The sequence below is a fragment of the Lepisosteus platostomus genome, chromosome 6 (assembly GCF_059453375.1).
Source record: "Lepisosteus platostomus isolate fLepPlt1 chromosome 6, fLepPlt1.hap1, whole genome shotgun sequence".
Taxonomy (NCBI): domain Eukaryota; kingdom Metazoa; phylum Chordata; class Actinopteri; order Semionotiformes; family Lepisosteidae; genus Lepisosteus; species Lepisosteus platostomus.
The window spans coordinates 38,070,347-38,142,435 of record NC_142616.1 but is presented as its reverse complement, the minus strand read 5'-3'; positions in this window follow the sequence as shown (position 1 = coordinate 38,142,435).

The window sequence follows — 72,089 nt, the reverse complement described above, 5'->3', positions numbered from 1 at the left end:
ACGGTGCAGGGGCCGACCTAATGCGGCAAGGGCGCCCGCCGGAGCCCCCGTTGCGTTACATTGGTGTCAGAAGCGGGGTGGGATAGCCCTTCGCCGGGGACGGCGATTTAAGCGGGGGAGAGTGTAACGCTTACGGCCGACAGGGCGCTGTGTAAGAGCCGGCGTACCAGAGCGGGTGACGTCACCGCCCTTCCCTGTGATAGCAGGACCACAGCTACTGGGCTGTAGAGAGATCTCTCTTTGGCTCACGGGGCTAGGTCGCTGCAGAGAGACGCGGAAGTCCCGGGTTCGAGCCCCGGACGGTGCAGGGGCTGACCTAATGCGGCAAGGGCGCCCGCCTGAGCCCCCGTTGCGTTACAGTATTAATAAATGGAACCAGCTGAGTTTGTATCAGTTATTTGAAAAAAATCTCCGCACAAGAGCGTCAATAAACTAGTCTCGCGTTGTAAAGGAGCAATGGTCGATTAAGCACACCTTACCCTTTAATTGGCTTGGAAAGTTTCTATTTCGCGTCCTGGATTTGGAGAACCTTCCTAAAACTCGGAGGACGTTTTTTTTTTTAAAAGCTGAATATTTGTTGTGTATTGGAGCAAAATCTATAAGAGGTGATTTAGCAGGAGCAACAGTCGTGAATTATATACAGTCCATTAGTTTGTTGTTTTAATTCGGCGAGAAGACGTTTGGCGTTTCTTTAAAAATTGCTATTTTGTGCAGCTGTCGTTGATAAAATGAAATGGGCAGGATCTGTAAATGTCTCAGTGTTGAAGTCTCCAAATCGCTGCTTCAGATACAGTATATGTTACAATCTACTGTTTCCCTACGCTGCAAGGAAGCAAGGTAGGACAATCAACAAGAAAGCCATGCGACATTAGTTAAATTGTTTTCTACGAATGTTACAGTTGCATAACTTAACTGCATAACTACATAAAACTTGCATACACACTTGCATTAAAAATCTTGAAGTCATGCGACACTGGATTTTTAACGTGTTTTGCAAAGAATGGGAACAACAACAATGCAAACAAAAACATTGAACGATGTTCATATGAGCTGGGAACTAATTGAAAATCAATATTCATTTAATTGTTTAGACGCAAAATAAGAAATGTCGGCTCTTTCATGACACTTGATTGTACTATAGTTGAATAGCTCGTGTTGTGGCATGTATTGAGACAGCAGGGAAACCTTTAGTCATTGTGCAAAACTCCTCTCGGCAGTATACTGTAGCCTACACATAGGGGACAATGGCTAACAAATTGTTCATTCACAGGATTGTAACGACAGTATCAGCAAAGGCTTCCCTGAGAGAAATATTACTATTCTGTGCGTGATTTCAGTGTTTAGTACATATATAAACTATAGGGGAGAGACAAAAGGTCACTGAAGAATGACTTCAATTCCTTTAACTTAGAGCAACGTTTGCACAACACCCACCTCTCAAAAATACAAAATCCAGTGAAGCAAATGCTTAACAATGGAGTTAAATGAAGTAAGAAGAAATTATACCATGGCTAATTTGACTTGATATCTTGATCAAATATGTCGCCCTAAAATGCATATGAAAAGTCATGAATTATCATTCACCAAAAGGTTCTGGGTTTAATGAAGACAGTTCAGTTCTGATAAAACTACTGTACTGTACATTTAGCAGGCCTAATAGGTGGGCAAGCCAGTTTGGAAATCACTGACAGATTTTATAGTAATGTAGAGAAAGGGTATCATGACAGCATTGTGTTTTCCAGCACAAGTACTAGTTTTAATGTTAGGAATTAACTTTTGACACAATCTTAATGTCAAAAGTGTTCTTTAATATTTAAATTCTAATATTGATATGTTTTCTTTTCTTGAATGCAGGTGTTACATTGGTAAAATTACATTGCTCATAAATTATTTTGTTACTATTTTAATGCATTGACAATGGATTCTGTCTTAAGTGCAAATGAGAACTTGATTTCTTGTTTTTTTATTGTGATACTTTTGTATCAAAACGAAGTCTGTATTATATTTTTATGATAGAATTTTGCCTTAACATTTAAGGAATTCAATTACTTTGGCAAGTTATTGAATGTTATATGGATACTGTTTTGTTTTTTACAAGATAGGCTCATGCCTCATAGATTATCCTTATTCTAACAGGTTTTGGGATCAGATGTGATCACCTTAATATCCCTTTCTGTATTCATATATACATGAATTAATAACAAGCATTGTGTGCTTAATCATGTAGTGCTGACTCTTGTTCCTCCTTTGTGTAATGGATTATATTCCATGACCGTAAAGGATTAAAGGTGTTTTGATTCTTTCGCAAGTTTAATTGTAGGGGTTTCATAGTATTTGTTTATCAATCTTGTTTCTGTGACATCTGTTTCAGTCATGGCAGATCTGATTGATTATGTTTTTTAATATCAAGTGCAGCCATCTGAGAAACGTTCTTGGACTAGATTGGCCATTTGGTGAATTACAGATTCACAGCAGCTGTCAGCACAATATGGAACCCCCAGCCCCCACACCCCCAAAGTTGCATCAAACTTCACAAAACTTCTTAATTAGCTGTTGTTCATTTATTCATTTGTCATCCCATTATGGAGTTGAAACTCTGTTTGCATTGCTGTTCAGATACAAATTCAACACTTTAACCTCAATACAGAAGTCTTAGTGACACATCATACAATGTTTTGTCCCATTAAAAGGGTTTTCTTCTCTTAGATCAGAAAGAGGCACAGTTAATATAAAATATAATATAAAGACTGCAATATACAATTGTATAATAGCTCTATCTCACTCAGTCTTTATCTGCTATTACTTATTGCTTATAAGTAGTTGTCACTTCCATGAGAACTCTTAGTCTGTTTTTTTTTGAAAATTAAACAATGATGCTCTCCAAATAAAGGTCTGTAAACAAAATGAATATAAAAGTTATTTAATAATACAGTAATCGCAAAACTTTGTGAAGAGTGATAAAATAAAAAGTTGAAGAAAAAGGAAGTCATCTTTTGTGTCATTTGAACTACAATTCAGGCTAAGGTATTAATGCAGTCAAAGTACAAGATAAAATAACCTAAACTTGTCAGGTTCAGTGAGTGACATTTTCTAGTACACTTGAAGAGACAGTGTAAAAAGCACTACATCACTACATCCCAATTCAAAACCACCCCATCATATTCCTCTGAGGAGACATCTGCCTTCTGTTTTAGTTTGTCTGCATATTTAAAGCAAACCCAGCAGGAAGCATGTCTTTGCTAATGACATCTCCAATCAATATGTTAATGTTTGTTTCAAAAGCTGCCAGTCGTTTGGCTATTCTTGCATTTTACTTGTAAATGGTTAGTTGAGGAAAAACAAAAGTTTGTTCTCATGGTATCTTATTCTTAAACTGATTTGACTTCATGCAATCAGTGGTACGGTGGGGTTACATTGTTATTAAGTTTCCAGATGCTAAAATCCATCTGTAGTTATTCTAACAATTTGCGCTCATGTACTGTACCTAGCTTTTTGGCCACTAACATTGTAATTCATGCAACATTGTAGAAATGTGTGTTTCCCTTTTATTAAAAGATACAGAAGTGATAAAAGTTAGGGGTAAATGGCTACATGTCAAATTGAAAATGGATAGGTTGACAGTATGCATTGTTAGGGCATCTGTTTTCTTGACACACAGTGGCAGAAGTTTTAATCAGCTTGTAAAAGAGTGTTTTAATGGAATTTGTTCTGTACTTATGCTGTAGCATGTTTGCCTATTACTCTTGGAGCATAATTTTATTTACTTGCTTGTGTCTAAAAACATCAAACTGTAATGTAGGAATACAGTATTAAACTTTAAAGTATACATATACTTTAAAGCGTTCTAAAATTTGACTATTTAGTTGAAATATTACTACAGTAGAAGACAGGAGGGTTTCATTTTGCTAGCTTTTGTTTCTTATCTTTAATTTGTTTTCTGCACAAAAGCATCATTATATTGTTTTCTGTTATAATGTACCGTGTTCTGTGCATTGTAATGTAGAAGAAACCCAAGCAACACTTCATCTGAGAAATTACTAAAAATCTAAAATGCTCAAAAATGATAATGCAACAACCACTGCCACCTTCAGATCGATGAAAATGTAATGAAGATATTTCCCCTGAAACATTAAATCAAGATATCTCATACTAATGTATTCAATATCATTTACATATTCAGGTTTATAATGTACTTTGTGTAATGTGTTGCAGAAAATAAACATTTTTGTACTAACATACAAGCAGCCAAAGTTGAGCTCATAGTGCTGACGGTATTTCTGACCCAAAACTTTGAAAACATTGCATGGTTTACCTAATGAATACATCACCGACTCGTATCACCTTTAACATTTGTGTTGTGCCACATTATAAAAATAGTCATAAAAGAAGAATCATACTATATATGTATTTTTTATGATTATACTGTATAAGCTGATAAAAAAAGGTCACAGTTGGGATTTTAATGAGCTTAGAAGTCCTGTTAAAAAGGTTTTCTGCCTAAGATTCTTTGCATATTGTATCTCACTAGTCTCTGCTTTAAGGCTAGTGAAAGATTTTTATGAGAAAAATATTAACTTGTTAGGCTCCATAAAGGCTTTTTAAAGCTAAACATAGTTTTAAAGATTAGACTTGTTGGCTAAAGTACAGTACTTTGTTTCTAATTACATAAGATGTCAACTTCCAAAACTATAAGCTGCTGTCTGGTATGGTCACTTAGTGCTTTGCATCAGCCCTGGTTGGACATCTATCTGTCTCCATGTTCACCTTATTGAGTGTTGATTTAAAGGATGCAATCCAGATCTGTCTGTTCAGTTAAAACCATGCTTTCTGATCATAGTCATGCCCAGTGTGGTTCTTGTTTGGTGTTAGTATGATACAAGTCTGAGCAATGATATCACTCTGTTATTTCCCAAAGAATAAGCTGTTTATCACTGACCTTTTTCAAGATCTTGTAGGTGGGCTTCATATACAAAAAGTCTGCTTACTCTTAAGCCTGTTTGTCTTTGATTAACTGCTGATGGAGCAGGTGAAACTTGTGATGTCCTGCTTTCATTTTCATGTTTGTCATTTGATAGAATGAGAAGTGCAGTACTGTATGTGTGTAAGGTGTTGTCAGCACACATACATGGTGTCAAGCTTTTTTGTTATGACAACTTCTGCACTTCAAGGGAACAAAGTATTGTGCTGGGGCATATACCATTTCATGTATGGTGTTTTTGAGCACTTTGTAGTTGGCACTGCACAACATGGAGGTCTCTTAGGATGGCTACTGTACCTGTTACCTGTTAGAGACCTTGTTACGACCCCAAGTGTCTAGGGGTAAAGGGGTGTAACATTTAGGATCATTTTTGGATGCAGGTCGGTTCTGGTGAGGGACTAGGAAGCGTGACCACAAGTGTTGGTGCAAAAGTGATTATTTTAAGGTGAATAAGTGACTGGTATGTAATAGGACACAATAACACACAGTGAAAAGGAACTAGAGAGGTGCCAAAGAAAAGAAAAGAAACAAAATGGAGCTGGCTAAGAAAATGAGGGAAAGCTGACCTAACTACAAAAGAAAACCCGAAACACACTGTCTTCGGTGTCTTCAAACAACCTACCTAACCTTCAGTGACTACCAAAAACCATACAAGACAAATGGCACTCAACCATACTAGACTAGTGTGACTAATACAAAAAATCAACTACGTGTGTGGAATGTACCCAACAACCTAAACTAATGCTAGACACAAAAGTTCACACAAAAACACAAGTGAACTACAAATACAAACGAGAGTAGATAAGTAACAGGGTACAAAAGAACACAGAGGTTGATACAATAAGTTTGGACAAGTTAATGGCTAAATAAAGGATAACAAAAACAAATGAAAGCACAAAGAGACGAACACAAATCAACAAAACAACCAAGCGAAGCTATACGAAAACACACACAAACGAAGCGAAGCAAAAACCAAAAAGCAAAGTGAAACCAGAGCTGAGCAGGACCAAAGTCAAACAAAAGGCCCAATCCTTCTGAAAACCTGCAACTAATATACTGAATAATCTGCATTCTGATTGGCCGAGAGTTAATTGATGATGATGTCACACAGAAACAAATGATGTAATGATGGACCAATGGGGGAGGGAGAACAATCAAGTATGGAACAGCAACAAAACGCACATGGACCACACACTGGGATGTAACAGACCTCACTGTTGTTCTTTTGAACATGATGTTTTTCAGTGGGGTAGCAATTTAACAATTTATATACCCAATGTACTTGGCTTAATTCATATCATGTTGTAAGAGTTATTCATTGAAATAACTCATATCGGAGATTCTGAAATCACTATTTTGCAGCTCTGTGCTGCCTTGTACAGTAGCTATGTTATACTGCCGTTAGTATTAACTGTATATGCACAATATCTCTAAGGTCTATAAGGTGTGGGAAAACTGAGGTGTATTTAGAATAATTGGTTATACCATTAATCTTTGGGGATCCCCATTCTTCAAGGCTCATTTTTTCTCCTTGGAGGGTAGTGTGTATAAATGATAGTACTTTGAAATACTTTAGTTTTATTCAGGACCTCGAACATATTCTCTTCTGGAATCTTCTGAAAAGTAGGAGAGACCTTAATGTCTAGATAAAACTTGAAGACTTTGACAGAACAGAGCTATGGGGAAGAAGATAACTTGTATAATAAGTTAATATATCAGTGGATTTCAAACGAATAATATTTAAAGGCATCTATTGTTTGAATGTGACCAAATCTGTGTTTTTCAAAAGGTACTGATAAGTAAATCTCCTTCTATTGTATATGAGGGTCAAGTTCCAGTCTGATAGTGAAACAAGTGCCATTTTATTGTTTGAATTCACATTTTCAATTTTGATTCTAAAAGACCAACTTCACCAAGAGTTTAGACATTGCATGCATCACTTTCCGTAGGCATTTAGCCTTTTAGATGACTAAGTATTGTACATTGTACAAGAATTTATACAACTAGTAGCAGCTGGCATTTTTATTTAACAGGTGTTTATTATTTGGTGTGACAGTACTGTACCTGTTTTATCAGTGATGGGATATTTGCTGTTATTTTTAAATACATTTGAAGTGATTATTATTTAGACATAAGAATGAAATACTGTAGAGATCTGTGAAATATCATGTATTTAGGTATAGGTTTTGCCTTTTTTTCAGATTTGTATAGATTTTCATAGCTTATTTTCTGTTTATTTTCTGTACTTTCTATTGCATCACTGTATTAATCTTTGTAGTAATAATAATTATATAATAAACTTTATTTTATATAGCACCTTTAAAGGTGGCTTCTCAAAGCGCTTTACAAGATGACAATAACAATAAATAAGAAGAATACAACAATAAATAAGGATAATACACAAGATAAGACACAATTAAAATATATAGAGGAGACCGTGGATGTTGGTACTACTACAGGGGTGAAGAATGGAACCAGTTAGGTAAAGGCTTTTCTGAAGAAGAGGGCAAAGAGTTCCAGAGCTTGTGGGGCATAACAGGAGAAGGCCCTGTCACTCAGATAATGTAGACAGGCTTGGGGGACAGTAAGGAGGGCAGAATCTAAAGAGCAGAGGTTGCGAGATGGGGAGTAGGGCGATAATAGTTCAGACAGGTACTGAGGTGCCAAGCCATGCAGAGCCTTATACTGTAGGTGAGCATGAGGATTTTAAAGTTTACACGGAATTTGACCGGAAGCCAGTGCAAGGACTCCAGGACAGGAGTAATGTGAATACTTGCACTAGAACTGGTCAGGATTCTGGCTGCTGAATTTTGGACATACTGCAGTTTGTTCAGAGTAGAGTTCAGATTTAGATATCCCAGCGAGTAGAGCATTACAGAAGTCAATTTGAGAGAATACAAATGTGTTGATCAGCTTTTCAACCACAGTTAATGATAGCATAGGGCGTAGTCTTGCAATATTATTAAGGTGAAAAAAAGATGTTTTGACAGTATGCTGCACATGTGGGTCGAATGTTAAGCCAGCATAAAATATAACCCCAAGGTTTTTCAATTTTGATTGAAGCTCAGAGCCATCTACAGAAAGGGTTACAGGACTGGCTTTACGAAGTTGATGGGGGGGTATCAATAAGCATGACTTCAGTCTTGTCGCATTTAAGATGAAGAAAGTTTTGAGTCATCCAAATTTTTATGTCAGAGATGCAATTAGATAGAATAGAGACAGCCACATCAGTGTCAGGTTTGGTATTAATGTATATTTGAGTATCGTCAGCATAAAAATGAAAGCTGAGGCCATGTGATCTTAAAAGCTGACCAAGAGGGAACATGTAAATGCTGAAGAGCAAGGGGCCCAGTATTGAGCCCTGAGGGACACCAGACTTAACAAGACTGATTTCAGACCTATACCCATTAAGAGAGACAAAGTGACAGCGATCAGTGAGGTAAGATTTGAACCATTTGAGGGCAGTGTCAGAAACTCCAAACACAGTCTCAAGACGAGAAAGTAAGATGTTATGGTTGTAGCGGTGAGGCTTATTAATAAGGCAGAATTAAGTGTTGCTGTGCTTTCTCAGATGAGGCCTCATCTCTCCCTTCATCTCTGTGGTGCAGCCAGAGAGAAGCTATTCATGCAGGCTGCTTTAAAGATGTTTTCTTTTGATAAGGGACAGCTCCCAAATGGGGATGCACTTAGCTAAGCCTGGCTTTCATGATCAATGGTCATCCATTGGCGCCTATCTGTCTAGGGAGTGCCAGATGGACATCTGGACTGCATTCCTAAGTGTCAGGAGTAAGTGACTCATATCTCACCTTGATCAACCAATCAGGGAGTGGTAGGGCCGAGTAACCCACGTGGGACTCTGATGCCCATGGAACTTTCAGCCAATGAACGAGCTGAAGTTCCTCCAGGTAAAAACAGGCAACACAGAGGGCCTGAGAGACTATTTCTGAGACAATTCTAAAGGGAATTCAAAGGAGAATTCCAGGGCAGGACGGCCCAGGAGCAGAAGGCTCCCAAGGGCAGGACATTCTCGCAGAGCTCCTCGTGACCATCCTGAGACTCAGCCCGGACAACCACGGAACGGCCAGTGTGTCCGAGTGCCAGAACTTTCCTTTGTTCTAAGAGTCGAGAGCGGAGGTTGCCAGAGAGTAACCAGAGGATCCACCCGAGGTTAGCACCAGCAGCAAGCCTCGTGAACAGGTTGGAACTGTGGACAGCTGAATCACTATTCAGAACTAGCGCTTCATCAGGAACGAACCGGTCCTCTTCCTGACTTGCTGGGACCCACAGTCATCTTTTCTCCTGTGCAGAAACTGTGCTAGTTAAAGCCAACACTAACTAGCCGGTCAGTGAGCATCAGCAGTGCACCGTCGCAGGCTGCACAGCACAGCCTGGCACGGAGCCAGAGAGCCCGCAGGAGATCTGAATCCCCAAAGATTGGATGAGTATTCAACTTCACTGCATTACTGCTCGAGAATTAAATTATCCCAACTAGTTGATATCAGTTTAATTCCTAAGAGTTATGTACTTGTTTTGAGTATCTAATGTAGAAGTTATAACCAAGTTCATTTACGAAACGGTCTAAATGAATGATATACTGAACGTATGTCCTCTTGATATATGTAACTCTTCGTAACTGACTGAATATATACCTTTTGTATTCTGATAACCCTCTCAATAAGATCTGTTAGGTTTACATGCATATTTTATGTATTAATGAATGGATCCTCGTGTATTAGTATCTGTGTGTGTGCGTTGTTTGAGTTATATCGCATGGTTGGATTCTAAAGCCATCAAAAGAATCAATTTTGTGATTTACTGCTACAATTAATAATTGTCCCAGTAAATGCCCAAACCCTACAGAACTGGTGCCTTCAGAGAGCACACTACATGGTCAACAGTGTCAAAAGCAGGACTGAGATCAAGAAGGATGAGTATAGAAAGAGAACCAGAATCAGAAGCTATTAGAAGATCGTTGGTGACTTTGACCAGGGCAGTTTCTGTGCTGTGAAATTGACGGAAGCCAGATTGGAGGGGTTCAAAAAGGTTGTTTGTCATGAGGTGGTTATGTAACTGAAATGTGACAGCACGTTCTAGAATTTTAGAAAGAAAGGGTAAGTTGAAGATGGGGTGAAAATTGTTAAGATTGTCGAGAGTCATGTTAGGCTTTTTTTGGCACGGGGGTAATGGCAGCAGTTTTGAGGACCGTTGGTACAACGCCAGTGCTCATGGATTCATGTAAAATATTGAGGACAATGCGACAGAGAGAAGAGAAACAGGACTGGAATAAAGTGGTGGGAATGGGATCTAAAATAGATGTGGTGGGTTTCATGTGTGTAACTAGTTTGTTGAGGGATGCTGAGTCAAAAAGAGGGACGCTGGAGAGAAGGGAACCAGAGAAGTTGGATGAGGAGGTATGGAAATGATATGCGTAGTGGAGAGAATGTTATGCCGGATGTTGTCAATCTTAGAACTAAAGAAATCTTAAGAATGTGTTGCAAAGTTGTGATGAGGCACATAATGTGGTAGGGCAGTTTGGCTTGAGCAGTCTGTTGATGGTGGAGAAAAGATGTCTGGGGTTGTTTTGGTGAATTTCAATGTTGTGAGAGAAGTAGGTGGATCTAGCAGACTCTATAGTAACCTTATAATCAGATAAGTAATCTCTCCAAGCCTGATAATGTACATTTAGGCCGGAAAGACGCCACCTACGCTCAAGTTTGCGAGAGGCTGCCTTCATGGATCGCAGATGGTCATTGTACCAGGGGGCAGGGTGAGAGAAAGAGATGGTTCGAGTTTTTATAGGAGCAAAGGTGTCAAGGGTAGATAAAAGAGCACTGTCAAGTAACTGTATTTTGTCCTCTAGAAGGTCAGAGGAAGAGAAACAGGATAAGGAGGACAGAACAGAATTTGCAAACCTTGGTTGATCAATTGATCGCCAGTTGCGGAAATTTACAGAGCCTGGGAGGGAGGTGTTAGAAACAGGTAATTCCAGATTGAAGAGAATGGTTAAGTGGTCAGAGAGGCCTAGATCAAGGGGAGAGCAGTGGGAGACAAAGGAGTCATTTGCAATAATTAGATCTAAGGTGTGTCCTTTATGTGTAGGGGTTCAAACAAACACTGAGTAAAGTCAAAGCATCCCAAAAGAGAAAGGAAGTCTTTAGCCAGACTGGAAGAGGTTGAATCGATGTGTATGTTAAAGTCCCCTAGAATAAGGATCTTTTTAAACTTAAGGGATAAGAATGAGAGAAAATCAGCAAACTCACCTAAGAAGGCTCCACTGGTCTTGGGTGGTCTATAAATTGTGGCAATAATAGTAGATTGGGGGATAGAAACATTTAAAACAAAACATTCAAAAGAAGAGGGAGGAGGTATAGTAATAGGACTGTAAAAAAGGTTGTAAATAACAATAATGCCCCTGCCTCTGCCTGAAAGACGCGGAAGGTCAAACAAACCATATCCAGGAGGATATAGTAATGTGCCAATCCATTATTTTGTTGCTTTGTGAGGAAGGTGTTCTTCCTGTGCTTCTTCCGTCAAGCATTTCCTTAAATCTGTTTTCTTAGTGGTGGTTTGCCATCAGCCTTACTCTTAATAACAGCCACATATTAATATCAGGTGAGTGGGCTTTTCAGGACTCATTTGTAATGAAATTCAGGAAAACAGACAGTCAATTATGAAACAAACTCAAATGCAACATATGCATGCTATTGCATTGTAGAGCGTTTTGTGTCACCGTTTTATATCACCATTGGGATCAGCAAATTCCAAAGCAACTTGCAAAAATTGTCACAGGGAAAAAGGTTTTAGAAATCTTGTTATAAAGTGTGTTATAAGGAAATTGACATTTTATGTTTGTAACACTGAAATACATTTAAAAAAAACAGATGTCTGCAAAGACTTGACCATTTCCACTTGGTATCTTAGCAGTCATAGCACATACTGAAGGTCTGAGCTCCAAATGCAACTTTTGCGGAAAAAAAAGATGATGGCATGCCAGTTCAAGCTCCTTTACAATAGAAATAAATTTTCCGAGGCAGGTTTCATTCTAATAGAATATTGGCTGCGTATCAAATGCATTGCTTAGTACTTGTGCATCACAGTGCTTTAAATCTCAGTTGATTTACCAGGAGAAAGCCTGGTGGGAAAGGAATTAAATGTCTAATGCTCTGCAGAAAATTGCCTAGGTAATCTAAATGGTGGGTAGGCATAAACATATGATTGTTTGTATAGGACTGTGTGTAGAGAGACACATCTGTGAAAATGTTTCCAAATCTGTTTTATATAAAACAATCCAATTAAATCTAGTGTTCAATAAAGAGATAAGGCTATTGTACTGTCTTCGGAATCATACACATCTGAAACATTATCCTTTACAAATTAGCCCTTCAGACCAAATTTGCTGCTTAAGTTATGCCTTTAAGCCTTTAAATGTGTTCTTGATTTCATTCTATAAAGTCATTGAGACACAAAATTAAAATAAGGAGATAAAAAAGCACTAAAAAGACTGTATAAATCCATTACTGTAGATTTTATTTAATTTGAAAAAACACTATCTCATACCCAAAGTAAATTTATTTTGCACTGAAAACATAATGAACTATTTGTCTATTCTGTTGCATAGGAAAAAATGTTCTGAGTTCCCTTTCTCCAGTGCCATTTGTAACAAGTGGATGGCTATTAACTGTAATCTTTAGTGTACGCCTGAAGACAGTCATTTTCATAGCTTGGACAAGCAAGCAACTATTAATCTTTATGCTTAAAAAATAGACAGATTGGGGAATAAATGCCTCCCACCAATACAGCACATCTATCTGTGCAAAAGAGTCAGTCACATTGGCCTGACATTTATTATGTAAAGAGATCAAAATCATTGAGGCTGAGGTTATCAACTGGTTTACGATTTTACAGGTGTGTGAAATGTTTTCCTTGACACTGTAGAGGTGTCAGGAACATGTTTCAGAATGTACTATATTGATGAATATTCATGATTCAATCAGTGAAATGCAGCATCTGAAAATTTCCATCCAGTCGCACAATGAAACTCATCTTATTTAAATATCCCACAATTGTGGTCGTTCTTGGTCACTTGTTTTTTTATTAAATTCTTTATTCCTCTGCAGAAATGATCTTGGAGTCAAACGACACGACCTATTTAGAATGGACAAAATATCACACAGTTAAAAAATGTATAAAAAAGTATAAAATAAGAAAGTTTGTTATTCTTGGAGTTATTGCTATTGTGCTCACCTGCCTTTTCTTTAACTGGCCTGGCTAAGTGTCCTTTTCATTACAGAGAGTGAATTATACTGAAATATAGAAAATTAGAATGATGTTAGATAGAATCCTTTTAGGTGAGGTACTGTATAATTCTCTTTAGGTGGGGTCTTTAAAGTTTTGGGTACTTGCTTAAGCATGGTAAGAAACTGTGTATACTGTACATGAGAATTATATTTCTGATTACAAGCAAGTTGCCTGTTTTTGGCACATGGCCTAACTCTGGAATGGAGTCAGAGTAGAGATCTGATTATAATTTCACTTTCCATGAAATTTTATCTCTGTGATATACAGCACTAATGCAAATGCGTGTGTAGACTAAAACACACTTGTACACCTATATCACTTTTAGATTCTTTGAGACTGTCATTGTAATTACAGTATTTCCAAACCATTGAATTCTTCTAGAAATTTCAGTCAGAAGTACAGTAACTCACTCAGAAGTGGTTATCACCATCATCTTTGTGTCACTGTGGTTCAGTTGAGGTTCTTGTATTTCATTTTAAGTTGTCTTTACGAGTATACATTGATAACAGGATGTCAGTGAAACCTCACAAACATTAGTATGCTGTATGAATTATACAGATTATTGAAAATTAATTCTGAAAATGCAAACTGAATAGTTTAACAAAAGATATGTAATGAAAAACAACTGTAAGAAAATTTCATCCTTTAAAAAGTGTCTGGAAAAACCAATATATATGCTAATTTTCTTTGATTTTGTCAAGCGGTTATGCCTTTTTGGGGGGATACTGTATATTGACAAGATAGTTCCGAAATGTATCCAGTCAGAACAGGTACTAAAATTTCTTATTTTTTGTTTAATAGTAAGAGAAATCATCAGCGAGAAGAGATAAATAGATTGATAAGAGAGGATAATTTCTCATTTGTTTATTTTTTAATTTATTTGTAGTGCTATTATTGACCAGAAATGTAAAGTGACTTATTATACTTTTCTCTTTGCCTTGGCAGCTTCTTAATCTCTAACCAATTCTCCCATGTTTCTGCTCATCCAGCTGTTTGTTTCAGACAGCTCTATCATTAAGTCCTGTGTGTGCTACATGTCTTTGATTTCAAGGCCTGGGCATATCTAATGAGGTATTATTGTTTGGCAGGTTCAGTTTGTCGCCCTACTGCAATTTCTCATAAGTCTTATAAAAACACAGGATAAAGTGGTGTTATGTAAAATGATGTCAATTTAAAATTCCTAAGAGGTCAGTTCCAGAGGTCGTCATCTAAAATATTTTCTCTTAATCTTTTTTGTGCCTTTAATGTCCAGGTCATGCAGTGACATGGAATATACTGTACCAACGATATCAGCAAAGCTTAGTATGACAAGTTTAAAAGATTATTCAGCTATGTTTCCGAGAATCAGATCACATTAAGAGTTACTTATTTTGCCTCTGCTAGTAACAGTGAAAATCGTGTTGGATCGATCTTGTTTTGAGCAATCCCAGTTGTACAGGATCTATCAGAATTTTTTAGGGGTGGAATTAGATTAGATTTGTTTAGAAGAAGAAATTGAAACTGAGCAGAAGATAATTGTAACTGAGGTTTGCAACATAGCAGAGCGGAGCACTTGTCAGCAGTGCCAGGGGATGTAAAAATTGCTTCTCTGACTGAACATCTAAATATTTTATAGAAAAAAAAAGTTGGTGGGGAAAAAAGCAAATTCATAAAACCCGAAATAGCTTACACATAAAACTATAAACTGAAAGTTTTGTTAAATTACAGTCTAGAAGTCAGAGTCATTTCTTTTGGCAAGTGGTTGGAATTGTGATTAAACTTTAATTATAAAACTGCAATTCTTATAGAAGATTTAAAATAATAAGGTACAAATGGTTCATTGAAGATTGCAGATAATGGTGAATACTAAAGGTGTTCAGGCATATGCTGCTCTCTGTGGTTTTATGAAATGGCCTTAACAGAGACTATTAACTTAACATTTGCCTTTTTGCTTTTAAAAGTTTTGCATGTCATGTGTTTTGAAAACTCTGTAACTTTCAAGAAATGTTCAATTTTGGCACCATTTTTTTCCCCTTTCATCTTGTAGACTGTTAAAAATCTTAGGTCATTAAATTGTGGAATTCTTGTCAATGGTAATAGTGTGGCACAGTAATTTGTGATCCTATGGGCACTTTCAATTTGTTGTTCATAAATGTGCAGTTATAACCAGTTGAACCCTATAGTCCAGATGTCAACACTTGCCTTATGACCTTAAGGCATTTGTGACTGGTTTTCCCTAAGTGTCCTTGCACAACTGAATACCTATGGAGAATGGGTAGGGTTGACTTGTTAATGGACTGTGATCCCTGTGTCTTGTCTGAAGTCAGTAGCTTGAATTTTTGTTAAGATAAGTCAGTCCTAACTGTCTACTTCTAGACTAGTTTGGAATCAGTCATTACCACATGAGAAATGTCTCCCCTGTGCTGATAGTGTCTAAGCAGAAAAGGTGAGTTGATTTTTACTAAAATTGTGGGAGTATGGAATGTGCTTCTGAGCCTTATTGTTGAAGCTGACACCCTGGCTCTGTTTTTAAGAAATCCATTAACTACATATTCAGAAAAATTAATTAATTACTAACAGTCGAATGGGCTAGATGGCCTCTTTCTGCTTGTAAGTGTTCTTATGCATGGCATTAAAACCTGAAAACATACTGGCCATCTAGGAGGTATACTGAACATCTGTGCTTTAACACAGTTGTTCACAACCCTATCCCTCTATGGAGTCAGTGTCTGTGTTTTACTCCAGCTATGCACTTAATAACCTAATTGAGCTAATAAATAGCTTACCTGAACCAATGTAACACTTTTTTAACAATTTAAAGAAATCTAAAATGCCTGCTGAATTCTGGCTTTTGACGACTAGTTTTAGAACTATGCTAAAGCAGATTTATTCATGAAATAGAAACATACGGTAAACCCAGCATAAAAAAAGATTCATGGATTGGATTATGTTACTTAATACAATCTAAAAAATGTATTATAAGAGCATTATAGAAGAGGAACATTGTATTTGTCATAAATATTTAAGTCCAGAAAACATAATAATGCTTCTTTATTAGCCCTATACAATTTCTTGCATTAGGAATTCGTCTTTCCGCATACCCCAGCTTTTCTCCATGGAGACACAGACACACAGACAGGGAGAGAAGCTTGGGGTCAGAGCGCAGGGTCTGCCATTGTACAGCGCCCCTGGAGCAGTTAGGGTTAAGGGCCTTGCTCAGGGGCCCAACGGAGTACGATTCCTCTGCCGGCCATGGGATTTGAACGGGCAAACTTCCAGTCATAGGTGCAGATCCTTAGCCACAGAGCCACCGCTCCGCCCATGAGGGTCATACTTATGCACACTACTGTAGTTAGTATTTTGTACTTTCTCAGGTAAGGATTATCCTGACAAGACATCTTCTGTAATATGTTTTAAGATTCTGGCACCTTTTGATTTCTGTTGCCTTCTCAAGTTCAAACCTTAAATATTCAATTGGATTGAGATCTGGAGATTGTGAGGGTGAGTTGAGAACATTTATTTTAAAGTGGTTAACTGTTGCTTTGTAGATTTGGATGTACAGTATGCTTTGCAATATTGTCATACTGAAATGTTTATTTCAATCAAGCCTGAGCTTCATGGAGGAGAGACCCAGGTAATTTGCCAAAATCTCCTGGTATGTGTTGGAGTTAACAAGGCCTCCAGTATGCGAAACAAAACCAAAACATAACCCCCCCCCACATAAATATAAGTCAGCATGAGTGTTCATCTTTTTAATGCCACACATAATGAAGATGATGCCCAAATAATTCAATTTTGATTCTGACCTAAAGGTTCAAATTATTATTTAAATGAAGTTTAAAAAATACAGCTCACCTCTCTTTATGTTACTTTGTATCTGGAACATTCCGGTTTGTTACAGATCTGCGGCTGTTACCTTGTAAATAGTTGCCCCACTCCCCCTTTCCACTTCTTACAATCCAGTACACTTGCAATCTCTTAATGACAGGGCTCTCACAATACAAATTCTATATATTACAGTAGAAACAGGTATATTCAGCTTTGGGTTTTTTTTCATAACATATGGAGGTTAACCATTTGCCTGAAGTCTTCAGAGAGCTCTCCAACCTTAACCATAATGTTAACTGTTAACCATCCAATTTTGAACTGTCAGTTATGTTTGTACTCTCTTGGCTCGTAGCAGTAACACCTGTAACCATGAGAGGGAAAATGAGGAAGATCAGACAGGCTCCACCTGCACACATAACCATCAATCCATTCATCTTTTGTCCATCTATCTTTTTTTACGCGCTCCATTCAACTTAAAGTGTACTGTATAGTTCAGAGTCATCAGGAGTAGGACTAGGATGTGCTAGCCAGATTTTTCAGGGCTCTGAGTGAAGCAAATAACCTCTTCAAGGTAACAATAATGTCAGTGAAGTACACACTACTCATTCAATCAGCAGTTAATATACAGTACAGTATACTATGTTTGTCCACTAGGAAAATTTGAGTTACAATCAGTATGGAACACATCAAAAACTCAGGCTCTCCATGTCTGGAATGAAAAGATCAATTTGCACTTGAAGGGAGTATCATTACTCATACTTTTTACCTGTATAACAATTAAATAAATGAAAACTGTTATTAACCAGCTTCTTAGAGCACATCATAAATAACTTGCAAACAAGAACATATTTTATTAAGATAACATGTATATTAACATTGAAAGTAATAATGTGAAACGTGAATCTATTAACTTCTAGTAAAAGAACGTAGGTAGTCTATATGTCTGGCCAAAACATCTGGCTTGTTTACCATTCACTTGTTGCATAGAACCCACAGACTTAAAACCAAATTTACTACAAATGCATTATTACAATGGCTTGATTTGGTGTACCTCTGTTTTGAGATCACTTACCTTGCTGTTCTTTTCTGCTCTTCCTTTTCTAAAAGGCCACTTTTAGAGTTTAATTACATGTTAGATGTATTTTTGCATCACAACATTTGCTACATTCCAAAATTTAAACAGACATCATTCGGTGTAGCACCGAAATTTGTAATTTTTCTGACCTCTTGAATTAATTTTCAGCATTTTCAATGTGATATTTTGTGTTTTTAAAAATTAATTATCTGTGTACAATTTTATCATTGATATCCTTGAAGGACCTACAATATAACCACAATTGTGATGTAAGTATACAAAAAGGGCTTTTATTTTGCTTACTTTAAGGCAAAACTCCTTTTTACAATGAGTGATTTCTTCCTCATTCTAAATATACCTAACTGCCAATGGGGTATTTAACTTAATGTTTAAATATTATTGAACATATTTTTACCACCCTTAAGGAATTTGGTTAAGGATACACAACATGTAACGTTTGCTTTGCTGTAACTATCTGTAATTTTACCGTCATAAAAATGATAGATAAAATAGTTGTTTTCTTTAAATGCCGTAAGAGGATATTCTGATGTGTGCAATAAAGAAATATGACACATTTTTTGTCAATTTAATTGCTATTTAAAACCACACTGTATAGACATGCTTATATATCTTGGTTGCATACTATTCTGTATCTTAAATTGCGAAGCCATGAACTCCCAATGCTAGCAATTCTGTAATACCCATCTCACAAATCAGAAATGACAAATGCACCCTCAAACATGAGATGTCAGCTCATTTGGGATTTCATTAAAGATCAGGATATACATTCAAACAACATTAGAGGCCTATGTTTCTCTTTTCCATCTGCCATATGAATTCCCAATGTGACTTGTATAAAGTGAGCAGTTGCATCAAGACTGTTGTTCCATTTCAGTTCAAAATGTAAAAAAAAATCCCCGTGAGACTTCAGGCATGTATCTACTGTGGCAATAAGGAATCTGAAACCGCATCACCATTTACATTTTTTTTAAACAAAAAAGACCCTGAGCACAAAGGCGGCACACTTAGTCATATATTTCATTTAAAATCATTTGTCAAGAAATGAGATGGTCAGTGGACAGAAACAATTCCATTCTCAAGCAATATGTGCATGTTTAGAAGAGAAGTGTTTTGTTCTCCAACATTTGCCTGTATTTCCTTTTCTGTGTCTATTCTTTGTGGAAACAGAAAAAGTGCAATCAGCATGGATACAAAAATAGCAAGGGTACAAAATGAGTAGCTATCACAGATTTAATGCTCATGAGTATATTTAAACATTGAACATGCTACATAAAAACAATTCCACACGTATTTGCATTCACTGCAGTTAATAGAGGACTTTTTATTGAGGATTTGTTTGTTATTTTTAAAGACTTGTACTATAGTTACTTCTAAAGCTGTGTGGGTCAGGTGTAGACTTAATGGTCCTTACAATTATAACCCTTTGCTTCTGTCAGTAAATTATTTCAATTTTTTCAAAAGGAGAAGAGCACCAACTAGTGAAAACAAACTTGGAATATCTCAGGATCCCTAAACCACTGAGGCATTTTGTTTCTATTTTTAGTTATACAGTGAATAGGAGAAAATTATAGTCTGCAAAAAAATTATTTTAAGTTAAATTCAGTGCAGCTTTTTATTGTACTTCCCAGAAAACAGGCCCATTGCACCTGTTCCTCTTGTCAGGTTATGCAAATGATTGCAATAAATAGTGCTTCAGGGCACTTGCTTATAGTGTACCAAAATATCAGAGATAAAGTGTCCATATTGCTTCTAAGGCAGATGGAAGTCCCTCAGACATGCAGTGTAAAAGGAGGGGGTGTAACAATGAATGATTAAGAAGTTCAGGTGGGTAGCTGCGTCAGCATGCTTAGGCTGCAAAGGAACAAGTAATAGGTTTATTCCATGCTGAAAAAAAGAACAGAGAAAACGTTTCGGCCGTGGAGCTTTCTTCAGGTGTCATTCTTAATCATTCTTCAGATGATTAAGAAGTACTTCAAAAGAAAGGTATCCCCTTATACTGTAAGTGCAACTAATTTGCAGTTACCAGGAAAATATTTTATGAAACATCTTAGTGAACAGACAAGCCAATTCGTATTTGTCTTCAACAGGGGTGATCATCTGACAGTCACCAATGAAACTCAAAGTAAGGTGGCCACCATTGGATGTACTGTACAGTAATACAATCTGTAAACTAAGAACATACAGTACAGTAACAACATATGCTTTGCATGAGGTTGTCCCATTGCTCTCTTAGGGCCTGGACAAGCATATACTGTACATACAGTATCTGTTCATTGGTCTTCAATCTCTTGATGTTGCACATTGTCCTAGATTATCTAACAAACTTTCAGTGGGTCTGAAGTCTGACTTAGTTGTCAAATTCTCATCTTGCATCAAATCAGTTGTTACATGAGGACGTGTATTATCGTGCTGGAATGTCACATCATGATGAGCCTGAAGTACAGCACATGAGGTTCCAGAACTTCCATTAATCAGTCTAATTGATGTTCTATTGTGATTAGACATCCTTGGCCAGATCATCAGACATGGACATCCCCATTTTTTTTTGGTTTGTAGTACGTGATAATTAACACATTTACATGTATGTCTGTGCCACACTCACTGATGTCCATAAATTGATGGTCGGTTTAAAAATAAAAGACTGTAAAAGACCACGGTCCACCTGAAGTTTTGTTCTAACCGTCTCCTTTTATTGTGTCAGCAAGCATTGGGCTCTTGTGGCCTTCTATCCTACAAACAATGATATTATAGGTATACAGTAGTACATACCTCTTTAGAGCTGAACTGTTCCCTTACTGTTGCTGGAAACTGCAACAACTACGACAGAAATGAAAATAGCAATATTAAAATGTGATGATGTGTCAATCTGGGTGTTGGATTGTGAATCATGATCTTCCAGATCATGGCCAGTCATTCATGGACTATGTTTGGCTGTAGTGTCGTGCTAATTTAGAAATTGCTGGCTATGACCACCCCAGATGGTGAGAGTTATTGTTTTGATTTAATCTAGTTGCCTATGTACAGTACCAAAGGGAGGGAGGTGTGAAAAGCTGATTTTTTTTCACTCTTGATTTTCACCAGACTTGACATTCATAAGGTTAAGTCATCTAATCAAATGTGCCTAATCAACACTCTTACTTGATTTGAAGTGATTTTGTATAGTCACTTGAGTATATCAATGTCAATCAAGAATGATCAATTAATCTAAAAGCATTTAATCAATATCCAAAATCTGCATATTTAATTTTTCCTAAATATCAATCTTCTTTTGATGCTCAGTATATAACAGGATCTGATCACCTGCAGTCTCTCAGTTCTCAATATTCTTCAATTGTCCTTGACTCTTAAGTCAGTGTGGATATAGAATGAATGCCACCATTCTATATGCTTAGCTGCTTTTTATTTGTTTGATATACAAACTGTCTGTATTCTGCTTCAAATCCTACTATTTTATTTTGAATGCACAGCTTTTACTAGCCTTATTTTCCTCTCATTCATTTAATTGTATGTACATAGTTATTTACTATATATAATGTCCTACATGTATTATAAGTTGCTCTGGATAAAGCTATATGCTAAGCAGATAGTAGTACATACCTAGAACATAAGATCCTGTACATTTGCTTTGGTTCGGCTGCAACAATATTACGTAAATTAGAAATGTATTTGTCTATGTTCTTTCGTGGTTGCCCTGAATGTTTTATAGATTGAACTGTAAAGTACCGAGAAAGGTGGCTAGAATTGGGTATATACTGTATCAGTCTCTGAACATTATAAATATATCTTGTACTACATTTTGTTTAGTGGGTAAAAAGGATTCTCCCCAAATTTAATATTATTTGAATCAATGTGTTAATCATCTGCATGGTCATTTTTACAAGAGTCTTCTATACTGTTTTAGGCCTCAAGTCAAAAAAATAATCTACTGTATGTTGGTTTCGGATAATATATTCTAATTCTAAATAAAAGATTTTATCATCCCTCCCCAGTACATTAACAACATACTGTACCAGTGCCCTATTGAGGTGTATCCCGAGTACATGGATAAGACACTTGAGTGCCTTCTCAGCACAAAAAATGGAGTAGAATGTGGCCTGAGTATTATGGTATTCCCAGAACTGCTCTTGAATTGGATTACTTGAAAGTTATTCAGTTAACACCAGCCTACTGTACATGCCTGTATACAATAATCAGCAAAATTACTGTAATTTGTACTTGTTCAGAATGTGATGGGTCATAACAGTAACGATCTTGGAACCTTCTCGTAAAATTCTTTGAATAACTTCTTGTCTCAAATTGTTAGGCTATCTGAAGCAAAGTAGGTTGTGTTACATATTTGTTCATTACAAACATTACAAGTTGTTTTGAAAAAACATGGCTGCCAGGAGACAAACAAATTGATGTTATAGGGTAATTCCCCTATATTACTACATATCCTTGTGGTACAGTATGTCAGACATATGAACATGTAGTCCTAAATTTCATATCTACCTATAGTTTATGTGGAAATAAAGCTTTTTGTCACATTTTATAACTATCCTAATAGAGCTTTGAGAAGTGTTTCAAGATTTTTGGATCATATTATACTTAAATTATTTTCTCTGAATATAATCTAAATCTCTTCCCTTAAACAATTGTAATGATATATGCTATAACAATTGTAATGACACCCCTTCGAAATGGTTCTAAATAAGTTGCTACTGTACATAAAAAGCTTGGACCAATTAGATTGTAGGTGTGCTCAATGTGCATATATTTGCATATGTTGCAAGGTTCTATAGCAGAACCTTGAAGACTATTCACAGAGGAATAGTAGACTATTGGATTTACAGTCCATACATTAATAAAACTGGGGACTTGATCAGTCAAGTGTGAAGTTTTACATGTTATTCTATTTGGAGGAAAACAAATAGCTTGGAACTCAAAAATTAATTCTAATAGGGTCACAATGTCTATAGAAAACTTGTTTGCAAAACTGGCCATGGCAGCATGGGGGGTTTGTATTTCTGCTGTCACACAGGCTATGAAATAAGCAAAAACGTATTCACATTTCACAAATCATTTTTGTAATTATGAAATATTAAAGAGTGAGTTAGGATGCAGATCACAAAAAGTCTTCTTACTTAACTTCTTAACCTTTGCTCTTTGAGGTCAGTCATTCGTGTTACAAAAGGCATGATTGTTGCAGTTTAAAAACTTATTTTTAAAGAACACTTTTTTTCTTTCTTCAGTTTTTAATGAATGGTGCATAATGAGCTGGCTTTGTTTCACAGCATGCCAGAGTACCCTTTTCATTTAGGAGCAGAAGGAATTATGGATGATAATCTCATGAAAAGCAATTAGACTAACTTAATTTTCCCAACATTAAAATTCAAATTGCTTAAGAATTTTAACGATTTAGAAGTCAGCAAACACACTCCTTTGTGCCTCTAAGTACCCTGTCACTGCAAAGCCTACTTACACAGAAATGATGCGCTGGAATATGGATGCTGCTTGAAGGAAGTGGAAATAAACAACATTACTGACGGCCGTGTCAGCAGAGACTGGAAAAGAGAAGTGAAAAATGGAATCAAAAGTGAAAACTCAGCTTTTTATGACAAATAATAGAGTGCTTCTGCTCTTTTTAGCTGTGGTGTTCTTGAAGAAGAAGAAAATAAGCACCCAAAACCAATTGTTTTTCTTCATTATCTAGAACTAGGTAGCATTAATTTATAGCTGCCAGTAGTGGCAGACATTTAAAAAGCACACGATAGATTTTATTGCTATGCAGATAACTTCATAGATGATTTTAACAGTACTGTGCTTTCCCAACAACATACAGTATATATCATGAGGAATATGCTAATTAAATTACTATGGCTATTTCACTAAAATCTTTAATTCTATTTCACATCTACTTTAGCCTTTGTAAACAACAACAGACTGCTGTTTTGTTCTGTATAAGAGCTCATCAGTGTTGTGTAGCTGTATCATTATTGTTGAAATGATCTTATGGTCATTTTAAGAAACCTTTGAGAGTGTCCAAGAAAGCAAAAAGAGACAGTACAGTACCTGAAGACCATTTTCCTAGTTAAGATACAGCTTTTCTACAATGCTGAGCCCTAATAAGTTTGTGGTGTTTCTTGCTATGGCTAAATAGATGTCGAACAGGATCAAAGGTCTTTGTAGATACTGTAGGTCTATTTTATATGTGAAGCAATATATTCTGCACATTTTCCTTGACTCAGAGCAATCCTTTTGCTTTCCTGGGTATTTTAAACCTAACAATGTTTGTATATTTGGATTGTTACAAATAGTGGAGAATAATGTACACAAAATTAATGGTTCAGAAAACTATTTAAAATCTTTTTATATATGCATGTTAGGATCATAAAAAAAAATCATTAATAGTTTATTACTGTATAGATGTATGTCTGTGTCTCGCAATGGCCTGAGGAAGGCCAAAGTAGGTCCGTTTTATAAAAGAATGGCTCTGCCGCAAAGCACTCAAGTAAAATAAGTGTAGTTTATTTACAGTGCTCCCAGCTCCCCCTCTGGAACAAACCATTTATCCAATTCATCATCATTTCACAAATTATACATTCATAATTAATTCCTGTATAACCAAAGAACATCACATATCTTAATTACACAGTTCTTTTGATCCTGGTTCAAATAAACAATACAGAAAATAAACAATACAAACAATAGCATTTCCCTCTCTTCACATGCATGTGGTTTTTTCCATCTCCATAAATAAACCTTCAGAACTGGGGTTAGGTTTGGCCTTCTGAGGCCACCATAGGCTGACCCACCCTGGAAGTACTAGCACCACAAAAAAAACACAGCAAGTATCAGATAGATAGATACTTTATTGATCCTGTGAGGGAAATTGCAGTGCAACAGCAGCTTAACACAGACAACACAGCCACAGTGTAACGAATGAAATAATAATAGTACAATACATACAATACAATCAGTACAGTGAGGGGTGCACTAAAAGAGTTACTCACAGTCCGGACACACAAAGAACAAACTAGAACAGAACAGTACACAGAAAAATCGTATCACACATATGAATATAAATATAGATGTAGATATAGATATAAATATAGATATAAATGTATTGCACAGGTCCCTGGCATATATTGCACAAAAAATGGTTGTAAATGGGAAAAGAAAAAAAGAGAACAGATGTAGCAGTAGATGTGTAGATGCGTTCAGTCCAGAAACAGTCACTGTCGATGTTGCCTCTGCCCAGACGCAAAGTGGATGCGTTGTACAGTCTTATTGCAGAAGGCAAGAATGACCTCCTGTAGCGCTCCCTGTCGCACCGTGGACGAATCAGTCTATTGCTGAACGTGCTCTTCATTTCTGCAAGCCTGTCATAGAGGGGATGGGAGATGTTGTCCATGATAGCCTCTAGTTTGGACACCATTCTCCTCGTAGCCACTACCTCCAAGGGGTCCAGGCAAGACCCAATGACAGAGCTTGCTCTCCTGATGAGCTTGTTCAGCCTTTTAGAATCCACTTCTCTAATCCCAGGGCCCCAGCATACCACTGCGTAGAAAATGGCGCTCGCTACCACCGACTGAGAGAACATATGAAGTATCTTACTACATACATTGAAGGACCTGAGCCTCCTCAAGAAGTAAAGTCGGCTCTGTCCCTTCTTATAGATGGCCTCGATGTTCTTAGACCATTCCAGTCTATCGTCGATGTGCACTCCCAAGTACTTGTACGAGTCCATCATCCATTTTGAGAGCGCTCTCCATTCACACCACAATATATACTAATACCTGTGTTTAAGTATGGGTTTTATGTATGTGAATGTATATGAAATTAAGTAATAGCAGTTACTAGTCAAGCCCTGAGCGTGCTCCCTCGGGATCTTATGTAGCAACCGCTCAGTGGAAGGTGTATGAATAGTGCATTTCCCGTGCTACCTGTACCTTGTGACAGGCTCCTCTGTCACAGACTGTTTTCTTTGAAGGGAGGGGGCATCTGAAAAATCTAATTTTTATTTTGATATTTTTCAATTACTCTTCCAACCTATTGATTAGTTGTTCCAAAACAAGACCTGTGTTATTTAACAGAAACATTCAGAGTGGCATCAACATTGGTATTGGTTACTTTATTTTCCAGTTCATGTAAACTTGATTTAGTACTCTAGTTAAAGCTGTAGTACTAAACAGCTCATGTAAAGTTTTTTTTCTAACGATAAAACACTTAAAGAATTTACATTTTCCGATAAACTGAGGAACAAGAACACTAAAACCGCAATTACAGTATGTTATTAGTTTAAAATAGGTGGTACCAAAATATCAAGGATTATGCTCTGAATCAAAGATTATTCATCTTTGCACTCTAACTCTGAAGTTCTGTCAACTTCAGCCTCAAAAATACCATTGTATGCTCTTGTGTAAAAATTCGGAAACCCTAAGACAGCTGCTTTTTTAGTGTCTTGACACCTCTTAATGCTCTGCACAAAAAATATGTAATTTGAATGGCTAAATTATTCTAATTTTAAGCAAGAAATTTACTATTCACCTTTCACATTTCTTGCTTTATGCAATTTTCATCTATTTTACTTTGGTCCTTCGGAATGTCATACATAGTGATATAACCTTTCTTAAATACTTGATTCCACAATATAAATCTGACATGTCTTAAAAAGATTTCTAGCAGTTTTATATTACAGAAATTACACTAGAAATACCTTCAGTAAGGATTTTATTTTAAAAAAATAAGAAAAAAGCCTTGAAGATACAACTCTTATGTCCAAAAGTGATTTGAACTTAAGCACACTTTAAAATAAATGGCATAAAATTATGCTGTATGATGACAGTAAAAATTAAGAAAATAATGTTAAAGTGTTACTTTGCTTCATTTCAAGTTGTATATTTTAATGATGAAATTATAGTACCTTTTTTTCAAATAAGAAGGTGCTGGATAGCTCCATACTTGTTTTGAATGTCTTATCTTATTGTCTAATATCGGGCTTATTGTACATGCCTTTAATAGCTTTATGAGGATCCAGACTTAAAAGTTTTCTGTGTTCTGCCTGTTACGATTTGTGCACCTTTGTTTGCCACCATCTTTTTTAACTCGGCCATTGCTTTTAGTTTTGATTTTTTTTCTTTATTGGGTTTGGTGTAATCTCCAGCAACTATGTCTTAGATTGCACCTTTGTATCTGACAGTGCTTTCTGTTATATGATAAAATCTTTCTGCTTGACAGATGCATTTGTTAATACTGCCATGTCCTGTTATTTAAATTTAATTGATTGTCCTTTTCTTTCTTTCATGGCTTTGTCCTCTGTGTAAGCCAAAGACCAGGTCATTTTTGTAAGTGGTCATTTCTGCTCAACTGATTTATTTGGTTAATAAAGGATGGTTATTATTAAATTCTGATATTGGTCTTCAAAGGCTTTGGTATTATTTTTCTCAGCTTGTGGAAAAATCAGTGGTGTGTGTACTGTATTTACTAAGATGATAATATCTATATTAATTAAGTTTGAGGAGTTGTAAAGTTCTGAGCCTACCTTCAGAAGTACTTCCTGATAAAACTGAAAAGGAGATATTTACATCCATATAATAAAAAAGCATCTACTGCAGTAGCAGGGAAGCATACATCTTAAAAAAATAATCAGCTACTGTATATACTTGGCAAGTAGCATTAATACAACCAGGCATTAGAGGAAAATACATGGAGCCTTGGTTAAGATCAAGACTAAGACTGATTTTGCAACATGATAGTGACATATAATTAGAACAATCAGATTGCATAATTGATGTTACATTATTAAGAGACTCTACAGTATAGACTGGCATCAATTATAAAAATGAGTGATCAATAGGTAATGAATTAGTTGTACCTGAAATCATTACTCATTTGCCAGCCATTTTTACATCAGGGCATTCACAGCTGTAGAATACAGCTGTCAAACAAATAACAAAAAGTCCAACAAACCTATAAGCAACATTCATGCAGTTAGCCTCCAAGCTATGCATCACTGAATAACAAACAATTAAACTGATTGACAGACCCTGTTTTCAGATTGCAGCTGTTTCAAAATATTTTGTTTAATAAGCAAAGAATGTAGCTTTTACATGTCACATTTCAGTGAATATATACTGCATTGGCTAATTAAGTGCATTGTTTTGAAGTGCTTAAAATACTTCAAATTACAGTATTTACACATGCATATAGACAAACACCTGCATAAACACTTAGGCAATCTACCTTATCCAGCTTTGTTTCTGAAATAATAGTTGTCTTCTGTTCAGTTGTTAGCTCTTAGTACATAAACAGAACATTTGGATGGGACAGTAATCATTTTTCTTTCAATAATCCTGAGTTTTCAGCCACATGCACAAGCTACATTTATTTTGATTGTCAGATTATTCTTAAAAATTTTATGAATTCATTCATTCAATGGCACCCCTCCCTTTTTCTTTTTGTGCAACAAAGATTTACACTTGGTTTGACTGTACAGTACAAACGTACAGTTGTGACACCTACATGAAGAGTGTTTTTTAATTACAAGGTGGTACCCAAAATTGTTCACAGATTCACAGCCCATGCTAGTGATTAATGTAGAATGCAAGCTAAATTATATGTTTACTAGTAGGGGAACAGTTTTGTTGTTTTTGTTTTTTTTTTTCAAAAAAGTTGCACGTTTCTATTCTAGTGCCGGCCATTCTAGTCCCATCCTCCAAAATCTCCCAATTCCAATACTTTTCAGGCCCTTTCACAGAGTTGTCTACTCTTTCTTTATTTCTGTTGTATTTAGCTTTGTCTGATTTGTATTCAAGACCAACGATTAAGTACAACAACGTCTGATACTCTTTAGAAAAATGCCTTACAGAAGGTTCAGGAAAGGACAGCTAGACTTAATCCCAGGCTGGAAGGCCTAGGTTGTGATGGAAGATTAGAACAGCCAAATCCTTTTAGCTTTAGTAAGTAATGGCTGATGGGTAATTCTAAAAAAAAAAACACGCAGGGATCCAGCACTTGCTTCGAACTTTGTGATCTAGCAGACATTAGGGGCTTAAATGTGAATTTCATAGAAAAAGCAGTAAACCTAATGAATTTTAGAAAAAAAATGGATGAGTTAACCCAGCTTTAGGACTAAATCAAATTTGGTGACATACAGTATCTTATGCTACGCTATTATGTATAAACATTGCATAATTTGTTATTAATTTCTAATCCTCATGTACATAGCACATGTGCCATAGTTCTGATACAGTTGAGCTTAGTAGTTTTATTCCACCTTACGTTTATTGTAGAATTTGTATTATTAGCACTCTACAGTTACTTCAGTAACTCACTTCAGTACATAAAGACCTAGAAAATAATCCTGTCCATACTATAACTGAAATAATGATCTAGATATCTTCAAAAACGTATTTTTATTTTATGCACAGTGTATTAAATACCTTTTTTAACTTGAGAAAGCGGCTGCCTGGTTCTATACAGTATGTCTTCAAGTCAAGTAACATACAGTAGATAATGGATGTTATGTATAAAGTTATGGATGTGTGACAAGGACTTTTTACCCTGTGTTTCAGACAGGCAGTATACCCCCACTTGAGCTGCTGACTCTTTGCCTGATAATGACACTACATACACTATATGGCACAGTTTATGTAAATACATAGACATTTACATGTGCCACTCAGCACTCAAGTCACAACCAATCTCAATGTCACTTTTTGGAAAGACTAATTTATTTCCCAGACATGTCTGCATAGCTCATTTATGACTGAATACAGTACCTCAGGTACTCCTGAGGAGTGCAACACTAACAATTCTGTGTTTTTCTGTGTCTGAGAATCCCAGAAACAGTTTAAACTTTCAAGTTGATCTGATAATGAGGTAGACAGCTCTCTGCATTTAAAACTGGACACTGCCCTGTTTTATACAGTAAATGTAATTGTATTCTGCACTTAATTCATAAGTTGCTTTAAAATGAGAAATGTCTTGTACATTTTTGAAGCCCTATCATAATTGTGTTATAAATGCTGGCAATCATCTGTGGCATTTAAGACAGGTCAAGCTTAGGTAAAGCTTGTATTGTGCTGGAATAAATTGTTTTTTTCTAGTTAAGCACCTGATCTCCATCATGTCTTACTTCCTTGTCCCTGTTTTCATTAGCAAAGTGTTTTTCATATGCTAATTTACAGTGTTTAAGATTAATGGACAAATGCATTGGAGAGGAGAGAGCTGGAGTGTTATGCTACAGTTTACTCACTGACACTTTAAGCTTCTATTTAGACTTGATTAACAATGCACTTTCTTGAGAAAGGTCTTTTACTGTTTACAGTCTACAAATTAGCATATACAGCATTTCCAAGAAGAATAACATTGTTATAACAATCCTACAGTTGTGAGAAAAATTTTGCGAACCCTTTGGAATTAACTGGATTTCAGCATGAATGGCTCCTAAAATGTGATCTGATGTTCATCTACAGTAAGTCATAATAATAAATAAAGACAGTCTTATTTAACAAACAACACACACAACATTTTACATTGCCATATCATTATAATAATAATAATTAATAATTGCTTACACTTATATAGCGCTTTTCTGGACACTCCACTCAAAGCGCTTTACAGGTAATGGGGACTCCCCTCCACCACGACCAATGTGCAGCATCAGACCTGGATGATGCGACAGCAACCATAGTGCGCCAGAAAGCTCACCACACATCAGCTAAGCTTATTGAACAAATGGTTTTAACAATCAAGGTCATTGATAGAAAAAGCACATGAACCTCTAGGATAATGACATCTTGAAAAGAGGGTAAGTGGAGTCTGGTGTTCCAATCCATTCAGATCTGCCCTGCCATATAAAAAAAATCACACAATTTTGGTTATCTGCTGTTCACAACAGAATTCTGTTGATGTGCAATATGGCCCGATCAAAAGAGATTTCAAAGGACCTCAAAAGAAGAGTTGTTGAAGCTCATAAGACTGGAAAGGGTTTACAAAAGGATTTCTAAAGATTTGGGCCTCCATCAGTCCACAGTCAGGCAGATAGTTTACAAATGGAAGAATTCAGCACCGTTGCTACTCTGCCTAGGAGAGGACATCCTATAACGGTCAATGCAAGAGCACGCAGTACGATTCTCAAACGGATGTTAAAGAACATTAGGGTGACAGCTAAGGATCTGCAGGAATCCCTTGCATTTGGTAATGTCTGTGTTCATGATTCTACCATATGAAAAACACTGAACAAGAGTGGTGTTCATGGGAGGTTACCACAAAGGAAACCACTGCTCTCCAAAAAAAAACATTGCTGCCCATCTCAAGTTTGCTAAAGACCACCTGAATGTTACACAGCACTACTGGACCAATGTTCTGTGGACAAATAAGACAAACGTTGAATTTATTGGTAAATGTCCACAGCGTTATGTTTGGAGAAAACAAAATACTGCATACCAACACCAAAACCTCATCCCAGCTGTGAAGCATGGTAGATGGAGTATAATGGTGTGGGGCTGCTTTGCTGCCTCAGGGCCTGGATGGCTTGCAATCATTGAGGGACCAATGAATTCTAAGTTGTTTCAGGAAATTCTACATCAGAATGTCTGTGATCTAAAACTCAAAAGAAGTTGGGCCATGCAACATGACAATGATCCAAAACACAGGCGTAATCAACCACAGAGTGCTTCAAACAGAAGAAATTCCATATTTTAAAATGGCCAAGTTGGAGTCCTGACCTCAGTCCCATTGAAATGTGGTTGTGTTATCTGAAGCAGGCCATTCTAGCAAGACATCCCAAAAATATACATAAACTGAAACAGTTTTGTATAGAGGGATGGGCCAAAATATCTCCTAACCGCTGCGCAGGTCTGATCAGCAGCTACAGAAAGCATTTGGTTGAGGTTATTGCCAATAATGGAGGTTCCACTAGTTACTCAATATAAGGGTTCACATACTTTTTCCATCAATGACCTTGATTTTAAACCATTTGTTCAATAATTATATGACAATGTAAAATGTTGTGTGTGTTGTTTGTTAAATAGGACTGTCTTAATTTATTATTATGACTTAGATGATCAGATCACATTTTAGGAGCCATTGATGCAGAAATCCAATTAATTCCAAAGGGTTCGCAAACTTTTTTTCACAACTGTATGTTAGGTAAAAGGGAGCTAAATTAATCATTATTAATCATTATTTTCCCTGACAAGAAAAATCGATAACACTTTTAACACAATTGCACACTATTTAATATAGAAAAATAATAGTTATAATACCCACATACATAGTGACAGTTGATAACATCATTAAAAAGTCAATAAACATCTTATTAACCAGATTCACACTGTGCTATGTTTGAAACTCCAAAATTAAAGGATACTCATCTGCATCTTGCAAGTAAACATCTGTAGACAGAAAAAAGTTAGTCATAACATTAACAGGGGATACATGTAATTAATGTAGTAAATTTGTAATATAACTATCAAATTGGGGAGACCACAAAAACCTTGAAACAATGTTTAACTTCTGACCAGCATGTTGCCAAAAATTCTTGCACATCCAAAGGCATTTTTGTTAATAAGGTGACAAGATGTTCAAGAATTAGTTACCCTATACTGTAGGTTGTAATCAGTGGAGTGCTGTAACAGTATTGCCTGCTTCGCCAAAGTCCTTGACAATGCCAACAATCAGTTTGAAGATTGTTAGTCATGTGCAAATGTAGTGCAATACTGAGCTCATCTGTCATGTCACAGGTTGGACTGATAGTGGGAGGCCCTATGGTGAAAATTGCCTGAGGTGCTACATCGGGGTGGCATCTTGCTGACTGATAATGCCACACACTGTAAACTACACCTGTGAGTGATTACAGCATTATGAGGGGGAGTTGCTGGAACACCCACCAACCAGCCTTCACTTGGCACTGAGTGATTTCCATCTGTTTGCTCTGTTAAAGATGCACTTGTCCAGGTGATGATTGCAACTCGAGAAGAACATCAGTTTTTGATTCCAGGTGTCTGACATAAATTTCTCCAATTCTGCATTTTGCATCTTTGTAACTTTGGTATAATGGTGGGACATAGGCCTCCCAACGTTAAAGTTTGTTAGGAAAAGCAATGTGTACCATGGCAATATCATCAGCTAAATTTAGTAATTTAGTAAAGTACTAATAAACAATCTCAGATATTTAAAATACAAAGGCTTCTTTTCTAAGACAAACTTAAGCTTACAAGTTACCTTAAAATACATAACAGTTAAGTATGTAGTTTAATTTGATCAGTTTGCAGTTTTGCTTTTTTTCCCGTTTTTGAATTTATACTCAATTCTTACAGTTGATTGCCTAACAAAAAAACTTTCATTCCAAATTCAATTCAAGCACCCAAGCTAAAAGTGTCACAACTTCCATTTCAAATGGACTGATACCCACTTGGTTAAATTAATATTACTTTGACATTGACATTCTTGCAGCTGCTCATGCAAATCATTTTTAAACATAGTTTATTAATTTGAAGAAAAGTCAAATAATTATCACTTAGTACAGATCTTGTGACATGATTTTAAACTAAGTGATATTTCTGTATACTTGTATCATTTTTAATTCAGCTTTGCCAGTGCTCCCTTTTATATTACCCATTTTCTTGGTAACCGCAGTATACAACCAAGTATTTAGCTTTTGCTTTTGCTATTTTCATTCATATGTTTTCCACTAGGTGGCTCTGTGTGCACTATTTTGAACAAAAGACTTTATAGTGTTGTGTATGACAGTTTCTACATTTAAACTTCAATTTTCAGACTTCTTCCTGTGATCATTCTTTCTCAATACTTAAATTGTCATTGAATTCAAGTCTTAAGTGAACTCTTAAAGCTGTTCAGTATGCATTAACTTGATAGTCACTGATTACTAGTCTGACAGCTTAGTCTTTCACTGTCATAAAGGCCCTTGGAAAACAAATATCTTGGCCTTACATGTAATTTCTTAGTGTATTTCATACAATATTTTTAAATCACAGTTATAAGAATTAAAAAATGTTGTTTTAACTTACTGCCTGCACAAAATGCATGTACAGTATCTCTGGTCAAAAGATCTTAAGTAACTATTTTGAAAGATAAAAATGAAAGTTTTAGCAATTAAGCAACTTTCTAATTATGGGAATTACCAAAAAGAGAAAGAAGAAAACAGAGGAAACAAAACTGTTGAGATGCTGTTATGTAAAAAAGTAATAAGATGAGCTGGAGAATACTCTTTCTGTTTCAAAATCTTTTTTACTAGAAATTGTTGAGCTTATCATGCGTGGAGGTGTACACAAGCCTATATCAGAACATGCTGAACTAATCAAAGAACTTATAGTAGCAAACATTACAATTCAGGGAAGCCATTCTTTGTTTCTGGCTCATAACAAATATGCAATTTTAAAATGCAGTACAAATCATTTTCAGGTAATGTACACCTAGATCACAGAATGACCATGCTGTGAAATGCATTGTGATGCATAAAAAAATGCCTGTCAAAATGTATGCTTCCATCTGGAGATAGCATTGAGCTAACAATCAAATATTTCATGCAAAAAAACATTTTAATGCAAAGCTCTATAGGGCTATTAGTATCTAAGAATATGACACAGGCTATTTTCAAGCCTTTGACAGATGTACTGTAGGAAGCTTTCATATGGAAAAAAACACATTAATCTTCAATATTGTGTGTGGTACATCTAACATTTTTTCAGGCTTCATATTACTTAACTTAAAAAAAGATACTTCCAGAAATTAGGTACTATAATGTCAAGCTTAGAAGACTATTCATTCAGTAATGTTTCAAAAATTATAAAAATTGGAATGTGAAAGAGACATACTGTATAAGTAACATAATGTTTACATATCATATTTAGTTCCAGATTTTAAAAGTGTGCATGTATGAAAATAGGGAGAAGTAGGGGCTTCTGGTTTTATTCTCCCCACTCAGACTTTTATATTTTTATCTGTACTTGTCTTTTTATATTGCATACACACCTACAGGCCTTACTTATTCCATAGTAGTTATTGTAAAATAATCTGTTAGTTGTAATAGTAGCAGGGTATACAGGGAAAATTGGGAATTTTGTGTATTTATAAAGAGCAACAGAAACCAAATCTGCCAAATAATATTAAATTAATTTCTTTGCTCTCTCTGCAGTTGAATCTAACTAAAAGAGAGTTATTTTTATGAATGTTCTGGTTTCTTCCCTTTCCTTTCAATTTTATTCTGTCCTTCAGGAAGGACTCCCAGTATATGGCTACTTGTTTCTGGGCCTCTAAGGTGCTGGTTAGTGGACTTCACCCCTGTTCATGCTGAGACTGACATTTGCTCAGATCCCTCTTCCTTCCCTGTTGGTTTCCTCTTACTGATGAAGGTGTCCTCAGTTAGGTAGAAGTTAAGCATCTCAGGGGTGCATCTCCTCTGACAGGATGCTCTTTCTTACTAGATGGGTGGATCTGGTCGAAAAGCTGTCTGGGCTGCTGCAGCAGAAAGTGGAGACTGTGGAATTGTCTGCAGATGGATATACATGTTTATAGAGCTTGCTGTAAAATGAACAGCTGTCCAGGCTGGAAGAGCAGGAGCTGGTAGCGCTGATTAGAGAGGTAGAAGCAGTCAAAGCAAAGAGAAAAGCAAACTCAGTCACCTTGACATGTCTTGTCAATGAGGGCACTGCAAACTTCCGATGAACGACCAAATAAATGAAAAATGATACATTTCTACCATTCGTTTTCTCTCTTCTCATCTATATATTAATCCATTTCTCTAGATTTAAAGTAGGTTTAATGCATTTGTTCATTTTCACTGCCAGATTCAATTTAATGATTTTATTACTGATCTTGTAAATACATCAGAACCTTAGCTCTGGAACAAGGTCCTGCCCTAAAACATGTACATTTGCTTGATCAGAATGACGGAGATTTATGAGGTCTCTTAAAAGACTAGAAGTAAAATAAAAATAAGTATCTCACTGCAATTAGTCTCTAACAATGTGACATACAGATACTGATAACTGCTTCTGAACCAGCAGCGTCTTATTGAAATTTTGTTGAAGGATCTGTTGGTTTGGCAGATTTTCAACTCTGTCACAATGTACAGATGTAGCCATTCAAAGTGCGTGGTACAGACACATACCGGAGGTAATTGGCTACAGCCTCGCGCATCGTGACGCGCGTTGACCCAAAATACCGCGGTACGTGATTGGTTGACCAACTGGGGCACTCGTGGTGTGTTGGTCGGTCGTAGAAAGATTTAAATATCTTTACTGTGCCCGTTTAAGTATTGAATATTTATATGGAATTTTACCACTGAAGGGAAATCTTAGTAGCTAAGCATAAAAAGAATAGGAGCATACTGTAACGCGTGTGAAGGCCATAAACGATATTAATTTTGGAACATAAACATACAGTATATGGCTGGTCTCGGTACGAAGATATTACTAATAGTATTAATAATGAATGACCTTGGACAAGCTGTAAACTCAAAGTATTGCCCTGGTCCACATTCTTTTTTTCATTGACCGTCTTTGTAAAAGTAACACCACAGCATTTCGCAATCACGCATTTGTTTCCAATCATGCAAAGTACAGTAATTTTTGAGAATCTCCGTTTCACCATGCCTTTCACATGCTCATAAAAGAGATTGATTTAGAAACATAAACATATTACTGTATGCAAACTGTACTGTATACAGTATGTATATGTATATTTAATGTCTTTACTGTGCCCGTTTAAGTATTGAATATTTATATGGAATTTTACCACTGAAGGGAAATCTTAGTAGCTAAGCATAAAAAGAATAGGAGCATACTGTAACACGTGTGAAGGCCATAAACGATATTAATTTTGGAACATAAACATACAGTATATGGCTGGTCTCGGTACTTTAAAGAAAACATACACACCAGTATTCCATTTCTCCCTTAACATTTTAAGCATCAAAGTCTTTAACTAACGTGATACCGGAGTCAACAAGCATACTTTTAGAATTGGATTAAAAGGGAATATAATATGGAATCGTGTATCTAAAGAAATTAATAACGATATAAATATATTCATGTACCGCAACACAAGAATTGTACACGCTGTACGATGTTTGTTTATAATGTTTTGTAGGGCTTTTTCAACACTCCTCATTTGACCTTGCTGGTGGTGCTATGGGTTAGGTTCTCGACTCCCATGTCACACGCTGGGTGTTCAAATCCTGCTGGAGCCATGACTTTTTTTTTTAAACAAACATTTCTTTGAAAAAATAAAACGTTTCCCTGGCTCAGAGATTAAATAAAACTTCACTTGCACCAAACAAATTTATATTTCTAAATATCACAACATGATCAATTTAAGTCATTTTAATAACAATCAATAGTCACCTATGCATTACAATATAAACAATTATATTGATTTAAATCGCCTTTATTTAAAACCCATAAAGCTGATACTGTTTAGACTTTTAATTATTTAAAACTGTATTACAGCAGCACAATGCACAATGCAACGTAAATCTCTATCTTTGTCTTCTGCGTAATAATGTTCACCTCTCTGTCCAGCAAATTGACAATAGTAATAATAATTAAATAAAAACAATAACAACAATACTGTTAGGCAGGGCAAACAATTTTTTTTTAAAGAAATACAAATTGAGATATAATGATGTGTTCCGGCTTAGACATTAACGAAGAGCATAACACGTGGGCGGCGTAGCGGTCGGATCTGGCTTTCCCATCTACTGGGCTAGAATATGTTACTGTATACCGATGCACTGCAAATACAACCCCCCTCTCTGCGGGAGTGCTGGCTGTGATGAATTAAACCGGTTTCACAGGTATTTTCAAAGTAGAAGGGGGCGAGATTTCCAGCGAAAGACACCTCCCCCCCTCAAAAACCCAGTAAGTACAGTAGAAAGCTAGGCTCCTCAATGAAATCGCTTTAACATGCTAATGCGTTGGTGTAACAGTCCGGGCGTGGCAAGCTTCTAATGTCAACTCGACTACGGTGAAAGCAACCCTTCTTTCATTGGAAGACAATGAACATATTCTAGCCCTAAATGAATTAATAGCAAACATGGTTTACATAAAAGACATTTTTCCAAGAAAGTTTAGCCTTTGTCACTAATGTAACCACTAAATAAAGACATAAATATAGAAATCTTAAGATTTTTAAAATACATGACTTTGCTAAAATTTATTTAAAAATAAAAATGATTACAAACCCCAGCGGAGAGAGAGAACAGGGGAGGGATGTTGGTTTTGCATAAGGGGCGGGGCTATGGAAATGAGACTATTTGGGAATGTGGAGTTACATGTTCTGGCTGTTTGTGAATTATCGTTTGTGTAATGCTTTATGTTGAAAATTGAGGTGGATTTCCTTTATGATAAAAAGGATAAACTGGGATGGGAGGAGGGTTTGGTTTTGCATAAGGGGCGGGATAATTCTGTATAATTCTATTTCTGTGGAATCTGGAGCTATCATTCTTTTAAATCAAAACACACAACTGTACCTGTATTAAGAATGCTTTTATATACAGATGCAGCCATTCAAAACAAGCGGGCGATACCACATTATTTTGCGGTGTGCTTTACGCAGTCTACCGCGAGTTACCGTAAATTCTCCTATAGTACCGCAAGTAAAATAATAGTATCCGGAATTTCCGCAAGGTGGAGCAAATAAAGCTCAACCTCTCATGTTTGAGCTGTCACCATCAAAGTCTTTAACGAAGATATTACTAATAGTATTAATAATGAATGACCTTGGACAAGCTGTAAACTCAAAGTATTGCCCTGGTCCACATTCTTTTTTTCATTGACCGTCTTTGTAAAAGTAACACCACAGCATTTCGCAATCACGCATTTGTTTCCAATCATGCAAAGTACAGTAATTTTTGAGAATCTCCGTTTCACCATGCCTTTCACATGCTCATAAAAGAGATTGATTTAGAAACATAAACATATTACTGTATGCAAACTGTACTGTATACAGTATGTATATGTATATTTAATGTCTTTACTGTGCCCGTTTAAGTATTGAATATTTATATGGAATTTTACCACTGAAGGGAAATCTTAGTAGCTAAGCATAAAAAGAATAGGAGCATACTGTAACACGTGTGAAGGCCATAAACGATATTAATTTTGGAACATAAACATACAGTATATGGCTGGTCTCGGTACTTTAAAGAAAACATACACACCAGTATTCCATTTCTCCCTTAACATTTTAAGCATCAAAGTCTTTAACTAACGTGATACCGGAGTCAACAAGCATACTTTTAGAATTGGATTAAAAGGGAATATAATATGGAATCGTGTATCTAAAGAAATTAATAACGATATAAATATATTCATGTACCGCAACACAAGAATTGTACACGCTGTACGATGTCTGTTTATAATGTTTTGTAGGGCTTTTTTTCAACACTCCTCATGTGACCTTGCTGGTGGTGCTATGGGTTAGGTTCTCGACTCCCATGTCACACGCTGGGTGTTCGAATCCTGCTGGAGCCATGACTTTTTTTTTTAAACAAACATTTCTTTGAAAAAATAAAACGTTTCCCTGGCTCAGAGATTAAATAAAACTTCACTCGCACCAAACAAATGTATATTTCTAAATATCACAACATGATCGAATTTAAGTCATTTTAATAACAATGAATAGTCACCTTTGCGTTACAATATAAACATTTATATTGATTTAAATCGCGTTTAAATCGCCTTTATTTAAAACCCATAAAGCTGATACTGTTTAGACTTTTAATTATTTAAAACTGTATTACAGCAGCACAATGCACAATGCAATGTAAATCGCTATCTTTGTCTTCTGCGTAATAATGTTCACCTCTCTGTCCAGCAAATTAACAATAGTAATAATAATTAACTTTATTGTATATGGCGCCTTTAAAGGTGGCTCCTCAAATCGCTTTACAGGATAAAAACAATAACAACAATACTGTTAGGCTGGGCAAACGATTTTTTTTAAAAGAAATACAAAATGAGATATAATGATGTGTTCCAGCTTAGACATTAACAAAGAGCATAACACGTGGGCGGCGTAGCGGTCGGTTCTGGCTTTCCCATCTATACCGATGCACTGCAAATACAACCCCCCTCTCTGCGGGAGTGCTGGCTGTGACGAATTAAACCGGTTTCACAGGTATTTTCAAAGTAGAAGGGGGCGAGATTTCCAGCGAAAGACACCTCCCCCCCTTCAAAACCAAGTAAGTACAGTACTTACTAGGTAAGAAAGCTAGGCTCCTCAATGAAATCGCTTTAACATGCTAATGCGTTGGTGTAACAGTCCGGGCGTGGCAAGCTTCTAATGCCAGCCCGACTACGGCGAAAGGAACCCTTCTTTCATTGGAAGACAATGAACATATTCTAGCCCTAAATGAATTAATAGCAAACATGGTTTACATAAAAGACATTTTTCCAAGAAAGTTTAGCCTTTGTCACTAATGAAACCACTAAATAAAGACATAAATATAGAAATCTTAAGATTTTTAAAATACATGACTTTGCTAAAATTTATTTAAAAATAAAAATGATTACAAACGCCAGCGGAGAGAGAGAACAGGGGAGGGATGTTGGTTTTGCATAAGGGGCGGGGCTATGGAAATGAGACTATTTGGGAATGTGGAGTTACATGTTCTGGCTGTTTGTGAATTATCGTTTGTAATGCTTTATGTTGAAAATTGAGGTGGATTTTGTTTATGATAAAGAGGATAAACTGGGATGGGAGGAGGGTTTGGTTTTGCATAAGGGGCGGGATTATGATAATTGGAGGAATTTGAGAGAGTTTGCGGGCTATTTTTGGTTTGTATTACGAATAATTCGTACAAGATATTTTTGTTGATAATTGGAGGACGGTTTTGCTTTAATGGCTTGATATATTTGATTTTGTGTTGTGGTTGTTATCTATGTTTTTGGTTGGTATTATGTTTATATGGTTGTTTTTGTTGGTTGGTCGTTATTATGGTTATGATGTTTATTGTGTCATTTTTGATTATTGGATGTAATAATCAAAATAGAGAGCGAGCGAGCGCCTTCTTTTTACTTTTGTAGCCAAAGGGTCTTGCAGTTCAGATTCCCTTCCCCCTACGGAAAGACAGACACATGTTTTCACAGTTTAGAAGCCGCTCTTCAGACGCAGGCGAGCGAGCAGCCCCTAGATAAAACATCAACTTTATTTAAACTCCAACAAAAGTATTAATGGTTTTTAATTACCGTACTCTTATGGAACATGCCACCAGCCATCTGCATTGAATGATAAAAAATAAAAACGATTAAGATTGGCACTCCTGTAGCTTTTTCACGAAACCTCCTTTTTCATGAAACTTCCAATAGAGCTGTTCAACCGGTTTTTATCGGGCACCTCTTATGTCAGGCGTGAGCGATAAATATACAGTATTTAGCTGAAAAGCTGTACAACGTAAGACATTTCGTTACTCTAGAAGGTTTCATGAAAAAGCACATTGTGCTGCTGTAATAGTTTTAAAAAAAGTCTAAACAGTATCAGCTTATTTATGAGTTGTCCAAAATTGCACTCAAAATGCATGTTATTTTTTAATCCCTGGCGGGACCGGGAGTCCATAAGAATCGAGTAATAGGTTTCAGTGCGCTTTGACAGATCGTCTTTAAATCAATTGTTGATTTAAAGATTGACAGTAAATGTTTATATTGTAACGCATACTGTACGTCCTCTATTTCTCTATAAAAATCTAAAAGATCGTTTGCGCAGCCTAAGAGGGGGGCGAATGCACTACAATAGATTAGCATACTGTAGATGAACACAGTATAGGCATCGTTGATATGAGGACTTTTGAAACCAAATTTCCCAAATTTAATATGTGCTTTTCTATATTTATTGTCAATTGATTGTCCATTATATTGCTATTCTAAGCAAGGAGCACTTCACCCTGCCTGCTGTGGGAAGAGTTGGCTTATTCCTTCCCTGCCTCACCGAGGGCAGACCCTGCCAGGCCCTCATCGACACCGGTTCGACCATCACCCTGCTGCGGCCTGGTGTCCTGCCGGGCACCGAGGCAGCCGGACCCCCAGGGCGCTCACCGTGCACTTTGGGGCTGCAAGTTTTTCCAAGAAAAAAAGAGAAATTAAAAAAAGAGAAATTTCACCAGAGCCCCTTCTCGTGTCTAATTTTTTGTTTAGAAGGATTCAAGCAGGATTTTGGATGAAAGGCAGCAACCTTAATCAAGCCCAAATCATAATTGAACCCATTCAGAGCCTACATTACATTTTAGCATTTTATTCTGAGCAGAAGACCCTCACACCTGAAGAAGGCTTGCGTTTTCTACTCTTTTAAGCATGTGTACAATGCTGTAATACAATTTAAAATAATTAAAAGTTTAAACAGTATCAACTAAACTCCATTTATAGAAGTATTGAGTGGTATTAAATAAATACAGCTTTTTAGTATAGATTACACTTTTCTAAAATGTATTTAAAAAATAAAAACGATTACTAATCTAATCTTTCCACCTTTGATCCCAAAATCCCAAGAATAATAAATCTAAATGGGGAGAAAGCTATGCTGAAAGTTTATTAATATACTTAGAAGACAAAGTAAAAAAACTTAAAAATGACACAATAAACATCATAACCATAATAACGACCAACCAACAAAAACAACCATATAAACATAATACCAACCAAAAACATAGATAACAACCACAATACAAAATCAAATATATCAAGCCATTAAAGCAAAACCGTCCTCCAATTATCAACAAAAATATCTTGTACGAATTATTCGTAATACAAACCAAAAATAGCCCGCAAACTCTCTCAAATTCCTCCAATTATCATAATCCCGCCCCTTATGCAAAACCAAACCCTCCTCCCATCCCAGTTTATCCTCTTTATCATAAACAAAATCCACCTCAATTTTCAACATAAAGCATTACAAACGATAATTCACAAACAGCCAGAACATGTAACTCCACATTCCCAAATAGTCTCATTTCCATAGCCCCGCCCCTTATGCAAAACCAACATCCCTCCCCTGTTCTCTCTCTCCGCTGGCGTTTGTAATCATTTTTATTTTTAAATAAATTTTAGCAAAGTCATGTATTTTAAAAATCTTAAGATTTCTATATTTATGTCTTTATTTAGTGGTTTCATTAGTGACAAAGGCTAAACTTTCTTGGAAAAATGTCTTTTATGTAAACCATGTTTGCTATTAATTCATTTAGGGCTAGAATATGTTCATTGTCTTCCAATGAAAGAAGGGTTCCTTTCGCCGTAGTCGGGCTGGCATTAGAAGCTTGCCACGCCCGGACTGTTACACCAACGCATTAGCATGTTAAAGCGATTTCATTGAGGTGCCTAGCTTTCTTAACTAGTAAGTACTGTACTTACTTGGTTTTGAAGGGGGGGAGGTGTCTTTCGCTGGAAATCTCGCCCCCTTCTACTTTGAAAATACCTGTGAAACCGGTTTAATTCGTCACAGCCAGCACTCCCGCAGAGAGGGGGGTTGTATTTGCAGTGCATCGGTATAGATGGGAAAGCCAGAACCGACCGCTACGCCGCCCACGTGTTATGCTCTTTGTTAATGTCTAAGCTGGAACACATCATTATATCTCATTTTGTATTTCTTTTAAAAAAAATCGTTTGCCCAGCCTAACAGTATTGTTGTTATTGTTTTTATCCTGTAAAGCGATTTGAGGAGCCACCTTTAAAGGCGCCATATACAATAAAGTTAATTATTATTACTATTGTTAATTTGCTGGACAGAGAGGTGAACATTATTACGCAGAAGACAAAGATAGCGATTTACATTGCATTGTGCATTGTGCTGCTGTAATACAGTTTTAAATAATTAAAAGTCTAAACAGTATCAGCTTTATGGGTTTTAAATAAAGGCGATTTAAACGCGATTTAAATCAATATAAATGTTTATATTGTAACGCAAAGGTGACTATTCATTGTTATTAAAATGACTTAAATTCGATCATGTTGTGATATTTAGAAATATACATTTGTTTGGTGCGAGTGAAGTTTTATTTAATCTCTGAGCCAGGGAAACGTTTTATTTTTTCAAAGAAATGTTTGTTTAAAAAAAAAGTCATGGCTCCAGCAGGATTCGAACACCCAGCGTGTGACATGGGAGTCGAGAACCTAACCCATAGCACCACCAGCAAGGTCACATGAGGAGTGTTGAAAAAAAGCCCTACAAAACATTATAAACAGACATCGTACAGCGTGTACAATTCTTGTGTTGCGGTACATGAATATATTTATATCGTTATTAATTTCTTTAGATACACGATTCCATATTATATTCCCTTTTAATCCAATTCTAAAAGTATGCTTGTTGACTCCGGTATCACGTTAGTTAAAGACTTTGATGCTTAAAATGTTAAGGGAGAAATGGAATACTGGTGTGTATGTTTTCTTTAAAGTACCGAGACCAGCCATATACTGTATGTTTATGTTCCAAAATTAATATCGTTTATGGCCTTCACACGTGTTACAGTATGCTCCTATTCTTTTTATGCTTAGCTACTAAGATTTCCCTTCAGTGGTAAAATTCCATATAAATATTCAATACTTAAACGGGCACAGTAAAGACATTAAATATACATATACATACTGTATACAGTACAGTTTGCATACAGTAATATGTTTATGTTTCTAAATCAATCTCTTTTATGAGCATGTGAAAGGCATGGTGAAACGGAGATTCTCAAAAATTACTGTACTTTGCATGATTGGAAACAAATGCGTGATTGCGAAATGCTGTGGTGTTACTTTTACAAAGACGGTCAATGAAAAAAAGAATGTGGACCAGGGCAATACTTTGAGTTTACAGCTTGTCCAAGGTCATTCATTATTAATACTATTAGTAATATCTTCGTTAAAGACTTTGATGGTGACAGCTCAAACATGAGAGGTTGAGCTTTATTTGCTCCACCTTGCGGAAATTCCGGATACTATTATTTTACTTGCGGTACTATAGGAGAATTTACGGTAACTCGCGGTAGACTGCGTAAAGCACACCGCAAAATAATGTGGTATCGCCCGCTTGTTTTGAATGGCTGCATCTGTATATAAAAGCATTCTTAATACAGGTACAGTTGTGTGTTTTGATTTAAAAGAATGATAGCTCCAGTTTCCACAGAAATAGAATTATACAGTATGTCTAGTAACATTGTAATTTGAACTACATTCTCACATGTGATGAGAATGGAAGAATTTTATGTGGTAAAATATTTAAGTTATGTCTTCTGTCATGTCCAAACGATCATCCCTGTTATATTTTGATCTGGTGCTTTGGCTTAGGTTTTAATTATTTAAAAAAAAAACTTTATATACACTTATACACTAGCTGTGGCACTAGTTCATGATTTAAATTACTAACAATATGCTGTTCTTACCTTCTCCACATAATTAAGGCTGCACATTAGGGACTGCAGTGCAAAACATCACAATTTCCATCAATTTACTTCAGTAAAACTGATCTAACAGATATAAGTAATCCACAATTATAGCTCTTCCAAGGGACATTCAACATTTTATTAAATTAGATGCCATCTATTACAGCATATATTTAATTTCAAATTTTGTAGTTTGTCCATGTCTCTGTTTCATTATGAAGGAATATTTTCTAAATGGCCAGAGTGGTATGTTGATTACTGGATTATTTGTTAATATCAATTTAATATTATTTGATTATTTGATGTTTCCAACTAAATCTCGGTTTATTTGATTGAGCTGTTTAAAATTGCCTGGGAATTTTCCCTGTTCTTATTTTCAATTCAAGCTGCAACCATGACAGAGATCAATTACCTCTGTCTTTATCATTGCAATTAATCTCACATGTCCCTTTGCAGAATTGCTGCTTCCAAAAGAAGTAACTTTTGCTTACAATGGGAGGTATATATATACACTGTATATTGCTTACTGAACTGGACACTATTCTAAACACTTTCTGTCAGGGTGTGTGTTTTTTTGCTTTTGCCCTTCTGTTTGTAACCTATTTCTTTAGTAGAAATAAATGAAATAAGAATGCAACCATCAGAATGTGAGATGATCATAAATTCCCATAGGACTTTCTTCAAATCAGGAGGATACAGAGCTATATCATCTCTGATAAACAACTTGTTGACCTCTGAAAGTCACTGAATCAGACAGGAGAGTAGTAGGGTTATGTTAAACAGGTTAGATGTTCTAATTTCAAGTACCTCACAGTGCCAATCTGTTTTTCCCTCAGGGTTTGTTAGGTTGTCATATGACCCATCATATGGAAATCTCAGTGAAAGTATCTCGCAAGCTGTCTTCTCCCTCTGTGAAGTACATTCAGTCTTCTGCAGTTGCATGAAGATCTTCAGTCTGCCGGCTGTTCATATTTGTAAACTGCACAAAAGTTAGTGATTGTAGACGTACATAAATAAGTGCACCAAAGCTCCTTTTTTTTTTAGGTTTGGTCCTTGTAACACTATGGGAAAAATGTCTCTTAAAATTGCAGGAGTGGTAAAGTAGTGAGAAAAGTGTATCTAATATTATGACAATTTAGAGTCTCTTGAGGATTTGCTGCAATTTTGAGCACGGGCTAGATGTGACTGTCCTTGAAGTCTACAAGGGTTCAGATCAGCAGAATACAGAGACCTTCTGAAAGTCTCAGTTCATGCATTAAAAAGCAAACCATTAATTTTGCTTCCAATTACAGCATCTTCAGGGATGGATAGCGTTCTGAATTTCATCATAAAGTTTTGTTTTAATGTGTGAAAATCTCTGCCCATGTTTGTGATATAAATAATAAGAATAAAATCTTTAATGTTTTTGCAAATAGTTTAACAATTGGATTAACTTTTGTATATAAAGTTACTAAACTTAGCTTTAAGAGAAAATTGAAGTGCTTCACCATTTGCCATTCATCCTGTACTCATGACTCATTCAATCCATACTCATGACTGGATTGTTTATATGATTTCTGTTGGCAAACCATATAATTACTTTTACCACTGTAGTCCACATTAAGCATTAAGTTTCTGAACACCAGTTGAAAATTTGGTACTGTTGTAAAGGTGTGGTACTGTTGAAGTTATTCTTTTTTTCATCTTTTTGTTCTTCTTGATAATTAAATATCTTGAAATTCTATTATAAAATACTTACAATAAACAGTACCAGAATAAACAGAAGTTGATGAACTATTCACGCTGTGTAAACAGTTTTCTGCCCCATATTATAACCTTTTTTCACCCAATATTTGGAATAGTCTGATAAACACAGGCAAAATTTCAAGGTTGTTAACAGTTTATTTCTGCATGTTGTACTTTCAATGTACTACTACAGTGAGGCAGCCTACTAAATGGCAGTAAATGTAAATATGTTTGTTTAACAAGGATTTGCCTAAAGAGCATACATGGAGGAATATAGCATTTATTGGTGATAAATGAATCTGGGTAGAATTAAACTCCCAAAGTGTTCTTAAGAAAACAGATGAAGTTAAATGCATACTGCTAGATTTCATGTACAGTACATGTTTGTCCAACAATGAATAAAATGTGTCAATTGTATGTGTCAATTTACAACAGTGTCAATAAAATGGTTCATTCACAAGGCTTTCCTATTTGGAAGCTGTGCTGTTGATGAAGACCAAAGAGGGAAAAAATAGATTAAATTAACACCTGATTCCTCTTAAGTCATTCAGTTTACAATTGTTTTGTCATTTAATGCTTCGTTTGCAAGAATTGTTGTAGGATAAAACACAGTTGCAGTGGTAGGAATGCTGCCTCACAATGATGGGCCTTGGGTTCAGTTCCTGGGGTATTATCTGCACGGACTTTATATGTTCTCTTCGTGTTTGTTTGGGTTTCCTCTGGGTGATCGGGTTTTCTCCCACAGTCCACAGACATACTCATAGATTTAACTGGCTTCCTGGAAAAATATGTGGCTCTGGTCTGAGTGTGAACATGCTTGTGTCTGCTTGTGCACTGCGATGGACTGGCGTCCAGCCCAGAGTGTATCCTGCCCTGTGCCTATTGCTTGCTGGGGTGGCTCCTTGGTTGGCTTGTATTAAATCATGCAGTTATAAAATGGATGGATGGAAAACACAGTTACAATATTTGTTTTTGGTAGACAAATATTGGGTCTAATTTAATAAATATTGGCTCTGGGGCTAAGGATCTTTGCCTGTGGCTAGAAGGTTGCCGGTTCAAGTCCCGCGGCCAGCAGAGGAATCCTACTCCGTTGGGCTCCTGAGCAAGGCCCTTAACCCCAGCTGCTCCAGGGGCGCTGTACAATGGCTGACCCTGTGTTCTGACCCCAAGTTTCTCTCTGTCTGTGTGTCTCATGGAGAGCAAGCTGGGGTATGCGAAAAAGACAAATTCCTAATGCAAGAAATTGTATATGGCCAATAAAGTGATCTTATCTTATCTTATGCATGACAAGCAATGAATGAATGTTAGAATAAAAATTAAATGTTTTTTTAATATGAATAATAAAAGGTAATTCAAAAGGTTCACACCCATGTTTTTTTTTTAATATTTTATCTGCATTCTTGTGTTACTTGCTGTTCCTCCTGTCCTTTAATGGTAAATTTTGCTCTCGACGTTCTCACAGCCTGTTAACTGCCTCACCTCTCTTGTTAAGAAGCAAGAAACTGACAAATAGTGACATTTAGTATGAGGTTTTTCGCATTTCAGTTAATTTCTGCTCTTTGTACACTATAACTTCACTAAATAGTTTATAGCCTACTTTTTATTTGTCAGGTTGCTGTCCTCTCGTCTTAATCTCTGATGAAATAAAGAATGTAACATTTTGATAAGGCTGTGCAGTAGTCAAGTAACATCACTCATAAATGTCCATTCAGTACATGTTGCAAACAATAGATAGCTGTCAAAAGATAGCAGATAATTGAATACCCCATGCCAATATGAAAGTGAAGGGTACAGCAGTAGCTGCAGGCTCTTCTTGACTTAACCATTGCAAAGTGTTATTTATGATTCCATCTTCATTTGACCCGAACAGACAGCTATGTAAATGACAGATTAATGGTATGAGAGGAATTATATTCAATATGATCTGTTCTGTTGCACCTTAAATGCAAAAATAACTCATTTTTAAGTAAAATTCATTTTTTACTACTTAATGCTGTCATCAAAATTTTGAACATCCTCCCTGGGGAAAAAAAAAAAAACTGAGCAAATTCATACTCATCTGTCCCGAAGTTTAAAAACACCAGTCCACAGCTGTGCACTTAAATGTGAATTGTGAGCAGTGTAGTCCATCTAATGTCTTGCAGTGTTCATGCAGTGGTATTGTTGTTTTCCGTCCTTTGTATTTTTATGAGGTTAATTAATACAGACCCATGTATTTTAACGACTTGTATTATTATCCATGCCTTGGGCCTACTTGGGCGGCCCAGTAACAAAGAAAGACAATTTAAAGTCAAATACAATAGCTAACCCTTTTTTTTAGCCGTTTTATGGTACAAGGTGTACTTCTGCAGACCTGGCAGAATACAACAATATAACATTGGTTTTGAAATTCCATTTATCACTTGTACAGAATTTCTTCTAAATCTTAATGTTTAAAGTAACCTCACAGAGAATGTTAAGTCATTTTAAAGAGGAATTTATGTTAATTTAATAAATAGCGGAGCATCCAAATGTGATTATTTTAATTACACGCGAGTGTCTTTTTCCTTTTTTTATTTCTGAGATAGCCTGCTAATATATACAATAAACCCCACTCTTCCACATACTGTATTACATCCATTCCTTGTAGTTTTTTAGTTTTGAACAACCACAAACAGAATGAACTGAAGAAGACTGAAATTATGGGATGAGGAGCTCACAAAGGCTCATAAATCTGCAGGATTCTTAATCAAATTAGCAGTTTTGTTTACACTGTTGACATCAATTCACAAGACTTTTAATGATGTTCATGATATGACCATATTCGTGTCACAGGACCAGTTATTCATTGAGGTATTCATTCTGCTTTTGGCAAGTTAAATCCTTTTTATCTGGCAGTAGAAACAGTAACAGCCTACAACATTTTTCAAGCTATTTGCTTACATGAAGAGTCTGAACTGAGATAACAGTGAGCTAACTCTGAAGATGTGCTGTCACAAGAGTGCAACTGACAGGCTATTTGCACATTTCCACTGCTGTGCAGCATTGAGTAATTATCTTTCTAGCTAGGAAATCAATTCGCTATCAAGGATAGTTTTCAGCAGCAGTCTTGCTCTTTAAATCAAAAGTTAATTCAAGGACTGCTAATCACAATGTGTTAACAACAGTGTGAAATTTAATAAGTACAAGTAATTTTACCGACTGCCATATTATGCTTTTTTTTTCTAAAATTATAAATTATAGTAAAGGCTACAATGCCAGCAAACATATTAAGACCACCTGTTGTTAAATTAGGGGAAACAGTCTTATCACAACAAAACGCATTCACATGTAATATTTGTTTAGATCAACAATGCTCACATTAGGTCCTGGAGAAAAACTGGGTGTTCCGCTTTTCTTTCTACTTTAGATCTTAATGTGTTAATTGAATCAATTATTGACCTATTGATACTTACATTTGTTTCCAGGTTAAAAAACAAAACATGCAGGGCTATTGTTAGTCTTCAGATTTAAATTTTTGTTAAGTGTTATAGTAAATTGGCCATGTTTAAAAAGTACTGAAGGAATAATTTCACAAATACATACAGTAGATACCTCATTGAATTCAGAGTAACCAAAGTTTTGGAAGCTTCTCTTTCTATTCCATTTTGTATATGTGTATTCCAGTTGTATATGGACCCCTGGACTCTAATACCTTGAAAGCAGGTTGTATTAATTTATTTTCTCAAAGGTTTTATACATTACTAGGAAAAAAGCCTGAATCTATTAAAAAAATGGATAACATAAAAAATGGCATCATGATACACTGTAGTATATTTGGGAAAACGTAAGAAGATGTATGATAATGTACATTGGTTTTCTACACCTTCTGGTCCATGGGTTGTAGACAATTAAATTAGATAACCTACAAGGTCATTAAGAGAAAGAAAATAAACATTTAAATGGAAAAGACTGATTAATTTGCACTAACACTATTGCCACCTGACATGACTGCTCTAATATAGTCAGTTTCTAAATAATGTGTTTGGATTATCTTTCACAGCTTGCAAAACAAGGCAACCTCAAGCTCTGGCAGGCATTCAAGCCACTCATTAAATCAAGCTATGGAGCAATGAAATATAAGGAGCTTTAATTGGCACAGAGGACCAAGGGTCAGCAAGGACCATGGGTTTGGTGTTAATTGATTGAGGCTTTCTGGCAGTTGTATAAATCTTTCCATAACAGTGACATAAACACGTTCTGTTTAGGTCAGACAACCTTGCAGGACTTTTTATTTTGCTCCATTGGAAAGAAATATGTAAAACTGCATTCCACTTTATTAACAAAACAGGCTCTAATGGGATCTATTTCGAGACAGCGGCATTGCTACAAATGCCTTTGTAGCTTATCTGTTCACACCAGGCTTTATGAATAGTATGATGAAGCACAAAGGTTTGATTCCGGATTCCACTTCATCCATTCCACAACCTTTATGGGATGATACAATATGCACTGCATATGCAAGCAAACACAGATTTGTATTGAACTGGGAGGGATCTACCAGGTTCACTTAAATACAAACGGACTCATCTGGGGCTTTGTTAAATTTTCAATTCTCCTCTTACTCCTTGAAGTATTTGATGATAGTTTGTAAGACAATAATTTATTTTTAACCTGTTGACAGTACTTAACAAATATGCCAGAAATGTTTGCTATGTAACTGCTGCTGCAGGATATTTAATGCATAACTTTGTCTAACATAGCTTTAATGCCTTATGTACATTATGTAAAACATATCTCTGAATTTGACTTTCAGTATTTAAGGTTATTATTAATGGATTTGTTTAATGATTGCAGGGGCAGCACAGTGGTTAGCAATGCTGCCTCACAGCACTGAGGCTCTGGGTTCAATTCCTGGGGTTCTATGTACATGGAGTTTGTATTTTCTTCCCGTGTGCATGAGTCTCTTCAGGATACACTGATTTCCTCCCACAGTCCAGAAACATACTGGTAGGTTAATTGGCTCCCCCATGAATGGTAGTATACTTATTTGTATTTTTTTAATTTGGAAATTTAAAGAAAGAAATATGTGTATAAAACCTTTGCTTTTGAAATTAAAAAGAATACCTTGCCACTGTCTCATCCAACATTTACATTTGAGTGTAGATGGAACATCATAGTGTCATGATTATTTGAATTTGTCTCAAGTAATTTATCCTTAGTGCACAATGTAATATTTCTATGGATCATTGTTTCTTTCCAAGGAAGATTAATTAAGGAACTTAAAAAACAGATTGTATGCAGAAGTGTTCATATAAATTCAAGGAAAAGATTTTGGATATTAAGTGATTCACAGCCATAACACTTTAAAATATATTTATGCAGCATCTCAGACTTTCTGGGTTCAGGCAAAAGGCTAATTCAAGCGACAAGCTTAGTAGATAAATGATTTCCATTAGATTACGGTAACCTTGGAAAGTCAGAGAAGCCTAAATTACACACAATAGTTAAAGCCTGTGGTACTAGCAGAAAAAAATGTTATTGGACTTTGGTGTTTGTTCTGAAAGACTATTAAGGTCTTTTAGTCCAATTTCAAAGGTACTGTATGTGGGAGTAAGCTTAAAATTAGTGTGTTACAGTAGAAGCCTCATTATGCTTTCACAGAAGTGTAGCATAGCTGTTTGCATGTCTACTGCGAGGCTACAAATTGTCTCCTTCATGGCATGGGCTTCCACAGTTTGCCACTCATATTTTCATATTGCTGTTTTTAATAAAGAGATCATTCTGTATATGTCACTTGAACACTATTCCTATCAGACGTACTGTATCTTGTCAGTTGTATTTACGGCAGGGAAACTATTTTCCTAATTTTAATTTTGTGTTCTATACATTTTGAAATTTTGTATTTTTTCATCTGTATTCATTGTAAAAGTCTAGTCTTTACATAAAGTGATGAGAGCTTTTATAGTGTTAATGTGAATGTTTTTTTTAATTCAAAATTGGGGGATAATGCATAATACAATTATTTATGTATGCTCTGGAATGTATTTTAAAGACCCTTATATTTTCTCAGATGTACTGTCAACTCTCTTTTTGAGTCACTCAGATTCCCTTGCTTCATTTAGAGATCAGAAGATTAACTGAATCAGATTTGACCTTTGTAATTAGTAGAACAAAATGACTACAGGTGACTCTTTAGTATTTAAAAGGTGAAACCCATATGAAGTCAATACTGCTTATAATGACTTCTCACGGGATCTTAAGAGATGGACTTTGCTTCTCATCAAAGTGAATCTGTGAATTACCCTGGAGGAATTGTAATGTATGATGGATTAAAAAACATATTTTACAAATATCTCAGATACAGTGCCTCGTGTTTATCTGTAATGTCTGCCTCATTATTAAGCTACATATTTGTTTAAAGAGTAGCACCAATTTTGTTTTTGAATATGATTAATTACCAAAATAAGTTAAGCTCTCCCTTGACAACTGAAATACTGTGACAAGAACAATATAATATGAAAGTAAAATCTAGGGTGGTCACAGAAGTCAGAAATACAGACAAAAACAACTGTACAAATAGGTATCTCTTTACTTAGTTGCTATTATGCAGACAAAAATACAAAAAAACATTTTTTGAAACAGCAGTAACTGAAGTTTATAAAAAAAAAAGTTCCTTCTAGTAGTTCAAAAACAATTTGCAGATTCTAACCTGGCTGCGTTACAGTCAGATAAAGCATGGTTACAACACTCAGGCTGAACAAAGATTAACTTGCTAAACTGTGAGTGCCCGGTAGAATCTCTAAACCCCCCCCCCGTTCCTAGTGATGGACAAGAGGCAGCTTCCGTTTAATCCAGGCCTGAGACAAGCTCTGTAACCTCGAAACAACATGGTAGTACGGACTGATATGGACGTGACTGTGGATCCACTACAGCTAAGACAGACAAAAATCACTTATATATAAGTTAACTTATACTGTATACAATCATATAAACTATACAGAAGTACAAAAAAGTGACTTTGTTCCAGGATGAGGACACTGGGTGAACAAGTGAAAAGGTTTATGTTAGACCTCAACACAGGTCATACAACAAGGGTCACATGCACCATTCCTTTATCACAAATACAGTTTGATTTACATTATCTTGATTTTATAATGTACAGTATGTGTTCTCTCACTGTCTTACTTGCAACAGGGGACTTTGCTATAAGGGATAGGCTGGAGCTTGGGAGGTAACTGTGGGTGTTTTGGTGACTGCTTCAAAGGAAAGACAATTTTATTCAGATTAATATGAGTAATATGTCAATATACTTGTCTGATATAGAATGTGCCTTTCCTTCTTCAGGGGTAGACATCCCCAAAACCAGTTGTTTTTTTGGATATAAGGCCTTGGATAATGGTATCAGCTAAATAAAAAAATAACTAATGATTGGGCCCCTGAGCAAGGCCCTACCCCAGCTGCTCCAGGGGCACTGTATAAATGGCTGACCCTGCGCTCTGACCCCAAGTTTCTCTCTCCCCGTCTATGTGCCTGTGTGTCTCATTGAGAGCAAGCTGGGGTATGCGAAAAGACAAATTCCTAATCCAAGAAATTGTATATGGCCAATAAAGTGATCTTATCTTATAATGATAATAAACATATACAGTGCATTATACATACACATTATAGATGTAAAGGAAAACCAAGATTATAAACAACACTGTAAGTATTCATATTTCTGTTTATGTACAGTATATCCTCAGTTAAAATTATATATATTAACCAGCCATTAATGGAAGAACTCACAAGTCTATAATTACAAGTGTACATATTTTCATATACAGCTCATACCCTCTTTCCTTGGCTATTGTAACCATAACTTTTGCATGTTTTAGGACAGAAAAGTTAAAAAAAAAACTTTTTTTGCTTTATAGTAAAATAATTTATATTTCTCATCATTAAATTACAAATTATAAACACAGTAAACATTTTGTTTGCATTATTTACATCTCTTTTTCATTGCGTGACTTCCACCATAATTCATGATGTTCCTTGGAGCATCCCCATTTCCTTGATCCACACTTTTCACATTCCATCACTTTCGTAAACGTTTGTCTTGGACTCTGATCAACAAAACATCAGACATCTCCTGCTTCATCTTTGTACATCCTTTTGCTCCTTCAAAATAAAAAGGTTCGAAACAATCAAGTTTAATGGACTCCCCAGAGCAGAAATGAATTAATGTTTTTGAGGATGAATTTAGTAGTATTCTAATAATATAGTGGAAATCACATTTTAGACTTCATTGTCCAAATACTGCAAGAGGGCACTGTATACTCTAGGTTACGGTCAAATGTCAGTTTAATTTTAAGAGAAAATAAAATATTGTACAATTGAGTTGAATTACACGGCACTGTTCTCAGATTTCAGTCTTTCAGACCCAGGAAAAAAATAGTTCCTGTGCAGTCCTTCTTTGGTTATTTACACTATTACTTTTTATGTGCAGCACTTTTTTTTACCATCTCTTTTATATCTGTATGATGCTGAAGAGAAATTCCATTGTAAAGCTTAATTTTCCTGTAATGTCATAAGACTGAATGAAATCAAATTTCTGTACTTACATACTGTCTAAACAAAACTAAGTAATCACATACCCACTGAGAAAAGTACTGTACATGCACAGACAAGTTAATTCTACTGTAGGTAACAATGCTGGTACGATGCGCCTTATAGTGTTCAATTATTAATATTTAAACTAGGAATATGAGATAAATTGGTCTGTTTTGGCAAAATACTGCTATTACCTTTTTATTTGCTTGGAATTTTCTGAAGGTAAATATTTTATTAAATGACCAGAGAACTGCATTGCACTGACTTTTATGAAAATACATTCTTATTGTAAAAGGAAGTAAAAAAACAACATAAGCAATCAACATCGATATTAGGAAGGCACTGTACAAGGTTAGGTGACAGTTAAGTCATGCACCAGAAGTCAAGATGAAACTATCACTACTGAAAGCTTCAGATAATATCTAGCAGAAAGATATTTGAGTTTTTTTTTCCTGACAGAGCAACTGATAGTGGGATTAGGAGCCCAGAATTTTCAATCACATTGAAGTGTGCAGCCCAGTATTAAATTGCATTGCACAGTACCAGAGACATTAAGATGTGTCATACCAGTGATTTTCTAAAAAAAAATAATCATTTCACAGATAAGACCTTTTGCATAACATGTCTGATACAGCAATTCAAACACACAAAAATCTTTTTACAATAATGCATGTGGTCAGTTACTGTACATCATGTAATTTGGAAAGGTACGTTCATAAAATGAATGCTTTTCTTTACAGAAGTTGGTTTACATTTTAGCATCTGGCTACCCCACGACTCTGTATTGGATAATGCTGTTAGAAAATGGATGGATAATGTGCATTTACCTCCAATGAAATGTTTCATACAAAGTTTTCAAGAAAGAACTGATCATTTTATAACATTCACAGATGTTCTATGATTTAAACTTAGTATCACTGGGACAGGAAATGTGTTTTTGTCACTCCCTTATGAACTATTATTGAGAGTATTGGAATTGAAAAGTAAATAATTCATATATATTGCCTTGATCTCAACTGGTCTTAGCTTTCCTATTCTATTAGTTCTACAGTGCCTTACAGGACAGCAAGCACCAATTGGGAGTCTGCAGGTGTCTGACAAATCACAGGAGTTCATGGTCTAGAAGACCATAACTGACTAATACCCACTCTTTTGTAGAAGATCAGCTAAAATCAGAATTTACTTTTACTGTCCATCTTCATGGTTTAAGAAATAAAAAAAAGTTATTGAGAATTAAAGAAAAATGAATGAGTCCTTTTTGAAGTCTCTGTATGTATAATGCATACAGTAGGCCACAGACCACAAGAGACCGTGCATATAAAACAATTGGAGACTCTTAACTAAAGCTCTTCACTTAAAAGATTTAATTTTCAGTCTGATAAAATAACATGTTCTGCCAGAATGAACCATTGAACTCCAATATTCCGGATAAGAATAATTTGATTTTTTTTATTTTAATTTCTGTTATGCCTGAACAGATCTTGATTTTAATGGGTAGGAAATTCAGTTTAAATTGCAACTTTTTGGAAGACATGCTGCACAGTCAAAACATTTAGAAACGGCAGCAATGTATGGAAAGTCCTATAAGGGGTGAAGAATGAAAAACGTGTTGTTTCTTTAGGGACAATTAATGAGGAGCAAGGTTAAAAACTAACTTTTAATCTAATGTTTTATCACCTGCACACAGCTTTAATAGTCAGTTGACTGTGAGGCGAGGATTCCTGAATATTTTTGGGCCTTTTCTATATTTATGAATGGTGTCAGTGTTGTTGATCTGTGACTATTTTAAGTCACACAGATTTTATATCCATTTTTGATACTAGTCATCTGTGCAGGCTATCTAGCAAGGCTATCCATGCGATATTTTTACATTGTACAAAACCAGTTTGTTGTCTGACTAAAACATGAATTATGCAGCAGAATCCTAAAACTCATTCAACCCCAACTCAGCCTGCAGCATTCTGATATTGAAAGCTATTGAATTTAGTACAGTATCCTTAAACAGCTTCTACTTTTTTCCTTGAATTTAATGTAGAACCCATTTAGTAATCTGTTTACTGTTCATTTTAACTTTACTACTTTTTCCTTTTCTAAGAGCCTTGGGGTAACATAATGTAATGCTGTTTCTTCATTGTGATTACAACTTGTTTGTATTTTTTTTTAAAATATATAAATTACAGGAAGCTTCTTGATGACACTTTCATTTGTACAAAATATGTCTTGCAGTATACAACCACACTCCATTGCTTTCCATTTTCTAATTATAGAGTGTTATAAAATGTTTTAACTTTCAGTTTCAATCATTTTGTATCTGTTGGAATAGATTGTATCTGTATGGAATACTGACATAGCTACCTACTTGATATAGGTATAATGCAAGTACACGAGAACTACTAAGTCATAATTACAAGATACATTTCTCGTAATTACGAGATAAGGGTGAGGATTATTTTTCAATCATTTTGTATCTGTTGTGGGATAGTTAACAGTATGTCAAGTCATATTTAAGTTCTGTTCATAAAACTAGGTCTATAACTAGTCAATAAATTCCTGGTGGTATTAGAAATTCTTAGCTAGAGGCTATGTTAAACTTTTTTGATCTTTTGGAATACTGTATGTTCTGGAAAAGTGATCCATGCGAAAGCTCCTTATTTGTATAGTTTTCTCTGGCTGTCACATGGCAGACTGGGGCTTGATTCTCTAATGGGGAGTCTGACCACTTTCAGACTGCAATGTAATGATTAGGGCCCTGGACTCTTGAGCAAGGTACTGTACTTAATTTCAATTGCTGCAGTAAATGTTGTGCTGCATACATGGGTACGTTCCAGGTTGTCATTGTATGTGAGAATTTGTTAAATAATTGAAATAAAGTGTTGATACCTTTTCACAAATAAGATAAATTCAAGCAACTCTATCCCTAAAATGGCGTGTGGCTACTTTAATAATGAGCTTCAAGTTTCATTTACTCAATATATCAATCTACAGTATGACATAGTATTTGGAATCTTAGAGCTTCAACTCTAAGCACTTCCACTGCTTAAAACAGTCCGCACATAGCGATATAGGTATTGTAACGGACACGGCCGACATTACAGGTTGTGCGAGCGGTCTGCCAACGCGGTGACGTCACCGCCCTACCCTGTGAATAGCAGGGACCTCAGCTGCCGGGCTGAGGGGAGATCTCCCTTAAACTTAACCGGATTGTTCCCTTTTGAGTGACGCCGGAGACCCGGATTCAAGCCCCAGTGGTGGAGGGCTGACTTGAGGCAGGAGCCTCGTGGGCGCAAACCCACGAGAACCCGGAAGCGCTATAGTATTAAAGGAATAAATTAAAGGTTTATTCCATGCTGAAAAGAGAAGAAAAGAAACACAACATTTTGGCTGTGAGGGCTTCACAGCTAAAATGTTGTTACTGTTTTTCTCTTTTCAGCATGGAATAAATAAAAAGAAAAAAGCATGGAATAAATAGAGGGAAAAAAAGTGAACCCCTCAAAGCCAGAATGTTGTTTCTTTTCTTCTCTTTTCAGCATGGAATAAACCTTTAACGTGTTCCTTTACAGCCTACGCATGCTGACATAGCTACCTACTTGATATAGGTATAATGCAAGTACACGAGAACTACTAAGTCATAATTACAAGATACATTTCTCGTAATTACGAGATAAGGGTGAGGATTATTTTCTTCTTGGTGGTAGCAATGTGCTTCCATAATTGAGTAATCACATTTTTAAAAAGTTGCAGTATGTTTTTGTATGAAACAAAACTAAGGTATAAGTAATAAGTAGAACAAGAACAAGAAGATGAAGACCTATTACTTATATACTGTGAAAACCACAGACCTCCTTCCAAATTTGGATAAGCTTTTCTAAGATGTCAGTTTTCCCTCATGAGTCCCCCATTCTGTCAGGATAGCCTTAACTTGGCAATGATATTGCCCAAACCATCTTCAGTCTTAATGACTTTCCCAACTGAACATGGGCTGACACCCCACCCAGTCCCCAATATTTACTCTACCTGACCCCACCAACCAGTGTCACTAGTGTTTGAACATGTTAATCAGGCTATAGTTCACGTCCAACTCAGCCCCATCAACCTACTCAAAAATCATTCTGCAGAAAGATTTCCACTTTTTCCACCTTCCACTTTGCCTTCAAACTGTAGATTGGAGCCAGCAAGTTCATCTAACACGATGTTCTTCCTCCAGCCAGACTCAGCACTCCATCTATGGGCCCCTCAATGGACACTCTCATTGCTCAGCCGACCAAGTGTCTCCATGCTGCACTGATGCTCTGAACTGTCTAAAACAAACTCATTTTAAACATTGTAATATAAATATAATTTGTATTACTTCTTGTTTCTGTTTTAATTAGGGCTTTTCCAAACCAGCAAAATAACAAACCAATAAACCAGCCTCCTTCTATATTATTTTCAGATGGAGGATGTGCAGATTATATTCACTAATTAGGTTTGTAAGTCAATTTGCAAAGGTAAATGTGAAATAGTCTTGTAATAGGAAGGCAAAATGCGGAACATCAATCAAAACATTATCATGATAAAATTCTTATCATGAGGGCCGCATAATGGTGTAGTGGTTAGCAATGCCTCAATCAATTCTGAACCTCTGTGGAGTTTGTATGTTCTCCATGTGTTCCTGTACTGTAGGTTTCCTCCAGGGCACTGGTTGCCTCCCGAACCATACTGATAGGCTAATTGGCTTCTGAGGCTTGTTGGTGTGAGTGGCTGTGGGTCTGTGTTTGTGTCTGTGTGTTGGAAGCCCCTGTTGGTTGCTGGGATAGGCTCTAGCTCCCCTACAACCCTGAATTGGAGGAAGCAGTTCAAAATGGATGGATGGAATTCTTGTCATAGAACTCAGAAGATACATCTGTATAACAGCTGAGATTAAGCCTCAGTTTTCCAAATCAGAACTGAGAAACTGTCTATCATGTGGCTTATCTGGAGGAATTTATCATTTTTAACTGAAACTCTTGGTGAGCACAAATTAAAACAAAGTCACTCAAATAATCAGGGCAGTGGAAAGGTGGGGGTTAAATACCTGGCCAATTGCTGATCAGGTGGTGGCGGGTGGTTGGAGAGCCTGCCATACTGGGTCTGTGTGGTGCCGGGTGGAGCTCCTTGTGCAAGCGGTTGGTCCCCATAGAAACCTAAAACTGGGAGCTATGACACACACGGGTGTAACAGTGTATTTACACATTATGTGCATCATAACGTTACCAATTTGTTAATGTACCTGTGCAATTCTCTCTTGTTTTTGCCCATTCCAGGAGATGGGAAGAGGCTTAAGTATATTACACTATGTCCATTTGTTTAATCCTGGTCAGAAATCTGAATGTAGAAAGATACTTATGGTGCCATTCTAAGATGAGGTTGGAGATGTCCTAAAATCTACAATAGCAATTTGAGTGTCAAACTATATACTGTAGAGCAGCTAGGAAGATATACTCGTGTATTGTCTTTATTCAATTAAAGAGCCTTTGTTTTGCATGCAGTCATGAATAATAAAAGTAATATGCTCTGCGTTTCTTTTAAATCCCAGTGTAACCAAAGAAAATTATCTGTGAAAGTGGTTCTTGTTAATGTGGTTCTTGTTCATTGATAACCTAATTTAAAGAAGAACATCATCAGGATACCTTAATTAACAAATATCCATAATGAACTCTGTTTTTAAATTTCTACAATAATAAACATTAGCCATAATGATGAATGTTTTTAAACAGCCAGTGAATAATCATATGGAGTAGATGATATTCTTATAGATTCCATTTTAGGAGTTCACAGAAAATAATTGTGGTCAATTAAAACAGGAGACTAAACCTATTTTCAAATTCTAGTATGATAAACAGTAAAAAAAATGGGGTATACAGTATGTTCTATGCATTTCTTAAGCTATAAAATGTTTTATTTAATTAAAAAAGTGAAATGGTTGAAAGCATGCACAGAACAATCTATTATTCTACTCAAATGTTTTCTTTTTTTCCTTTTCTGTATTTATGTGATTATATTTGTGACTACTCCATTGTTAAAATGTATATATCATTGTATTATTATTTTGATAATAATATAATAATATATAAACATACTGTGATTACATACTAGAATCTAAGAGATCCTCTGGGTTTCTTTTCAAACCAATCACACATGTACTGTCTCTGTATTTGCATATTGTGAGTGCCAGAATATCCCTTTGATGCCTTCTAACTGGACAAATATCCAGAGGGCCTTAAACAAACACTGGTTTCAAAAAGGAATGTTTAATTTTCATTCAGTTTTGATGGAAGTGATTGCACTATACACTACCTACTGTATGTTATTCAGGATGTGCTTAGCATGCTGTAATTTTAATTTAAAGTTTATTTTGTAAGACTGTAATAAAATGAATGAGAGATTTTTGGCATATTTCAGATTTATCCTAGGCAGAGCATATACTGTACAGAAGACAAGAAACTTGCTTCATATAATACCATTTAGGAAGGGATGTAAGGGCCAGATACAGTCTGTGATGTACATTTAGGTAATCATTAAATGATTAGGAACTATGGAGGCAGAACTTCTCTTTTTTGAAATCCAAATTAGTACCCACTGCTAAGGGTTTATATAAACTGTCATGGAAACTAGAACCTAGCGTAAATAGAAGATGGTTGCTTTGTATTACCCTTGGTAGCAAACAGATTATGTAGTGGGTGTACAGAGAACCTCACCGTCCCCAGAGAATGCAGCAGGCATGCATTACAGTAAGACATTGACTTAATAAAGAATAAATGAATAAATAAAGAACACATAACTGTATAGCAAATGTATTGCACCAGGATAACGTGGGTGAGCTTCTTAGTCTTACTGTTTAGCAGAGTATCACTGTACCTACCATCGCCACCAACTGTAAATCAGAGCCCCTTCACTTCCCCTACGTTTTTATTGAACCTATTACATTGACAGTGATATGATCCGAAACCAAAACACCATTGCCCTTCTCTCACAGGTGTTAGGCTGCCGTACTAGAATCGTGGTCCCATGATCATCATTTTTAAATAACAATTCAATTACCGATTCTGTGTAGAAAGGCTAAAATAACACTTGAAAATTATAACCCTCAAAAAATTAATTTGACAGTGGAAAGACAAGACAAATACTAAATGCATGTATATTGAAGTGCTTTATTCAGTTTCAATTCCTATAAATATGGAATATTTTAATAATTTTAAAGTTCTGTAAGAATTGCAGCTTTTTGTAAATAAGAGTGTTTCCCTTTTAAACCTTGAGAGGACAAGAGGAAGGGTTATTGAAATTGGCTCTCTGGAAATCGATTTCTGTTCAAGAAAGTACCCATGTGCATTGACAAAAGGAAAGCTACAATAAAAGCAACAAATGAGCAGTTCAAGGAAATACAGCCATTAATGAAACTGCAGTCCTTTCTTGTAATGCATTATACTGTATATGGGAAATCTGCAGAGGCATGATGATTGTAATTTCATGAGTGAGGGTGCTGGAACAACTTAAAAATCAGCCTTATAACTTTCTGTACTTTGAAATCATGCATGTAAAAGATTGTGGAGCTATCACTGCATGTTTTACTTGGTACTTTGTCATTTGTAAAAAGTAAATGTGAACCTTCTTTCAAACACGCATGACTACATTTCAACTTTTAATTAACTGGAGTCCAGTAGCTCCAGGCATTTTATACAGGCCCTAGGGTTTTGAAAAATCTCTTTTGAAATATTAAATGCAGAAGTGAGCTACATTACCTATTTTGTTGCACTGAGAGTACCCAGATTTTTGACAAACATAATAGTAAATACAGTTACACTGATACTACAGAAGAGAAGAGCATCAAAAAGCCCCAAAGAGTATCTGTCTCACCTCCTAATGCAAAACCTACATTGCTGTTATAGCAAATATTTACAAATATAATTTATGAAATATTAATATTAAGATATTTATTTTACCTTTCATAGAAAAAACACGGATAAGTCTACTGATAAGGTTAAAGGCTTCTCATTTTTGTCTTTGAAACAACTCTTGGAATCCCTAACATTCTTAAGTTATTAGTAGTAACAAATTCAAAAGACTTTGTTTGCTATGGTGCAAGCAGCTATTTAATTGGACCTTTCATAATCCTATATACAGAATACTACAAGCATTAACACTAACTGTGAAAGCTGACAGTAGCAGTAAGGTCATAATTGCGCTTTTGTACATACTGTACAACCATGTGCAGTATTCGTTACTATTATTATACTGTGTTATCCAAAAGATTATATTCTCCACTTTACACAATATTTATTTTCTCTTGCTGTTTAGATATTGAATGATTCTGGTAATATAAACACCAGTAATAGTATTTGGAAAAATAAGGAGAATGCTCATTTTAAAATTAAATACTTTGTGGTTTAAAAGAACCATGCTTTTTTTAGAGAATTTCCCGTGATTTTTCATTACGTTTGTTGAAGAGTCCCTTGCCTGCAGTTCAGTAATTTTTTAATTCAGTTTAAATTAATACTGATATATTAGATACATTGTTTTGATTTTTGATTTCAGCAGATTCACCATTCACCTTAGAAGGCTTTTTCAAAATTGTCGAACCTTTTCTTTTGCTTTAATATCCTACAAAATGTGTCTCTCTGGATATTTGCTTTCATTAAAATGAAAGTCATTTACAGCTCAACCTAATGGCAATTTTTGTATGATTACTTCCCACACTGAATTGCTCACTGTTTAATGCATCCATCAAGCTTTGTTCTGTGCCAACTTGAAATGTGTTTCCTGGTGAACACAATTCTCTGCACTACTGAAATGCTTGCAAACACAGTTTCTTGTGTAGGACAGGCATGGGTATAATTGGAAGGAGTCCTTCTAACTGAATTTAAGAGCTATTAGAGAAAACTTTACCAGGTCAACATGTGTATTGGACAACTACAGTATGATAAACATTTTACTATTGTAACTTACCTTTAACAGGATAGGCACTCCCCTTATTGGAAAGTAAAGGCTTATTTGGAAATATCTCCTTCCATAAAGGGGAACTGCAATGCTACTGTATGTTTATATTTCAGGGTTAGAAAGAATTGGCATTGATGAGTGTATTTTTAAATCACAATGAAAGTAAAATCTACATGGTAATGTGTAAAACCTCCAGTTTACACAGGAACGAGATTCAGAACGAGGCAACCGAACTTCCAGTGATGTGTTGTAAATAAGCAGGGTTGTGAATACATCTCTTTTAATCCAATAGCAATATTTCTCTCGATTTTGGTTTCGATTATGGTTTTTCCACCATATACTCCTTACTTGTTAACTCTGCATGGAGATCACGTTGGAATATTTCTGCACTGAAATGCCTGCTGCACAACCTGTACTTATGTGCTCGTTCATTGCATTAACTTAGTCATTACAGTGACTAGTGAGCAGAAAGAGCCACATTGTGTCGCAATTTGTGCAAACTCTCACTCTCGCCCATAGCGAAACCAGGGTGTTGTGACAATATGGCGACTTGCAGTACTTTCACAAATTTTACATTTTTGTGCTTAATTTGAAATTTGTAAACGTTTTCTAGAACATCAGGTAATTTTGTTACCAAGTTTTAGTAACAGTCTGCACTTAAAGGCAAGCTGCAGTCCTTATTTCTCAATGTCCAAACCTCCAGGGTGGAAGCATTGTGTTTGTATTATACTTATACAGTATATAATATATAATGTATAATCTTTTTAGATATAACTAACAATGATCTATTTCATATGGAAAAGAAAGCTGAGAGTCCTGACAGTAATTTCTGAAGGAGTATGGTAAAGTACATCTTTTATGCAGTATATAAAGTTCACCAAGAATAAGGACGAGTTTAGGTCAGCATTAAATGACAAAAAGTAAAAGTATTTTGGGTAAAAAAATTCAGCGTTGGTTTACTTCACATAATGATGTGCATCATACATACAATGTACTGCAGATTAAGTATTTTTTTAATTGCAGTTTCATATGCAGGCATCAACTTTTTTTTTATTTAAGAGGAATTCATTATAGACTTACTATGAAGACTAACCAAGTGTGCAGTCAATTACTTAGCATCCAAGCAGTTAGCAATTCTTTTCATACCCAAATAGTGTTGAGATAAACATTAAATACAATTTCAATAAAAAGTCAGCAGCTTTGATTGTCTCTTTGGACCTTATCTATTTATTCTTAACTAGGTGGTCAGCCTTTCCATTTTGTACCTTCTTATCATCTCAATCAAATCTTTCTTCCACAAAGTACTGCTCTGCATACCTCCACCATGTGCGCAAAACATTGAGAACATTTTATTAATATAGCAGTGGTGACAGACAAGAGAGACATAAAATAATGGCTTTCTCAAAAAACAAACCCCAACATCATTATGTGGAAGAGCACAAAGTTAAGAATACTCCCCATATCATCCACCCCCACACGCTATACATTCTGATGAAATCCTGAAATACATTTTCAATAACACCAACAGCAGTTTAGCTTGATTTATTCTTGTCTTTTCCATAGCTCTTCAGAATGCATTTCCACAAAGTCAGATATATATGGTATTATATTCTGTCATGCAGCTGTGCTCTCTCTCATTTTATTGCCACTCCATTTCAAAATAATAGGTAATTGAAGGTAGGAAAATAATTAAAATTATAGTTTTGCTTTAGTATAAGTTCAGAAGGTTACACTTACCACAAAGCTGCTTACAGAATTTGTATGTAAAGGAAATCACTATATGTGAAGGTTGAAATAAGTCATGATTTGTATACAAAACAGAACTGAACCAAAATCATTTTCATTGCAGACTTAAAATGTACTAATAGCAGTGCATATTTGATTTTGTTTGCATGTCTTAGATTGGTGGTTCTACAAATCTAGTGCTAACATAGCCATGGTATGTGCACACAAATGAACGATTTTTTAAAATGGGGACTTAGTTCTTTTTCTGGATACATGGACATTTTGTGGGTTAAAGATTGACTGGAAAAAAGCAAACAGAACCAAGTTTAGACATTAAATCATTCTCAGAACATTAATGAGAACAACGAGATTGCTAACCCAAGTGAAAGAAAAAGTAATTTTGTCTGGTAATAGTTGCTGTTTTGAGTTGATAATTTGCTAGGGCATGTCTGCAGTGCTGCTGAGTAATCCTTATATTGTATCACTGAGTAATGGGGCTACGTAAAAAGCCTCTACCTAACAAGAAACTGTAAAGCCAAATGAGACCGTTCATCACTTACAAGAAAGACAGAGGTAGGTGTTTGCTGCAGGGAGCTACTAAACCACAGTTCTTAACAGAAATGCCATAAGATGTGCTCTGAAGAGCTTCTGATTATTAGCTTGGCTTAAAATCTTTGACCTTTACTCTCTGGGATTTCATTCAGCACTTCTGCCCTGTAAGAGCTTTCGTTCTATTGATTTGTCACAATAATGTACAAATGTAAGCAATAATGTTTTAGTGTTGGGGGAAAAAAAAGGTCAAGATGGAAAAGAAACAGGACTGCGCACATTATTGTGTATACTGTATGGTATCCTATTATATAGGATTTCGGAGCATTTTATTTAATTACAAAAATACAGCCAATGGCAAACACAAAATTACAATAGCATTTATACTTTTCATAAAAAAAATCATGAGTGTTTTTAATTACTGGATGGGATTTTATTCACCACTGTAGTGTAGCACCCATTTAGCGGATATGTGGCAGCCATTATACCCCAACAGCCAGTCAGTACCTGGATGGGAGACCTCCTGGGAAAAACTAAGGTTGCTGCTGGAAGAGGTGTTAGTGGGGCCAGCAGGGGGCACTCACCCTGCGGTCCATGTGGGTCCTAATGCCCCAGTATAGTGACGGGGACACTATACTGTAAACAGGCGCCGTCCTTCGGATGAGACGTAAAATGAGGTCCTGACTCTCTGTGGTCACTAAAAATCCCTGGGCGTTTCTTGAAAAGAATAGGGGTGTAACCCCGGCGTCCTGGCCACATTTCCCATTGTCCCTTACCAATCATGGCCTCCTAATAATCCCCATCTATGAATTGGCTTCATTACTCTGCTCTCCTCCCTATAGATACCTGGTGTGTAGTCAGTGTTCTGGCGCACTATGGCTGCCGTCGCATCATTCAGGTGGGTGCTGCACATTGGTGATGGTGGAGGGGAGTCCCCATTACCTGTAAAGCGCTTTGAGTGGAGTGTCCAGAAAAGTGCTATATAAGTGTAAGCAGAACAAACAAGTGAGAAATTTCTTCATTATCTGAATTATGAACCAGATTGTATTAAAGAGGCCAGGATACAATCTATAATCCTATATAATCCTAGATTGTATAATTTCTCTTGGAAAGTGTCGTTGCACTTCTGCTGTTGCAAACAGTACCATGGAATCATTGATAACCAAGTAATCATGCTCTCAGTTTAACATCTCATTTGAAGGATAGTTATCTCAAACAGTACAGTGTCTATGGTTACTTAGGCATTTGTTTGAACATTTCAGTACAATGGAAAGAGGGGCACATACTGGTCAACCACCAACATTTACAGAAGCAACCTAGATAGATAAGACTTTATTGATCCTGAAGGGAAATTGATTAAACCTGTTTTTTTCTAGGAGGTCTCCCCAGTACAAAACATTTCTTAATTTCATAGATCACAGCAAAGAAAAAGCAAGACACTTTATTTGTAAAAACTTCAATCCTACCCGCAACACAATCATCACAATCCTATAAGTATTGAATTTTGCTTGTTTGCTTGAAAACATTGGATTGTAAGTGATACCTATTCACAGTACACATAATTATAATACAAATATATGTTTTCAGGCTCCGTGTTTGAAAGTATTATCACTTTTTGACCATCCCTGAAGTAAAACCTGATTCTTATCACATAACTATAGAAAATCTAACTTACCTCCAAAATGCATGTACTACGAAATCAGTAGAAAAGTGCAGAAATACATCACATACATTAATAGTGTCAATATCAAAAGATTTGGATGTATGTATGTGTTATACACTTATTAGTACAAAATGTAAGTTATGTTGACAGAAAAAATAACTTACTGAAAAAAGTGTTTTATACTTTTTTCCTCTTACTGACTTTTGAAAGCAAGATGTTTCTCCTTCCTTTAGACTTATATTTTAGAGCATGCACATGTGCACACTAAAACCATGTTTGTGCTGTTTGTAAAAAGCTCTAGAATCCTGAATCTAGGTAAATAGGTAACAACTGGCCAGTGTCAACATTTCCAGCTTCAAAGCAGAAATGTTTGCTGATATGTGGGGTACCAGATTCAGTGATTAAAGCAATTATAAAGTTTAGCTTGGTTTACCTTACCTAATTAAGTTCTGAATAAATGATTAAGTGTCAATCAACAGTCCTATTCCTGATCAGTCATAAAGACCAGATTGGAGTTATGTATTTGAACCTTTTTGAGAGATCTTGCTATTCTGTTGTTTTTAGGAAACTTTGATTTCCTGTGTAAAAAATCTGTCAGTTAAAAACAGCTTTTCCTGGTTAGAGGGTACAGTTAAAAATAGGTAGATGGGTTCCCATTGATTTTGTTAAATTCAGCATATAGAGAGACAGATTTAACTGTAGGTTGTATTCTGTTGGTGTAGAAGGCAGCTTTATCTTATTTTGGCCTTAATAGGTATTCTATTAGAGAATACCTATTAAGGCACTTTCCTTAATAGTTAATTAACACCAGGCACTTTCCCTTGCAACAGAGCTCGCTGTATCACAGCCACCACCACACTCATTCAAGGCCCCTCAGGACAATTCCGGATCACCCAGAGGGCATCTTGTACCTCTAGCAACCTTATTTACCGTATCTCTACATCTACATTGGAGAAACAGGAAGGAGACTCGGAGACCGCTTCAGAGAACATGTCAGGGCTGTGAAGATTAAAGATCTCTCCAAGCCCATTGTTTCTCATTTCACCTCTGACAGCCACGACCACTCTAATCTCTCCGTCTGTGTTCTCAAAGACGGTTTTCCGAACTCATACATCAGAAAGACCACCGAAACTAAAATTATTCTGCAGCTAGGATCACACATTCTCCCTTCCCTTAACGACAGACTACTGTTCTTTTAAATTTTCTCCATTCATTGGAAGTTTCATTTCACACCTCTCTGCACCCATTCTGACTTCACACCTCTTGATTGGCCTCTCTTTCTGTCCCCTGCTTCCGCCTCTCACTCCTCCTCCCTCCCAACCTTTGTTCTCCTGCTACTTTACCTTTGCCTACTGCCCTGTCTCTCTCACACCTGAAGAAGGCCCCACGGCCGAAACGTTGTGTTCTCTTTCTTCTTTTTTTCAGCATGGAATAAACCTATTACTTGTTCCTTTGCATTCTATTAGAGTGTGAATACTTGGTAGCAGTCTGGTGTTTTCTGAGTGGCCAGGAGCTAGGTCTCTTGGATGCCTTGTCTGTAGATTTTTACGTAGTGTAACTTGTTTGTTGTATGTTTATGATGTGTGTACAGTAGTTTAGAGTGTGTATTGTCATTTGTTAATACATACTGTATATGTTGAACCCATTGTATCTGAATTATTATTCTTTTCACCAAAGCTTTGCACGAAAACAAAGAATTGAGGTGCCTCTAATTATATCCAGTACTCAGGCATATTCTTAAATTCTTAAAATCATTTACAAATTGGGGATTATGATTATTTTACTTTTTGCTCAGTCTGCTTGTTCATTTTTTAATTATTCACCATTTTTGTAACCCACTATTTGTAACAAAACAGTGTGCTATAGCTGATTTGGTGCTATTCATGAAGCCTTAGGGGTGAAAATGGGGTGACTTTCCACACCTAAAGATGCATCCTTTAAAAAGGGGGTCAAGTTGGGGGGGGTTAAAGCATGTTGCCATTGAGAATATAAAGCAAACAAAAAACAAAAACAATGTAACCTTAATAGGTATCTCACTATGTTAGCATTATCCAAGTGTATCTTATCTTAAGGTTACACTGTGTATACACGTTATTTCCTAACAAAATGTTGTATAAAATTACTTTATATGTGTTCAGTAGGCCATATGAGACTGGTTTGAATAAAGTAAAACAAGGGTTTTCTGTCATCATAAATTGTATGATTTCCCATGCTTAAGAATATGCATTTTAAAAGGTTATTTTTCTGTTATGGGTTGGCTTTTTAATTAAGTCCATGATTTAGGAAACCGTTTCAGTGAGACTTCATTAAAGCAATATGATTTGTAAAAGGAAAGCCCAGTTTACTTGTTCATGTACTGTAATTTAAATGACAATTAAATGTTTTTAATTACAAATTTAAAAAAGAAAAAAATATATGAAGACACTTTTTGCTTCTTCAAATGTGTATTTTGTCCAAAATAGATGTATCTGCTACTTGTTTATTATCACATTTAAGTCTGGGAAAATTTACAGTAAGTACAATCTGCTCATAGAACTTTAATATACCATATGACTTATAGCAGGGAATTAACTATAATCCCCAAAATCTTTGTTATGAAGAATAACCGCAATGACAAACATCTTTGCATTTTAATTCTAATGTGTTTATTTTTCTCAGAAGGCAAGTCAAATCCGTATGGACATTAGACAGATGTATTATCCTGGTTGTCTCATGGGGAAAAACAAAATCTATATCAAGTTGTCAGCGTTAACACATAATCATTACTGGTCTCACCCAAGGTCCGTAATTAAAAGGCCGAACTTCATTTTCCTGGAGGTCAGATTCTTTGTCATTGAACAAGAAACTCCCCAAATGCTTGCATATTTTTAGCAGTGAACACTTTTGCATCTGCTGTGTTAGCTGACTTTAGATCCAATTGAGGTGCCAAAATAACCGCTGCCTTTCAAAAACAAAAATGATTGACTGGTTTGGCGTGCCTCTGTAATTGAAACAAAATGGATTTATGTTCTTGAAATACATTTACCCACTCTTCTCCTTGTGCAAAATGAGAAAGGGATGACAGGTGTGTCTTTGTTGTTTTTTTGTGAAATTGTCCTTTTGTACATAATACATAGTATAACATTTCATGAGTAAAGATGTGCCTGCCACTCGATGTGTTTCTGAACAAGCACTATCATTATGGATAATTTGCATACATACCTTGCTGTTGGTGCTTAGCTGAATTTCTGACAGCTCAGTAGTGTTCTGAAGAGAAAAAAGAAAATTCTTTCACAACTCTATCTAGATATATAAATTGAATCTTTTTAATTGATTCAGACATGGTGAACAGAAACTTCTTCATATTTCAGTTTTAAAATGAGTTCTTACCCAAACATTT